The 52,354-nt window shown below is 41.7% G+C and overlaps 1 protein-coding gene across 1 annotated transcript; it reads right to left on the bottom strand.

The window, feature by feature from the left end:
• Nucleotides 1–21,113: 21,113 nt before the first annotated feature.
• Nucleotides 21,114–48,854, bottom strand: LOC306944331 (calpain-8-like; the record flags this gene model as incomplete). The annotated part of the gene is made up of 21 exons (XM_079532824.1): nucleotides 21,114–21,137; nucleotides 22,021–22,079; nucleotides 22,670–22,786; nucleotides 23,677–23,755; nucleotides 24,772–24,840; nucleotides 25,775–25,839; nucleotides 26,447–26,504; nucleotides 27,396–27,461; nucleotides 27,927–27,963; nucleotides 28,713–28,924; nucleotides 30,622–30,633; nucleotides 32,547–32,722; nucleotides 33,435–33,595; nucleotides 34,588–34,662; nucleotides 35,958–36,043; nucleotides 36,665–36,748; nucleotides 37,569–37,737; nucleotides 38,331–38,464; nucleotides 39,283–39,401; nucleotides 46,916–46,985; nucleotides 48,618–48,854. The coding sequence occupies 21 exons, from the start codon at nucleotides 48,852–48,854 to the stop codon at nucleotides 21,114–21,116; spliced, it is 2,109 nt and encodes a 702-aa protein (XP_079388950.1).
• Between the last annotated feature and the right edge of the window lie 3,500 nt (nucleotides 48,855–52,354).

Raw genomic sequence — 52,354 nt, 5'->3', positions numbered from 1 at the left:
TAATTTCAGTAATTAATACTTTTACTTATACCGATCCAGAAGCTAGCAGAATATTTTACTAATGCACTGGCACTTATTAGATTTGTAAGGTTCACTAGTAAATTTGTGGGCAATGCAAGCTGCTGCTAAAAAGCTTCAAGGAGAAAAATCATTGAAGAGCATTTTGATTAGTATAAATATATTTATGTGAATTATGTGAATTACCTCCTCAAATTCAGCTTGGTGGGAACAGATGGGCTTTTTGCACATACCTGATTCTGTGGCTATTTTGCTGTGCTTCTGTTGACTCTGAGACACAGGTGTTTGCTACACAAGTGTAGGCAACACTTACTGAATTCCCAAAGGAAAAATATCAACTTAGGAAAAGCAAATCTGAAAGCTGCCTGAGCCAGGAGGAGCAGAGCTGTGCTGAGGTAAGCCAACAGACCACTCTCAGTTCAAGGCCCAAGAAATATTCTTATTTATTTCTTTGGGATTTGGGTCAAACTTCTAGGATATGATCTACAACACCAGTGAGAAACCCAAACTAGGTGGAGCCCAAGAGAAGTGTAAGGGAGTGCTGAAAATAAGTTACTCAGCAAATAATTATGATCACACTCATTATAACCATGTCCAGAACATGGAAAACAAATGCAATAAAGCACATACATCACACAAAAATCCTGATCATATGTATTTTATCTTACTCAGGAAAAAAAGTCCTGCATATCCAACAAAGGGAGCAGGGCTCTGTACAGATGTTATCACAGTGTCAGAGCCTAGGTTAGATTGAAGAAAGAAGAAATAAGTCATCTCAAAGTACATAATTCATTAGAAATGCATTTAGAAACTACAGTAGACTCAGAAAAGTACATGATGTTTTTTTCTTTGCCTCTCCTCTGTTTTTCTGCCAGAAAGGTCTTATATCTCATCTTCTTACAAGATTGTGAAATTGCTAGTCAAAAGAACAAACCTTTTAAAAGATTTAGAGGTTTTACCTTCTGGATTATATACAATGGTGATTTAATGCTAACTGGCTGCCATGCTGACTAGAGTAATTTTAGTCATAACAATTTATGGGCTGTTCAGAGTATGTCCCAAAAAGTAATGGTGATGAATTTATGAGTTGTCCTGCAAGCAGTAGGACTGATGTTGTTGTGTCCTTATCCCTCAAGCCCCCCTGCCATCCCAGGCACCTCTTTTGGCAGTCCTGGCTGTGCTATGGCAGAGCTGGAAAAATCCCAGCCATTGGCACCAGTGCTCCACCTGTGATGCAATTCTCCTCACCTGCTGCTCTATAGGAGCATTGATTCATGGCCTTTACTCCCTGTCCAGACTCAGATTTCCACGTAACATAGAAAATCGCTATCTTTGTCAACTTCTTTTCTTTTTCACATTGTGTTTTAAATTAGTCAGTATACTCAAAAGTTAGTAGAAAGGGGAAATTAAATAATGGAAGAGGAAAACAATGTTTTAGCTATTCTAAGTGTAAAAACAGCATCCATGGAAGAAAAAATTATGGATTAATTGTTCTGGTAGATAGAGGCTTTCCTGTTCCTCAGAAGTTTGTTTATTCTAGAGTATCTGTCTAGCTTGGGAGCCCCTACTGCAAGAAAGACATGAGTCAGAGCAAGTTCAGAGGAGGGCCACAAGACAGGCTGGGTTTGTTCAGCCTAGAGAAAAGGCTCTGAGGAGACCTTACAGACTGGCACTCCAGTACTTAAAGGGAACCTACAGAAAAGATGGGGAAGGACTCTTAATCAGGGAGTGCAGTCACACGACCTGAGGTTACTGCTTTAAACTGAAAGAAGGCTGCACAGAGAAGCCATGGATGCCCCATCCCTGGAAGTGTTCAAGACCAGGTTGGATGGGGCTTTGGGCAGTCTGGTCTAGTGGGAGGAAGTACCTGCTCAAGGCAGAGGGGTTGGACTAGATGGCCTTTATGGTCCCTTTCAACCTAAATCATTCTAGGATTCCATTTTTCCATGATTCTCACAGATATCCCAGTAAGGGAGGGTTTGCCACGACAGCTTTACTTGCCTGCTGGAGACTTAGATCACAGGTCCTTTGAAATTCATGAGGATTTGCCTTTCCTCTCAGTAGTAAAAGGATTGTTACTGAAACCTTTAGGCTTTCCCATTCATACCCACACAAGTCCTGTTGATGATTATACCTGTTATACCTGATCACAGATACCAGTATTTCAAACACTGAAGTCTTAGCTGAGGCTATACAGCATATTCACCTTATCTGTACTGTGCTGTAACTATCAGGTAAAACTGTAAAGATGACAACAAAAAAGGAGTCAGTGCATGTCTGGTCTGCTTTCTTACACTGGAATCACTCTCTAGAGTTACATGGATGAAGTAAGTAGGTTTACACTCAAGAAGATTAGAGAAGATTTAGTTCTTTGACTGTCACCCATATCTGCCTCTTATCTCATCATTGTCATGCTTGTACTATAGTGTTTAAAACTGTTGAGGAATGTAACATCTAACAGTAACTCTGGGAAAGTTGATCTGTGAGATAATAGAAGTCAATTTTCCATAGCAGAATCCTCATTTTATTTTCATTCATGCTGAAATATTTTATTTGAACAGACTGAAACTGACGTTGTGAATTGTAGAGAAAAGTCTTACTATGAAAGAAAATAATTATAAAGAACAGTGATGGTTTAGTGCTAGTTTTCCACTGAAGTACCTTTATCTCTGGCAGAGTAGCCCCTGATTTTCTCTTTAGAGGAAAGATCAGAAGCAAGCAACTTTGTATTTCGTAGAATGGCTTAATTTGGCAGGGACCTTAAAGACCAACCAGATGCAACTCCCTGCCATGGGCAGGAGTGCCAACCACTAAATCAAGCACTAGATCAGGCTGCCCAGAGCCTGCTCCAACGTGGCCTTGAATACCTCCAAGGATTGGGCACCCACAACCTCTCTGGTCAGCCTCCAAAGCTGAATGAATGAATGAATTAATAAATGAATAAATAAATAAATAAATAAATCTATAGTTAACTTAAATGAGAATTTGTTTGAAATATTATAAGCTGTCACATCCAGCAGAACTAAAATGCCTAAAGCAGAATACTCATAAAATAGAAATCATAACTCACACCCAGCTACAAAAATACGCCCTTATGCACGTACAGTTCACTAACTTTTCTACAAATAACTTCCGAAAGCACTTCCCCACATTCTCACATTCTAATGTGAATCCCAACACAAACAGTAACAAGATTATTTCATATACATGAGTGATTCTAGTTGAGCTTGAAAATAGTAAGCTATTTGCCAGGCATCACAGATAGAATAACCAAAATTTAAAGATATACAGGATCACTCACAATGATGGAAGATGTTATATACAATTCACATTTACTATTTTGTCTGCAGTAACTAACGAAGATTGCATTCCGCCTGGTAATGAGATATAGGACTGTGCCCTGTTACCATTCTGCAATTTTCCTAGACTTAGAGGTAAGTCTCCAGGTTCTTGTAAAGTATCACAGTTCTCACTGTTATGAGGATACTCAACACATATGCATACATTTTTCTGTGTTGCAGCAGAGGATTTTAATAGCTCAGTAGTCAGACCATTTATTTCCTTTCAAAAGCTGTATGACTGAATTTTATGGAACAGAACAAGACTTTTATGTTTGAATAGAGTAAACAGGCAATTCCACACTGGAATAGTTAAATGAATTTGTTTTTATAACAGGAGTGGGTTTTTTTTTTGTTGTTGTTGCAACCATTTAAGTACAAAGACAATTGGATGAGCTAGGAATTATTAATTCCTTTTTGTTGTGGAAAAGGCTGCTGCATCAATTCATAATGCATTTTACTTTGCATTTATATAATGAGTTTTCTTTAGCTGAATCCCTAAACAGCAGGAGAACTCGGTTCAGCTGAACTGGCCATGCTGAGTCATAACAATTCAGAGGTTGTGGGGGCGGAAATCTAATTATCCCCTGGCCCTCACCATAGATCAGTTTCTCTGGGCAAAGGTTGGTGAATAAGACTAAATGACTGTGGAAACCTTCTCCATTCAGATCCTGCTAGCAAGTTACTGGTCTAGAGCTCAAGTAATGATCCTGACTTTACCTCCAGCTGTTTTATCAAATAGGCTAGATGTAATTGGTACAGGTATCCATTATGTCAAGGCACTGTGCAAATCACACCTGCATTGTCTGAGAAACTCGCATCCACAATGAAACATGTACTATAAGCTACCAAATTTGTGAGGATGCATCTTCAAGGGCCACGTAGTTAGTATGCAAGGCAAATTACATCGATGGAGCAGTTCATCACAAGCCAAATACTTCAAAATGTTCCCTGGTTCTTTGTGGGTGTTCAACAGGTAGGATAGGATCAGGCTCAACTGCGGAAGTCCTCTCCCTTCAACACTGATCACCAGCCCTAACAGTCAAGCCAGCGCTCACAGCAAGACCAATGGCCTCCCTATAGCTTCCTTGTGGTTTGCACATTTCTATAAGCAAAACTCTAAGAAAAAGAATCACTAGCTTTGGAAAACCTGTGGTCAACATGCCCGGATGATGTGTGGTAAGAGGCAGCTTTGAATCAGCTCTGAGAAAATATTGAAGTAAAGCAGCCTCTGAACTATTTATTACGTTGGCCTGCTCAAGAGGACTTGCGGCTGTTTCTAAAGGTGGGAGTCGTGGGCCACATCGCTCATCCAGATAGCATGGCTATGTATGTAGACATATTCTGGCCATATCAAACATTAGGAAAATGCTAAGTCCCTCCAAACAAGGACCCTGAGGCAAAAAAATTATCTGTCACTGAAATTCCAGGGGGTTCACTGTGAGTCTGATTCAAGAAGTAGCCAAGAAGAGCTCTTTACTTGGACATGTAGGAAACTCGTAGTGAGAAGAGAGAATGATGAAATGATATAGACATCTCCAGGAGAAAAGCTGAAGATGTTGCTTACTAACAGTAGTTCAAAGTACTCTTTTGCTCATAGCCAAGATTCACAGACATATGGAAACAGTAGTGTTAGCAAGTTCATCATTAAAACCTAATAATGAAGCTCAGTGGAGAATAACAACTTGCATGACTGAACCTTTAGATTACACAAGATAGAAAGATGTGAGCAAGAAAAAAAACCATACAATTAAAAATTTCCACCCAATTAATTATCACCTCACATTTCTACCTGTTTAACTTTAATTAGTTGATTAGCTTGTCATGCATGTCCTGGGACAAGTAAATCTCAAGGACAGATTTGGAGACTGATCAATCCAGACTTGAAAGCCATCCAAGCATTATAACATGATCTGTAAGAAGGTGCTAGGCTATCTAAGAGAAAAGTAGATAAACAGCATTTCAAATCTGAGGTAGACAGCTGTAGTCTCATTAGAAAATGCGTCCTACCTGTGAGGGGAAAAAAATAATAATAAAAGTATTTTCTAACACTCTAGCTAGCATTTGCTGTTTCCTAGGACATTTGTGCTATCTGGCACAGTACATAGACTGACACTCTTAGCTCTTAAAGGTCAGTGACTATTAATTAAGATTTCACTGTGCACCCATCTCTTGAAGTATCTCTCCTCAGCTTGCCATCTGGAAGGTTAATAGTGGACAGATTTGCAGACCATGCTGCAACACTCAGACCCAGAGACAAATTTCAGACTCCTGATTACAGCAGCTGTTCAGATCTGACTTTTGGGATGATTTGCAGAGAAGTGATCCCCTCTGAAAGGTTGGGTTTGGTATCAGGCATTGAATAGAAACTGATTCCAGTGCTGATGACTCTAATGTTGAGGGCTTTCATGCTGGGTACATAAATAACCAAGTGTAACACAAAAAGGTAACAAGGGATTCTCCACAACCAGCTGGGTGGAGAGAGAAACAATCTCTTAAATGGATACCATCTTTTCTTGACAAAGAAAAGACTTTAGGACAATGTTTCCTTGTACCTTCACTTACATCATACTGAACATCAGCCTTAGAATTGAGGTAATAACACAGGAACATTGCAGCCCTTGTTTTAGGATCAGGGAGAGCAAGGCTAGACTAGCTTTTCAGACAGTCAACTTCTTTAACTTCTCTGCTACTCTTGAGTGTTTTTGACAATCAAACATTCACAACTGACGCTACAAATACATAACTCCTGGGATGGTATTCATAAGCATGTTTAACTGGCTGGCTTTGGCTCTCTCTTTTCTGAAGAACAGTCCACTTCATTATATCTTTTAGCCCTAAATAGCTGTTGTTAGCTAGTACCTGACATTTACAAAAGTATTGGAAACAACAGTTCCTGAGCTTTAACATTCTCTGACTTTAATTCCTTCTTACAACCTCAGTTACTTCAACTATTCCTTGCATTAGAACCATTGCCTGAGAGCTGCAGAAAAGCACAATAACCCAGTGGTTCTGTTCATGCTTGAAAAATTATGTTGCATTCTGCACCCTATGTTGTGCTGTAGTCTTATACCATGCACAGATCATCAGCTGCTGAAGGCCAAGGACATGTGATCAAGCTTAGCTGTCCCACATGCATGGAGTCTTGTTCCCTGGTAACATTTTGCAGCCTGTATAATAGAAGAACATCATCCAGAGTAGTAGGCAGCGTTCCCCAGAGAGCAAAATTTGCAGCTACAAAAAAGGCTGTTATTTGGTGCAGTACTCCAGCACTGCTCAGCATTTTGCTCTAGTTCTGTTTTGGAAGACATCTCGTGAAGGAGGATGTCTCACATTATCAGCAGTGGACAGCAGCTGCTGCACAGAGACGAGAGGTCTTTAGGTGATCAGCTGCACTGGGAATAATTCGAAAAGATGAGAGTTAATTAGCTCAGAGTAAACCAAGAAGGGATCTGATTAGCTGGAGTACTAAAAGCCAATTACTCTTAGAACACAGCTAAATGGCTTTACAAAGCTAAGAAAGACAGCATCTGATAGCATTTCCAACACATGAGCTCCAAGCACCAAAACAAGGACCTCTTCCAGCTCTCTCTCAGAACATGTCATTCTGGCTGAGGGCAAGTTTAGGAGAGTTTTACATATTTTCAGGAAATAATTTCTGCAAAGGCTTGTAAGATACCTAGCTACTCACGAGCAGCTGTCACATGGAGAAAAACTCACCACCATGAGAACCACTGTCAGAAGCAAAAGAATATAAATAGTCCCTTGTTCAGGCAGCTTGCTCTCAGCCACCCAGAGATCAGCATCAGTTCAACCTTCCACCAGCTGCACCCCTGTTTTTTGACAAGAACAAACCATCCCAAAGATTTTCTTTCCTGTGGTTTGCATGTTAGAGTATCTAAGAGCCCTCTACTTGGTGTTAATCCACATCTGAAATACTGATAACTGTATTCCTGGACATTTAAGCATATGCCATGGCTTACATAAAAATTACATAAAAACAAAAGGATAATTTAGGCAGGCAAAGCCAAGAACGTGAGCAAAGGACAGACCATCTGTGGGATGGTGTGTGGCTGCCTCTGTAGCTGCTACCACTCAATTCCAGCTGGAGCTGTCTGCTTCTTTCTTATAAGCATGCTGTCAATGCAAATTGACAGGAATCCTCAAGATTGGAGCCTCAGAATGTATTCCCTTACGCAACGCTAATTGTTCACAACAGGACAGATATCGCAGGAGAGGATGTTTGACTAATTGCATATCAAATTACACCCAAGCCAAAGAACACTCACAGAAGAGGCAGCATGTAATTCCAGGTGGGGTGAAATGGGATCATATGAATGCATCAGCTCTGCTGCTTAGGTTCTCCTTAAATTCTCACCGTAAATATTCAGTAGAATTTGCAAGGCCATAAGCCAGCACTCTGCATGGATGTGAACTGCATCCATAGCGCGTATGGGATTGGGTCTTGTGTAATTCATGAGGATAGCCACACAGGGTCACAGCAAAGGCTTGTTTAGCTCAGCATCCTGTCTCTGACTCCGAGCGATAAAAGATTTGTAGGAAAAGAGCGTAGGGAACAGGATAAGCATAGCATGCGCCTCCCCTGCTCTCTCTTCACTCTACAGAGTCACCAGTTTAGGGATTTCTTGAGGCTTAATAGCCCACGAGAGACCTTTCTCCCCCGGTTCTGTCTAATTGCTTCTTCAGCCCATTTTTACTTGTGATAGCCAAAACATCCTATGGCAAGGAGGTGCAAAATTCAATTACGTATTGTGTGCAGATGTTCTTCCCTTTAATTATCTTCATTAATAATTTCATGTCTTTTCTGCTAATTCCTGTGTTATAAGAAAAAACGAATCATCTTCTCTTACCTCTGCAATTTTCACTTCCTCTTGTAGATTGCTGTATATTATTTGGAGAAGATTAAACCTTGAATTGATTCATCTCACATAATAAGAGATAAGAGATCACATCTCTCTGTTAAATTCCAACCATAACTTTTAGTGGACCTGTTCTGAATTCCAGGTGCAAGAAATGGTCTCTGCGTAGCATTCAGGCTTTGAATACAAATTACAGCATGAATATGCCTCCAGCATTATTATCCATTCGGCCACTGGGATTTAGAAACTCTTTGTATCTTATCTGGTTGCCATAGCCGTTCTCATAGCCTGTTATTCCTATGCTTTGTACCAGATCTGTAAATATAAAGCTGTGCTTTGGGTTTCCTTCAAAGGTATATTATTTCAATGATATTCTCCCCATGTTCAGACAGAGAGTCTTCAGCAGACCCCCAGCTGTGAAGACAAAAAGCCTCAGATCAAACAGAAAGAGAAAAACAACCCCACCCCCCTTTTCTCCTTGTCTTCACATTTAACATTTTGCAAAACACTGCTGTGAAGGTCTTTTCCTTCTGCAACTGTTCCACCCATCACCAGACACTCCATATTATTCAATTAACATCTCTCCTACCTTTCATTTAATCCCACGTACCCATCTTTTAAAAATCTACTAGATGAACAGTTTTGACTGCTTGCCATAAGCAACAGTCATTTTTTTCATTCTCGAAACCATATTCACACATCAATTCTTCACCTTCAGACCAGAAACTTCCTCACTTCTTGTTTTCAAAGCCTGTCTTTGCACGAGTGGCCTCTGTCAGGGCCCAGTTCTCCACTGCTGTGAAAAAAGCTTCATACATACAAAGAGAGCCTGATTCTCATCCTGCCTCCTAGTCCCTTAAATGAGGTCTGGGAAGGGGTGGATCCTGGCTCCAACTCTTCTGGTCAGTCAGTGCATTGCACGCACCTGAGCTCCCCTGGGTTGGCCCTGCCTTACCACCAGGTGCTCAATCACTGGTTCAAGCTGTGACTTAGCATTTCTGCTACAGCTTTCATGGGTCTCTTTCAATTCAGATTATTCTATGATTAGAAGTGAGGAGTCAGCAGAGCTGGTCTTATTAGGATGTGATATAATTAACTTAAAATTTGTTATTTAGTGACACTTTATGATCAGTGTTAAGTTATCTCTCTGGATTATAGGCTTATTAGCTTCTGGCTGCCCGAGGGTAGGTGATAGGAAGAACAGTGGTTAAATAACGAGTGTGTACATTCTGAGAGTAACACAATAATACCCTCTCTCTGTTTTTTCCCAGTGGTGCCCCTTTGTTATACCTCCATAGTCTTATTTGACTCCTGATATGTATTGAAAAATTATCAACAATCAAAGGTCAGTAAAGTTACTTATTACTGGCAGTGAACTATATTAATTAGAATTTAACTTCAGCTGCCATGACACCAGATGAAATATGAGCACTGTCTTCAAAAACTTCCCGGTCTCGTCTCCCAGCCTCCCACAGTTCGTTAAATTTACCCAACCGGAATGTACCTTGTGCTGCTCAGGTCAGGCACACACACTAGATGTTTATCAAACAAGCAAAATAAATAAACAAATAAATAAAACTGGACTAAGAAATGAATGTATTAACAATATGAAATGTTGGCCCTGGGGCACTGCAAAGGCACAGGATTCAAACTAGCAATAAAAAAATACTCTGTTTATGCTTCAAAATGTAATAATTTTTCATTGTGACAGTCGGCTGCTTATAAAACACGACTCTATAATCTTAAAACAGCATAATAAAGCTCCTTGATACCACACATATGAATTTCTAGCAGCTTATCTGCCTTCATGTCCCATGCTTACCCTACCCACAAGAACATGGGTTCTTCTAGGGAGGAGTCTGGCTGATGGCTCTCCAGCTCAGGCTCATTACCATGGGGTGCAGAGCTGGAAGATTCAGCTGAGGATGCCTGTGTCACCCACACTGCAGGCAAGGAAGTGCCATGCACAGTCCCTGCTTGTTATCAGTGTTATCAGTGCTGGCAGCTCCTGAAGAGCCTCTGCAAGAAAGTTCCAGTGGACAGCCATGAGTAGAAATCACTGGCAGCATGACTGTACTGAACCCAAAGTCAAGGGCATCTCTTTCTTAGGTGAAAATAAAAGATGCAACCATCTGGAAAGGCAGTGGAAATTCCTTATTCTAAATGACTTTTAAGGTATCTTTAATCTCCCTATTATTTTGCATGTTTTTTTTCTAAAGAGAAAAATATATGTATCCCTACTATATTTGAATTTGGCTATCATAAGCTTTATGTTATTATATGAAAAGGTCTGTACCTATTTGGTATGTTTCAATGGAGCTCTTTTTCAAAACAAATTCACAGAATTATTTACAAGTACTCAGAAATTAGCTCTAATTTAGAGTTCAGCATCAGCAAAATCAATATCTTGTAGCTTTTGCAACCTGTCCATGTCTGTTTAGAGAGAAAAAGCATTGCATTCAGGATAGGAATGGACATAATACATTCTATATGTATGAAAGAAATAAGGAAAATTAGAATGTGATCAATCAAAACGAGAACATTTCAGCAAGGATAAATCAGACTGAGTCAGTCATTCTGGGTTAAGGGAGTTAACCCACATGGTGAGTTGTGATCCTTGTGGTTCAACTGATGTCCAAAGCTGAAATGCATCGTTTTCATTTTTAGAGGTAGCCACAGGCACTGGCATATGTGAGTAAATTCAGCAAGGATATTTTAAGGATTAAAGCATCCTAATCTGAACTGAAAGGAATGAACTGTTTTATTAGCTGGTCTGACCTTTGGAATCAGACTTATGACTTCAGTGATAACTCACATTTTATCACCTTTTATTCCTCTCACTCCTATAAACTCTGAAAAGTGTGATCCAGATTTTATTCCCCTCCTACATCACCAGGGGAATCATTTATTGAGTTCACAATTTATACTATGCAAATTCACTCAAAGCAAAGATGGCACCCAGGGTCCATGCTGAAGAAAATTTCAGTGTCTATTTTATTTGGTGTAACCTCAAGTCCAGCCCTGCCAAAGAAGACCTGGGGGCACTGCAGGACATGAGCCAGTAATGCTGCCCTCACAGTCCTCTTTGAACGTAAATGATTCTATGATTCTATGATCATTCATCATGGTAATCTAGGTCATATGTTACACCATCAGAGAGAAGCATGTCGACATATTAAGTTAGAGCAGAGATGCAGACTGAGCAGTAGTTCAGATCTCAATCAAGTAGATGGGAGAGAGAAGCTGTAGAAGAAAGTAGTTGGAAATAGATGATCTTTAAGTTCTCTTCCACCCTAAGCCATTCTGTAATTCTACAATTCCGGAAAATGGAGACTCTGGGAGAGATGAAATGATTTTTTCTCAAAATCATGCAAGTCTATTGCAACACAGAGAGCTGAACCTCCCAAGTCCCAGCCTAACGTCAGCTATCCTTTGCTTTTGCAGCCTGCTTTACTCCATTTACACTCCTAGAAATTACAATGGTTGGAAAGCCACTGGCAGTGCAATCTGAAGTGCACTGCAGAGAGCAAGTGCCCTGAGGCTTGGGCAGACCTTGCTGCTGCTCTGTACTAATGCTAATCAAACAACGCTGGAAGGCAATTTTTGGATTTCATTGTTTGGCGGTGCTCATGGATGCGGCACCTGGTACACGTCATATCCAATTTGAAAGCAGATCCGTCTCGCAGATCTTGGTTGCTCACATGGGCAGCAGAACAAAACTCAGGCTGAAGCTATGTGCTGCTGTGTTAAAACAGCCAGATGAAAAAGAAGCTGTAGAGCCTGTATAATTATCCTCGCTAAGAAAGGGGCTTACAGATAAAAGTATTTGTCCCTTTGGCCACCTAGACTTTTCCATTTTGAGACTGATCTCTATCAGGACATCTATTTAAAATTCTAAAGGGTTTTTATTTCATCCCAAAAGTAATTTTATAGAGCTGCTAGAAAAGAGGATTTACAAAGGAGACATTTTTTTCAGGTGATCTGGGAACTACAGTTATCATTATCATCAGATCTGAAGGTTAGAGCTGTGGGTTGTCCCAGTGCAGTGCTTCTTGAGGGAGGGATAGGGACAGAGCCTGAGATCCAGAGAGGTTTTACACAATTGCTAAAGATGGAGATGATGTAGAATATTTTTACTGCGTATCTTAGTGTCTTCAAGCTGGCACTTTGAAATTTATTTTTATTTTGTAGGAAAGGGCAATTTATCTTTTATAAGTTATCCTCTTCTTTAGGGTAATTTTTACTGGTCAAGCATTTTTCATCCAATTCAATAACTGGCCAAAACTGGGCACTGAGAGTGTGATTTACTGCATCTGATCACTTTTCATGCCTTGCCCAGCGACAAGATCCAGCAACAATAAACTCTACCATTTAGTTAACATTCTGTAGAATATATTAGCTTTGATCACGTTTAAATTTATTTCTTCAGTGCTTCTTTCAGCACTATATTGAACACTACTTCTCCTTGGGTGAAGCAGAGGTTTTCAGGGGAGCTCCTAGTAAACCTGTTGGCTAAATAGTCAGGTGTTACAAAATGTGAAAATAAAGGAGGAAACAATAATAAAATCTACCAAACACTATTATGAAATGTTGGGGTGTTTTCAGTAAATGTGAGAACAGGGCAAAAAAGCACCAGACTTTAGCTTCTTCTCAGAGATAGAAACCCAAAGTTACAACTTTAAAGCACATTGGTGCTGTTGAAAAACCTGGAATTCACTATAGATGTTTAACCTCTGTCATGCATATCTGGATGAAACAAAGCACGTTACTGCCCAGCCAATATTATACTGCCCAATATTTGGCAGCACTGAGACATAGATTCCCACAGAAACAAAAGCGGATTCCTCGCTCCAGGATTTTGGATTGCTGTCTTTTTACTGCTTGATTATAATTACTTTTCTGTGCCTGTCCATACTGCTGTGTAGGCTGCCACAAAGGCTGGAGAGTTTCAGAGGTGTCTGAGGTGTAAGGCTGCTCATTTCTGTCAGCATCACATGGAAATGACTACTTTGGGTGCTGACTGTGCACGATGTTTCAGGAGTATGCCATCTGTTCATTAGGACTTAGTTATGTCTCCAAATTAGAAAGCACTCAAGAACGCACAGTCTACCTCCTGGGTGTTGTAGGACCAATAAAACTGTGAATGTGCACTGTGAACTGCTTCCTCTGGCTGTTCTTTGTATGAGCTCTTCACAAAACCCTTACATCAAGCAGTAAGTGTCTCTGCAGTCATTCCATTGATTTCAATGGCATTGCTCAAGTAGTAACTCAGTGTGAATAAGGGTATCCATCTGGTCCTTGGAGATGTAGCTGCATCAGCTGAAGGATCTGTCGAGCATTCCCCAAGCAGTCTGTGTTCACAGACATAAAGGCTGGCACAAAATTAGGCTGGGGAGAACACTGATAAAGCAACAGCCAGAACAATCCAAGCAATAGATAAAAACCCTGTTACAATCCAAGAGTGGTTCCCCAGGTGTAATTAGGGAGTGCACTGTTATGCAATTAAGAAAATTAATTAGAAGTAAATGTTCAGGGAGTGCAGGTTGAAAACGTCGCAGCACAGTCATGTCTGGGTTTGTGGTACTTCAGAGGTCTGCTGGTGTTTTAATTGGTTTTACTTGCTTTAATTGTGTCTCCAAATGAATTGTATTCCTAGAGTTCTCTATTGACCACTCCAATGGCATGTAGCATGATTTACTACACATATTAGAATATTCCAACCTACCAAAACCAATATCAAAACACACAGTTCACTTTTTGCTCAATACAGCAAACCTCTGTGATCTGACCAGGTTTATTCTAGTTCTAGTTGAACACCCTCAGAAAGGCTTCTATTCTGATTTAGTTGTCTCCATCCATCCATGTAACAATCCTGAGTTTAGGGATGGAAATATTTCCTCTCCAAGTATCCCTAAGCCAATTATCATTATATTGCCGCCTACTTCTAAATGAAATAAAGGCATCTGGGCAATGCTACTTTTTACACCCTTTTAAAAATTACAGAAATCCCAAAACTGAAGTGTTCGTTTGGAGTAAGACAAACCTGAAATGCAAAAATAATACTCCTGACATCTATAAAAATTTCAACTGTTCTGTGTATAGGAATTTGGAGAAGCAGTGTCCTAATTTGATGGCTACTTGACTTTTTAAGACATGTCCTGTGTGTGGCACTTACAAAATGTACCTTGCCTTCAGATATGTACCTTCCCCCCCTTGACAACAGGACATCACCATTATGCAGTTCCATTACATTCCAAAATGGTATAGCTCTTATCCTGGGGTTCAGACCTCAGGCTACACAGCTCTATGAAGAGGCTTTAACCCCAGTGGGGCTCCCTCTCATTTTGGCTTTCTATTTTTCTAGTATTTGAGTATTTGCATTTATTTAGTGCAGTGGTGTAGCTTCCAGAGGAGTGGAGAGGAGCATCCCCTCCGAGACCACCACAGGGCAGGGTGGTAGAGCCTATCCTAGGGACAGGAGATGCTGATTTGAATCACCTGCAGAAAAGAAAGGTTTGAAACAGAGCTTCCTGCATCCATCCTACTCAAGGGCTTAAACCACTACATCACCAAGGATGAGGAGAGAGTGTGTGTGGCAGGGAAACAAGTTCCCCATAGACATATTTCAGATGGAAACAGTGCTATCACTGTATTTCAGAAGGAACTGGATCCTCCTGATGTGCTGCAGACATGCTGTGATATGCCTCTAGGACAGAGCATCTCAGAGGACTTCTTTCTAGAAAAACACCTTGTACTTGGAACCCGTTTGTCTGAGCTAGATGCCAAAAACTGTGAAAACTAAAATATTTCTGCACTTCTAAAGGAATGCAGCACATTCAAGCTGAGGCATCCCCACACAAGTGGCAACAGGACACAGGCAAGTCTCAGCTCTGAGGCTCTCAGTCAGGTTCTAAATTCAGGTGGTAGCAGTTTGAGTGAGTACAGCAAGGATGCTCTGCCCTGGAAGTTGCTAGTGAAAAGTAGAGCAGAACATCAGACTCCTTAGTCTGAAGGCTGAACCTGTCTGCTAAATGGCAGAATACAAGGAAATCCTTAGTGTGACCCACACCAGTATTAAAATCCCAATTTTACCCTTTAATGATGATACCATATGAGGCAGGATCTGACCTGCGAAGTTTATTTTCTCTCTTCATGAAGCTTCTTTATTGTTTGTGCACTTGTCAGCCTGGGCACTAAAATTCAGTTAGGTAATTCCTCCTTCAAGCTCTCCTGCACCAGACCAGCATGTCTGAAATTCAAACATTATAAGTCCCTGTAAAAACATGCACCAAAAAATTCCAACCCAAAAACAAGACGAGTTCCAATTAAAATAACTTGTAGAATGCTGGCACTCTCTGCTGGAATCAACTACATGCTCGTTGTTATTAAGCTCACAACTGCTGCTTCAGAGAGTGTGTTCTCTCAGGACTTTCACTGAAGATGTTTTACAAATTAGAGACCAGATTGCTCCTTTGTCATTTCCTCATGTTCCTTTGACCTCCTTTCTTCTGTTTCATTAATTCCTTCCTGATTCTTTCTGAAACTGAGCATATTTTCCTGCTTTCTTGCATATTCAGTTCCCATTTCCCAGTCGAGTCTTCCCCAGAAGCAATCACACAACACAATGTCCTTCTACATGAGACGGGAGGTTCCCACCAGGGGACCAGTGAAGGAGAAGACCCCACCATATCTGAGCTGGTTCAATTAGCCTCACTCCAGCACTGAATGAGAACAGCCTTCTGTTGGATGAACACTGCATTTCTTCATCCTGACTTACCAAATATTAATGGGCAAAGATGGGGAGCTTCTAAAATACAATTTACTGTAAACTGTATCAGACACAAAGCCTCTTAAAATACTGAGGGTCCCTACCTGCTTTGGCTTGTGCACTGGGTAAATTTCACAGCAGTCCAAAGTTATGATTACACCCCATGAAAACATACACGACTTAGCAAATACATGCAAGTTAGTTAGCTTAGTGACTGTGCCAAGTGTCTTGCTGATATCAGGTCTCAAATAAAAGATTTTATTTCCTGGTCAAGCCTACACTGATGGCATTTAAAATGGATCATCAGTGGAATCAGTAAGGCTGAAAAGACCTCTAAGATCACCACGTTCAACCATCATCATGCCCACTAGCCCATGCCTCTCAGTACCACATCTCCATGGTTCTCAAACTCTTCCAGGGATGGTGACTACCACATCCCTGGGCAGCCTGTGCCAGTTTTTCCTAATATCCAAACTGAATTTACCCTGGATCAATTTAAGGCCATTCCCTCTTATCCTGTCGCTGTTAACGAAGATAAGAGGCCAATCCCCACCTCACCACAACCTCCTTTCAGGCAGTTGTAGAGCGTAATAACATCTCCCCTGAGCCTCCTCTTCTCCAGACTGAAAAATCCCAGTTCTGTCAGCTGCTCTCCTTAATAATTGTGCTCCAGACCCTTCACAGCTTCATTGCCCTACTCTGGACATGCTAAAGTCATGCAAAAACAGTAAGACACAGAAGTGAAAATCTCTGGAAATCCTAAATCCTGTGATATCTGTAGCTAGGCTGTGCCAAAAGGATTTCCTTTATTAATAAAGAAGGCAATGATGATTTTATAGCTAAAGCAACATCACAGTGTCACACTCTATTTTCTTTCTCTTCCAGCTGGCCAAGAAGTAGCCCGACATCTCTGAGAGGGGTTACAGGCAGCAGGAGAATGGGTTCCTGGTGATAGATCAGCTGCTTTTCTTTTGTGCCTAAGTGGAGGCCCTCAGTGGGGCCGAAGCTGCTTATTTTGTCTGCGTAGTCTGTTGTGCCGCTGCCAAGGCAGGGCCATTCCCTGGGGGAAGTTCAGTGCTGTCCCCATGGAGCTACAGGCTGAGTAAAGAAACAGAAAACAGGTACGAATTTAGGTGAATTGGGTATGAATTAGGCACCACTGGTAAATTTTGACAAAACTCTAGAAAAGATTACCATGTCCCACTCCACAACCCAACTGATAGGCCAGGTTGTCTGGAGCTCCTTCCTCCTCGTCAGAGAGAGGAATGCTAGAACATTCTACTACATCAGCCAAACTGAGGCATACAGTGGATGTACAAATGTAACTGTCTGTGTAGTTAGGAGAATAAGAGAGAGAATATAAAAAGTGATGCGGGAATGTAAAGACAACTGAAATGCTATAAGATGAAATAAGAAGTTCCTCACTGTTGCCTTTACAGGAAAATCCAGACCATTTAAACTAGTCTAGGCAACCTAGGTTGCTTGAGGTATCATGCTGAGAAGTAGAACAGCTAGTTTGGATTTCAAGAAAGCATCACTGCTTTTTTTTTTTTTTTTTTCCTTTGTATGAATAGGAGCTGAGTTAGAAGAAATACATGAATCACCCCTTGAGCTCGCAATGGAGTTTTCACACGTTTAGAGCTGAGTGAATAGATTAAAACAAGTAATGTCTGCAGAGTTTTCCAAATAAGAAAAGAGCACTTGATTTTCTGAGTCAGCCCAGTGTATGAAGAAGAAAATGCACGTGTCTTCTTTCCTGAAAGCAAGAGACAAGGAAGAAACACTTTCCTGTAGTTCCTGGCATCACTCTGCTCCTATACTGCTGAAAGCTGACTCATTCTGCTTCTCCCTGGAAGCACCACTTGCTCAGGTGCTTCTTTTGTCCACCTTCCAGGACTGTTCCTACAGATTATTTTCTGTGCCACAATCTTACTCTGGTATGCCCATCCCTCCCAGGAACCACACCAGCCAGCCCTACTGCCCATCCCCACAGGTGGCTTGTGCCAACAGGAAGCTGTATTTCAGGTGAGAGCTACAACAAGACTTCCAAAGACAGAGGAAGGAGTTAATGAATGGCCAACACTAACAACTGGAATAATTTGCTCTATTAAAGGAAGAGAGGATTTTATGCTGTACGTGCCAGTTATACAGAGAGAGACAGACACCATGGCAACAAGCTTGTCAGGCAGCAGCAGGGCACTACTTCAAGATTAACTATCACTGGGGACATCATTAGTGGTGGAGAAACTTCAAAAGCTTTAGTATGCGGGTTCCTTTCGCACCCACAATCTCACTTGCTTTTATGAACTTCATTTGAATTTTCAGCCCATAAGCTTAAGCTGGGATAACAACAGCAGGCTGGGATTTTGGATGCATCCTCAATAAGATGGAAAGGAAAAACATGCTCACAGTATCTCAGCACTTCCAGGCCTGCCAGGTTGTCTGAGCTGTATGGAAATGAAGAAACACACAGCGTTGAGTCAGGTTCAGTGGGATTGTCTGAAGTGAAGGAATGAAAAGAAGCTTGAAGAGGAGCACACCTTCTGTGCCTACTCACGAGCCATGAATCTGATCATTAGCCTGCAGTGATGCCAAAGTAGAGATCCTTCTGCAAATCTCCCATTCTGAGAGGATGAGCAGGTGGCAGAAAGCTGCATAGATGAGGTTGATTCTTTTTATACTTCTAGCTCAAAGGCAGAATCCCAAATCACAGTGATTGCTTTGCACCTCATGCAGATATTTATGCTGGTGCAAAGCTGGTGTCAGAATCTAATGTAGTAGGAGTTATGCTCATGGGAAGTTCTTCTGTAAACAAGCACAGGACTATTAAAATCAGTCAAATGTTGATCACATTTTAAAGGAACAATACAGAGAACTCAAGTTTTCAACTCACTAGGCTGCAGTGCAGCTGAAAACATTCCTACAGCAAAGTGAAGACAGACAGGAAAGCTTTGAGGAGCCATTGCAGAGTGTCTGTGGGAGTCTCCTTTCCCCTACTTCATTTGTAAAGTGCTGATCATGCCATTTAGCAAGGTTTTCGTTGTGACAGGGAATTCATCACAAATTCATGAGCCTTTGTGACTTGCCTACATTATAATTCCCCATGACAGAGCCACTCAAATCTAGCAGGAGCCAGTGGTGCTTCACAGCTCTGATAAGGAAGCATGGCCAAGAAGCAAGGTACAAGAGTACAGGGAGTCTGGATGCCCCAGCCCTGACTCAGCCCACCAAAGCCCACTGCAGTCACCAGAACTGCTGTGAGCATTTCAGCCAGAAGCATTACAGCTCCATCAAGACAAACTAGCAGAGGTGATGAACACAGACATTTGTTCATCTTACAGCATGAGGGAAATAATGGGACTTTAATCATCTTTCTGCAAAGGCACTGAGTGAAAAACATACGTGTGTTCAATCCAAAAAAAAAGCTTATTTTTTAAGAGTTGGTGTCCAGGATTCAAGTCCTGTTCTCAAAGAACAAATGAAAGAGGAGGTGATTCCTCTGGAGCTGCCTGCTTCCCAAAGATAAAGGAAGATGGAATGCAGCACTCTGTCCATGCAGCACAAGGTGAGAGTCACTGAGATAACTGTGAGAATTATTGTGGTGGGGGCATCTTGTTTGATGTAAGGGGAGAAGAACTGGGAGCGTGCAGTGGATTTCTGTGTATGTATGAGTTTTCCCAGTTCTGTTGAGAAAGGCCTCTCTGTGATCATAATTGGAATGAACTCATGAATAGTGCATGTGAGCAGAAAGCAAATCCAAAGCTGCAAGCTGTTAGCTCACTCTGCTGCATGGCGAGTAAGAAGATGCATTGCATACTCAAGATATAGGGCAGGCAAAGACATGTTCATCTTACCAAACAGGCAGAGCACTCACTAGAAAATTCCCAAAGTTTTTGAGACCCAGCTTGCCCAGGTAGCTCAGCCTTTCAGGCAGCTGGAGGTACCTAGATACTCACTGTAGGTCAGGAAGCAAACATCTACCACAAGAAAGTGGTGGTGACCCAAGGCAGCTATGTGTATGTCATTATCAGTGATATATGGACAATGACAGCGGGGGAAAACTTATAGTTCTCTACTGGCTGATTTTACTCTGTGTTCTAAACTGGAAGGTACTTATTTCTCTTTAGTGAATACCAATTATTAGAAAGGTAGAGTGAAATACTGCAAAAGGACACGTGGTTGTAGCCAGTACCAACAAGAGATGCTAGAAGATGTCAAAGTGAGGCTTGGGGGCTGTGACAAGGCATATATTCCTGCTTGAAGAAAGAGGAACAAGTCAGTGTGAAGAGAGACCTCTCTCAAACACAGCTCTGGGGAGAGATGGAGACAGAGCCTCAGTCCCATGTCTGCCCTGGAGACACAGCCTTGCATGCCTGCAGCTCCCTGGAAGCGTCAAACAGATGTCTGCTCTGTTAGATCATTACTGGAACTTACAAAAATATTTTCTGTTTGCTATATGATCGCAAGGTTAACTTGCCTGCGTTGCTGGGCTATTACTCGCTCTTTGTAATACCCCAAAATTAAATGCAGAGGTATTTTTTTAAAGGACAAGTGTTTTAGAAGATTTCATGAGCTGTTATCCAGTAACTGTAGGCTTCTTCTGTGAATCATGTGCCACATCAGTGCATCCCTCATACACCCAATCTCCACAACCCCTTACATACACGCTATATTCCTGCCCTACTGCTTGCCTTTATGAGCTTCTGTGCTCCCATCACTCATCTCCTATAACTCCAGACCCCACCTTTAAGCATCAAAATATGCCTATGGACAAGAATTGACAGGAGACAACTTCACGTGAAGTAACAAGTCAGACCTTCCCCAACCCATCAGTGCTAAGACAGAATTTGTGACAGTTCAGCATGACACATAGAAATACTCTTTGGGAAGGAGAAGTAATGGAAGGTAGGTTTAGCCTTGCTTGGTTTATTTCTTTGAGGTCTTGTTCAAGAGTATATTTACCTTCTAACTGACAGGAAATCATTTATCATGGACTAAAATAACTTGCCAGTAATAAAAACAAGTTTCTCTCTCTGCTTTCTGTAGCAGGGAGACGCTGAAGGAGTGATTCTGCGTTCAGAGCTCTCTGCTGAATTCATCGATCTCAACTCAAACCAGTGTGCAGCACAGCCACTGTGGAAGAGGCAGAACAAGGAGTCAGACCATCTGTGAAGCTCATCGTGTGCCACCAGGCACTGCACAAGAGCTCCAGAAGAGCAGGCTTGGAAAAGCCACAACTGTGTTGTAATCTGCTTTATGTGAAGCATCCATCTGCTGTCGAACTTTGGGGAAATTTGTTGCCTGGATTGGCTTCAGACATTGCAAGCAGGGCCTCTTTTGAGGCATGACCTATTCTCCAGGGTAAGCTGCATGGTCTTTCAAAAACAGTAGATTTAGCAATGTATACTTTCAGATAGATTTAACTATCTGTGACTGAAGGTCACAGGGCCTCCTAGCCATCTTCCTCCCTTTGAGCCAGTCTTCAGCAGTAAGGACTAATTGGATGGACCTCTTGGGGCCCTTTCCAGCTCTGTTTCCTGAGATATATTTGTATCCTGAAAGGGGAAGGCTCAAGCTGATTGCTTCTATTAGTTTCAACAGGAGAAATTTGCATTAAAAACAATAGGGAAAAAAGAGACCTGGCATCTAGAAAGGTCTCTTCTAATTCTGGCATGTTGTTCAGTTCATTCTCTGCCAGAAAAGAACATTTTCCTGCTGTGTGTTTTCTAATGAAATGACCACTACCTCCAAAAGTAGGCAGTGAAACTCACTGTGTAAGCATCTTCTCAAGAAACCTTAGGTATTTTGAATATATCTTTATTTTTTACTCATATTAGATAAATATTCATTTTACTAATTTGGACATGCCTTCTGAGCTGTCGATCTTCACAAAAAACAAAGTTTTCCTTTGAATCACTGTTGCGTTTACTATTTGTAGGAGTGATTCTAAAGAAAATAATTATGCAGTCCATTACTGTAGCTTAACCACATAGTATGTTAATCTGACCAGCCTCACCTCTGCTAAAGAAAGCCGAACAACTCCACTCTTCTCTTTATCTAGGAGATGAAACACTTCTGCAAAGTAGAAAAGAGTAAAAAAAAAAAAAAAATCAGACATAAACCAGGGAGTTTGGCAAGTCAGACAAAATGTAGAGGGCTGGCCTTTTGCCATGACGTACTGGAAATCTAGACTGGTTCTGTGGGAGCATACTGCAGCTGTTCTTCTTTCCTCTTACGAGTGATTTGTAGGTTGCTTCATGGGGCAGAATAGTTACATCTATAGCAGCAAACTAAGAGTTGGCAGCGGGAGAGCTACAGCATCCAATGCAATAGTATCTGATTCGATATGGCAACAAAGCTGTAAATTGGGCCTGAGTAAGCACCCTAAGGGATAAATGGCACAATTTAGATGGTACAGGTTGGTGGCCAGAGCACTGAACATAGAGTGTAGATAGCTGTAAAGCAGAACAGTACCTCACACTCTGTGGTCATTCAGACAAAAGGCATTTGCTATTCCTCTTCTGATTTCTCAAACAGACACACTTTTTGTGACACTCTCCCCTTTCCAAGCAATCTGCTACATTCATAGTTAAAAGACACCAAATATTTAGCGGCACCCCAACATTTTCAGGAATTCCCCTTGACTCATAAACAGAGGCACTTACTGAAAAGGGTCTCTAAGCGGATCATGCAGGCCACAAAACCATCAAAATCAATGGTCATCTTGCTGCAGGCGTAGCGGATGGCAATGCTCTGCTGCACCTGGTTGTTGAGCACAAAACCTGAAGGCATGGGAAGTACACAAATCATTAACACACAGCTGATTACTAAGCCATCTTTCATTTGACTTATCCATGGACTGCTGCACCTGGCAGAGCCAGGTGAAGGATGAAAGATGCTTCCTCCCAAAAGATCTACTGGATTCCATCACCCACCTCTGCTGTGGGTCTCTTCCAAAATACATTGCTCTGGGGGAAGAGAGGCATGAAGTTCTCCCATAGCATTTTGTCAAACTGCATATTTCTCATTGTTTTGCAACACAAGCAATCCTATATTCCCCAGATAAATCCCTAATTAGCGAGTCTTGGTGCTGCAGCTGAAAAACAGCAATTGCAGTAGAGCCAATTTCTCATGTGACATACTGGCCTGTATTCAGGTCCATGTCAGTGCTACTTCTGCCTCTGGATCATTCACATAGACTCCACCAAAAAGAAGAGAAATTAAAAAACAGTGCTCCCATAGATAGGCTGACAAGCACTGTTCCAAAAGTGAATAGCACACAGCAGACTGGATCTGGTTGGGGAATCAGTTTTGCACCTTCTCCACTGTAGAGATCAGTGGTAGAAGGAAATGCAGGAAAACGAAGGTTTGGACAGAACTCTGAAGGGAAACAATTAGATTAGGAAATAGTGAGGACAGAAATACAGCAAGTAATAATGAGATGGATAAGCAATAACCACAGCATGGACAATAATGTTAGTGTTTCTGCACGCAGAACAGATGAGTTTTGATGTATATAACAGCATAAAGGACTACCAGGACAGGAGAACAGCACTTGCAATGCTCTGATTTAGGAGATGGGTGGGAACCAAAGCTATGAAAAGTCCCTACTGGACTCCTGGTGCTTTTTAGTGGAGAACTGTGCCAGCCCAATGGCAACCCCAAGGCTCACCTGCCTCGCTGAGAGCATTTCTCATCTCATGGGAGTCAATGGTACCCGAGTAGTCTCTGTCCACCTTCCTGTAGATTGCCTGCAGCAGAGGAAAGAGGGAATGTGGGAACTCTTAAGTTACGGGCACACAACCTACAACCTCAGGTTTCTGATGGCTGGGATACACTGCCCCTAGCAGCCAAAGCTCTTTGAAATATTAATGAGCAAGGGAAGTCTTTCAAGTAGCTACTGGCAAGCAGGGCAGACTGGGAAATTCCTATGGGCTGGCAGCTTGCCTGCTTCCATGTCACATGGTGGCAGACGGGCCATTGAGGAAAATATCCTATCACTTGGCAAACACTGCAACAGATAAAGTCCATTTTTCTTAATATTTCAGACAAGATGACAGATGCTTCCTACTGCCAGCAGGTTTATTATCCAGAATTTGAAATCACCCAGACCTACAGCACAGACTGGAATCGGCTGTCAGGGCTGCCATGCCAACAGCAGCCCCAGAATGGAGGAGAGCTCTCCTCATGGACCTCTAGGACAGATGCTCTGAGTTGACCAGCATCAATCAGGGTAGCAGCAGACTTCCATGAAAGGGGTGTTATCGAACAAAGCAGGTACAGATTTGACCTTACTTTATACTGCTTGATTCTGGATGAACTTTATGGGATATTGTATCTTCTGTCAGAAAAAAAAATTCAGCGTGACTATAGAACTTAATAATACAAAGACAGGTTTTTTGATAGGCCCTAAAAATATGTTTCTTCTGCATGCTGTTGTTCAGCTGGCAAAGTAGCATACCTCAGCAGTGAAGAAACGAGCTCATATGAGCTTTAATACAACAGGCAGCAGAGAGAGCTGCCTTTGCCAACAACAGAAAGGAGTTAATCTGGTTTTCTGGGTTTTGCAAATTATGGGAACGGTGGGGTTAAGATGAAGGAGGATCTGTTTGTGCCCTTGTAAATCAGAGATATTTCTTTGGCCCCAGAACAAACTCCAACTATACAAGAAGGAAATCTTCCATGTGTATCTTAACCCCTCACATATTTCTGGATCTTTACTTGAGAACTGTGAGAGAAGGAGAGACAGTCAGAAATATTACATTACCAAATACATCTGAATCTTCATCCAAAGTGTCTTGAATTCTATAAGCCCCAAGGAGCCAGTCCCATTAGTCTTGGAATGTTAAGTAATGATTCAAACATCAGGATTCCTCTATCCTTACCAAAACTGGAGAGCAACCAGTGATTAAAAATAGCTCACCCAACACAGTACAATCTTGATGCAACATAACTTTTCATTCATAAATACATCTCCATCTCACACAGACATGCCCACAGCTTTATTTTTGCTAAATGTATGCCAAGAATTTCCAGGATATCTGCAGTCTTGAGGAATGGTATATGGGATTGCTAAATACATTATTTTTTGCAGTTAAGAGCAGGTCGAATTCTTTTGGGAAAAAAAATGACTGGCCTTGTGGTGGACAAGTGTTAGAAACCAGAGGAAGGAACTGTGAGCGAGCACATGCTGTCTCCTCAGCATGACTATGTCATGAGACCAAAAGTAGTGCAACCCTGTCAACATGGCTCTTGGCCCTACTACTTGGCCCTTCCCCATGCATCAAGGTAGTGCTAGCCAGAAGAACTGACTACTTTCCCTTGGCTATGCAAAGCTCATAAGCTCCCACACGTCCTACAAGTTATACAGAATTGGGAAGGCCCTCCAGTCTGTCTCTGCTGCTTTGACTTCTGTGTTCTATGAGGAGTACCCAATTTAGAGATGGAAGCTGAACTGTGCTTAAAATCTGCCTCTTGCCAAGCATGCTGTGCATGCACTTGAGACTGCACTGGTGGTGTGTCCAGGCAGAACACTCCTGCTTCTCTTCCCTGCTATTTTTAGGGGAAGGTTTAAGCAAGGAGAGATATAGAGCAGGTGAGAGATCAGCTGACAATGAAATGATTCAGGTTTCTGCCACTCTAAGCTGATAGAGCAGCTTGGCTGAACTTTATGTGCCAGGACAACAGAAACGTAACCTTAGCCTTATCTCATCAAGAAGTTTTGCAAAGGAGTTCCAGAAACTTTAAAGGTGATGACATCCAAAGGATACATCTAAAAGGCTGATCATCTCCCTGCAAGTGTTAATGTTGAATCCATCACTTCTTATATCCTTTCCTGGACAAAAGAGAAGAAAAAGTCAAAATCAGAAATACTTCTTAGGCAAAATTCTTTTCTGAAGACCATGCCGGAGTTGCTACTTGCCTTAAAATCTTGCCAGCAAAGCAAATGCTCTGCCAGTTCTTCCACCATTTCCCTCCAGCTGATTAACATGGCTTTTTTAAGGCAGGAGTGTTAAAAGGGAATGCTCTGGATTTTGGGAGTGGTGATCCTCTATCTGTCTACAGAAGGTATACAGCAAAATAAAAATATTTTCCTACAGTGAAAGCAGATGGAGAGTTCCTGCGACCAGGCTGACCACCAATGGTCCTTCTGAGAGAGCAGAAAGAACATGGTGCCTCTGCAGGACAGTGGCAAGCAGCTCTTGGAAGTGGACTACTTCGTAGCAGAGGTTCAACAAGCCAGGAGAAATTCATCTGGGACAGAACTCATTTTTTCCATCAGCCTTAGCTGACAAAGCTGGGTTTTGTCAGCACAGATCCTACTTGTATGCTTAGAGATTGATGTGCAGGTGTCAGTCTGGACCAAAGGGCAACTTTATGCCTCATCATTTCAGTCCTCACCTCTGAGCTGCATTCAGTGTGAATCAAATTATGGTACTTACTCTTTGCCAAAACCCTATTTAGAATAGTTTGAAGTTCAGTCGCAGTCACTTCACAGTCCTAGACAGAAAACATATTTAAAATGTTAAGATAAAAAGCATTTGAAGCAGACTATATTCATTCACTGTCACCCTACTCTAGGGCAAAATCTTTGATTTTTTTCTAACACTACATTTACCTGCTAACATCACATGAAGGAGATCCTCAGAAACCATGAATATTTCCTAGCATTTCAAGTGGGAAACAAGTGGTTTGTTAGGTGCCATGGGGATGTGGCCCAGTAAAAGTTAACTTTTTATCAGATTTGACTGAGCGGGCTCATTGCTCTTGTTCCTTTTTCAGCTGAAAAGATTCAGGAAAGCATTTGAGATTTTTTAGGCTTATGGATACTGCAGTCAAACAATCCTAAAATTCCCATCTCAGAACTCACAAATGCTTTTCTAACTAACAAGATGTTTTCCCCCTCGACTGCCACTGGCCACCTGTTCATTAAGAGCACATCTGAAGAGGCAGCCACAGGCTGGCACAGCAGCTTTTGTAGATACAAAAATACAGTAACAGAGAGAAAGTTCAGCCATAGCTTTCTGATTCCTGGGGCTTCTAAACAAAAAGGAAGCAATTGAACAAATAGCCAATTGTTGGAATTATATGCTAACTCCACAGGCAATTTATTTCACCATGGAATAATATTTTCATAGTTCTTACTCCCATCACCCATATTTTCAAAGTCATTCCATACCCAGTACTGCTGAGTGAACAAATCACATTTTGCACCAATAAGAGGAAAAATGTAGTAGAACTATTCTACTGAATTGAAGCAGTGAGTTAATAAAAGGGGAGAACTGCCTGTTTTTTGAAGACCAGACAGAAGGAGGAATTGGCAGGCCAAATATTTGCATAATCATAACAGCTAGAGGTCCCATTTTTTTCCTTTCATTTTAATCCACTTACCTCTCCAGAGAGCTTTTGAAATAGAGTCTTGAACTCATCATCTATATCTTTGTTATCAACATGAGGCTAGAGGAAAGAGATGACCAAGATTGTGGTTTACAATATGGTTCTTAAAAGGGAGACATGGATATCATAAAGGAGCTTAACAATGGATGGGTTAGAGAAAGGGAAAAAGAGAGCTTGCTCTACATAAATATCAAGACAGAAGCATTACTTAAATCCTTAGATCACTTAGTGCCCTCCCCATCTTCTACCTATATTGGATGGAAGGCCAGTTTCATGTTTTATGACAAGTCTGGGTGTGTTCAGTTTTTGTGCCACGTGAGCCCAGGTACATGAAAATGCATGTGAAGCTAAACCATAGAGGCAAGTGAAGAATCTCTGTAATCAAACTCCATTTTTCCTGAGCACAAAGTACATAATAGGTGTTTACCTACCATGATCTCAGCCCAAAAATCTCACATCTGTTTTTCCCCATTATGCTTAAGAAAAGTCTATTACAAAAAAAGTCTGTCCAGTTAAGGTGCTTACCTCATATGGTTTTGCCGCCACCATATCACCAATCATCCTAAGAAAAACAAACAAACAAATAAATGAAATAACCAGAAATTTTGTCTCTACTTCTTGCACTTCAATTCATCAGGAAAGCAGACTTTTCTGATATAAAGTGTTACTAAATGCACAGAACAAGTATCCATGTTCCCTGTTTCTGATGTTTCCCATCCCTCCTCTGTCTGTCCAACTTTGCCAATATTTTCTTTGGGAAATCCAGCCTTGTTGTTGTTGTCTGGTATCCAGACTCCTGGTTTCATTTAGTGGCTGCTGTTGATACAATCTTTTATAAAACTATCATTTTACTTTCTTAGAATCATAGAATTGCCTGGGATGGAAAGGACCTCAAAGCTCATCTAGTTTCAACCCCCTGCCACAGGCAGGGTTGCCAGCCACTAGTCCAGGCTGCCCAGAGACACATGCAGCCTGGCCTTAAATGCATCCAGGGATGGGGCATCCACAGCCTCCTTGGGCAACCTGTTCCAGTGCATCAGAACCTTTCTTTGCATCCTTTAATTGTGGGAACTTCTGCTACATCTCATAGACCTGAGGGATCTAGTTACCACTTCAGTACTTGACAGAGGCCACTTGAAGAGCCAGGTCTTTGCAACATGGATGTGTGTGCCACATATGGTAGACTGTGGAAGAAAAGAGGTCCTAGAAATCAGCCTATTTTGCTGATAAATTGCCGGTAGATAGAGCACAGACCTTTACCTTTATGGGTCTCATCAGCAGAAGAGAAAGCTTTAGATAGAAGATACTCACTGAGTTTTAACCTTTTTCTCAGAAAAAACTCGAAGGCAGAACTCTCCATTTTTGTAAGGCTCAAATGTGGATGGCACAATGAGGTACTCTCCCTTGGGCAGTCTAATGCGGCTGGAGACTTCACGCAGGTTGATGTAAGTCTCAGACCGGGCTACTGGTTGGTTCCTTGTGAAGAAAGCACGGTTCAGATGAACGTCTTTGTTATTTTCCAGCTGTCGGAAACATGTTTTTGTTAGAAACCTTTTGACAGTTCATTGGCAAGTCAGCCATCCTATTTAAATTTCAGTGCTTAAAATCCATCTCAAGTTTTTCTTAGCACAAAATGATAAATCTGTGAGTGATGGCGTAAGAGGTAACCACCAGGGTTATGTCATGTGAAACAGTCAGGCAGGTAATTAGAAGGAGAAAATACCCTTCTCTATAAATATTATCTTTTCATATGCCTCTTTACAATGGGTGGTATAGAATAACTAAAAAGAGTATAATGTGTACTCAAATCTGGTCAAACTATTACCTACTCAAGTTGTCCATGTAATGAATATTTTTTGCTCTCATAGGCTGCTCATGAACAAATTTAAATTTCAAAATGCCTTTCAGCAATTGATGGTATGAGGTAGACTTCCTAATTGCACAGGAGTTACAGTTTCTGATTTCTTTAGACACACAGAAGAGAACAGCAAACAGAACAAAATAGTATCAGAAGGTTAAGACTTGCAGAGCCAAATTAGATGATTAAACCAATTTCTGTTAGTTATACTAAAGGTGTTCCTTCGGAATATGGCAAAAATTGTACTTAATTTTTCTGTAATACCAATTTGTTATTAAATGTGAAATGTGGTATAGCTCATAAAACAAAATACTGATATAACAGAAACAGCAGTGTATGAATAACATCTCTTCTTTAAATCTCCTTTTTGTGACTTCTGCTTCATAGAGCTATCTTTCAAAAATTATGATTCAGTGATCCACAGTAGTTGCTAAATAGTTGACACAGGGTGTAGAACATTGGATGCAGATAAGATTTTTCTCTAAGATCAGAACATATAATGATGTTATCAAAAGCCTTAAAATAATTCAGTATTTTTGTCATAAACTGTAGAATAAAATGCTTTTTTCCCCTGCTTCGTTTAAAAGATAAGATTGGATTTGTTATTTATCCAACCACCCTGTCCTTTCTCCCCATCTATCTTAAGCTAGGATTAGACTGCAAAGATTAAGACGTCAGATCCCATATCTTTTTCAACATATAAAGCTCATTTTCCCTTTGCATCTGCAAGGCTGTTAAAAGAACACAGTTAATTGCTACAGGACCACACATTCATTAACTGAGGGAGAAGAAAAGGGCTGAAAAGCATAGGAAAAATTGGCAGTGCAGAGTGTCGGACCTCAGTAATAACTATAGGCTATTCCTATTACCAGACACCCCTGGGGTCTTTTTCTTTAAGAATGAAATTCTCTTTAACTTGTTATTGACATCTAGGAGGATTTGGGAAGGTTGAGCTGTTTGTTTGTTTGTTTTTTTCATTGCCAGAAGCCCCATCTCAGAACTATAAAAGGAATGGATCCACAGAGTCTGGCATTTCTTCTAAAAAATATTAGCTACATTTTCTAAGTTTTAGAGTGCAGAGACTCTGCCTACACCTGTACTAAACAAACAAATTTTTACTTCTGTTGTACGAAATAAGTGGGAGTCAACTTTCAAGAGGTATAAATGAGATCAGGATTAGGATTCAAATGTCTTAATAAAGCTCCGTGCCCCAGTCCTTTGGAAATGGTTATTTAGAACATGAGATTGTCATCCAATGAAAAAGAAGAGCTGTCATTAGCAAGGAGCAAATCCTCCTGGTAGCTAGACTGGCACAAGAATTGCCCATCTGGAAGGAAGAAGTGTTCAGCAACGATTGCATACCTCCTGTGGAATCTGAAAGCAAAAGAAAGAGCTGATGTCAAAGGGTTGCTACATAGGCTTTTCTATTATTAGACAGAAAGAGTCAGATAAACTCTCCTTTGAACACTCAGTTTTCATTCCCACTTACTACACACCTTGTAGTATTGGTTACCATGAAGATCTAGCTTGATCTAGAGTAGTACCAAAAGAAAAATGGGACCTTCCTCCAGAGGAATCTACACAATAGAATTGCTTTTCTCCAGATTTGGTGGTGTGAATGATACTATCAGTTGGAAATATTTCAGTAAGCTTTAAAATGTTCAGCCAGGAAAGTCAGCAGGTTGGTTCTGCTATTTTGCTAAATGAAAATGAGCAGACCTAAAATCTACTAACCTGCTGTTATTGGAATGCTGATTAAAATACAAGGCTGCTGTCACCAGCAAGAAGCTTGAGGATGACTGGGATGCTGTAAGGCACCTAAAATAAGTAGCAAATTTCAATGTTTGGCCCTTTCTATATTAACTAAATGCATGCATTTTTACCTCTGAATATAAGGTAGCTTTTTCAAGATCAAATAGTGTTCTCAGGAATACAGATTCCAGTGAAAGCCAAACAGACTGTGCTCAAAAGGCCCAGAAAAGCTGTTTAAAATATCACCCATACAATGCTTCCAGACTGCATGAGATGGTCCTGTGTGTCTTGTTTATTTTATCCAACACAGTAGAAGCTCAGTGATGAGCTACACAACTTAAAAAAGCTTTGCAAGACAGGCAGGGCTGGGCACGCTCATTTTTACCTTGTATAATACAGAGAACTGCTATGTCCTTGGCCACACTATCAACTGCAGTGATATAAATCTACAGCAGTTCATGACCTGAGAACTTGGATCATAGCTGCGTGCCTACAAGAGATGATTTAGCAGCCATTTCTTTAAAAAGAAAAGCCTCATCTTGTTAAAAGTCACCAAGCCTACTCTACTCTGAAAAAGATCACAGAGGAGGCAGGTGGGATGAAATAGATATAAAGCAAAACTGCACTGCTATCTTCTACAGGGTTGTTTTCAGAGATATGAGTGGACAAACATCCTTCATGCACAAATCCTGGGAAGCAAGTAGACTGGGGTTCTTGACAGTCAACAGCAACTCAGAAAAGTACAAGGTAAGAACCAAAAGTATATGCAAACACTTCAGCCCTAGGGAAAATCCTTCCTAGTTTTGAACCATCCCTCGCAAGATATATTAACAAAAGCCAGTGATTCCCATCTGCTCACACCTATGATAGCTAATAATCTTCAGAGAAATCTAGACAGCACTGAATTGCTTTTCTCCAAATATGACATTGAGAAGCATAATACTGGTTGGAAATTCTTGTATTTGCTTATCTGCCCTTACACCACAAAAGTCAGAGACAGCACTACAGACTTTTTCCCTGTGTTATATCTATGGAGACAGAAGCAATACTGGGAAAATAAGAAAAATAATCTTTAAAAAAGACCAAAAAAACCCCCAAGGCTGAATCAGAACAATAACAACAATAATAGTGTAGACAATGAATCAAAACAATTATCAAATAAAAGGGGAAAAAATAAAGAAAATGACTACTGAGCACTGATGATAGGCTGTAATCAGAACCACTTATCTGGAATTGCCAGGCACCCTGATCCTGTCCCCATTCAGATTTTGAAAGAGAAGGCTCCCATTGAGCCTGCTGCTAAATTAATTGCCTCCAGTTTTACACCATTTTCCTGTTAAAATAAGACAAATACAGAGCTAATTTTTTCTGAATGTTCCCATATTATGTTGGTCAGGAAGAGATGAGAGAAGCTTTTCAGCCACCTTGCAAAACCTAGCTCTTACTGAAGTGTAGATCAAATGTCAAGACGAATACATGATAGATTTTTGCCAGGGTAACAGTGAATAAAACCTGCAATGAGGAACAAACTGTACCTGGTAGAGTGAATAACCAATACTAAGCAGACCTTCTCCCATTCTCTTCTGCCTCCTGCGGTTCTTCTGCATCAAGCCCACCAATATAGTACAGCATGGCTCATTCAAACCCCCTTCATGATCATCGTCTGGTTCATCCAGCCGGATCTTAAACTGGGGATTGATCCAGTACGTTGCTAAAAATCCCCAAGGCAAAACAAGAAGGAGATTTTGTTGTCATTGAAGCCAGAATGGTCGTCACTACAATTACAGAGAAAATCTCTTTGGATGGACATTTGTCTGGAGTTTATCCAAACCTTTCTAGTATGTTACATGGTTTTACGTGTTTCACAGCTATGCTGTATATCAGTGGCAGCCATAGCAAATCAAAACACTGTGGTATTTCCTAGAGTGTAAAAATAAAGAGGGAGGAGCTGATACTGTTAATTCCAGCCAGTCATTTATCTTCAGGAAATGTCCTTGGCTAAGGTTAGTTTTGATTCAAGAGGACCAAAAATCAGGCAGCCTCTCCAGAGGTTTAACCTGAAAATGAATGTGAGACAACTTTACTACTGATCTATGATACTTTCCTGGCTTACCCAGCCCTTTGGAGAATTACTCCAGTCAGTAGCAAAAGCTGTGTAAGTAGGGAAAGCGCACAAAGGGAAAAAATAAAAAGAATGTGGCCATGAATTAACTGCTCAGTGGGCTGATTATCGCTGACAAGGAAATGAGTGTAAATTAGGTCTTGGCTTAGACTGCCAAACTTTGGCTTGCTCTCTGAACCACACAGAGAGATCTGTACCTCCAAACCCTTCCCAATTATAGCCATCCACAGTTCAAAAAAAGCAGTTATTCTTGTGGTTTTGTTGTTTATTTCACCAAATGACCACTTGGCTGGGTCTCCACCTGGGTAGTTCTGGCAACCTCCAGCTGTTGAACCCCGTATCCACTGTCCATTGAACATGGTCAGGTCCCATTTGTTGACCTGGTTGCTTGTCAGTGTGTCAGGAGTCAGATTGCAGATCTCCAGGCGGGTGAATTGCCTTTGAAAATCAGAAAATGCCATCCTAGAACACAAAAGATCATGGTTAATTCATCAGCCCATAACAGTCAGAGCAACTGCATGTGGGTGCCTCTCCCAATGAGGAAGAAAATGTTGGTACTACAGAGCTGCCCAAAGCTTCATTTAATTGAACTCTGAGTCTTAGGACCGGCTTTGGGGAAGCAAAATTTCCCACTCCCTGAATGAGCTGTATCTCACGAAGACAACTGTTCTCAAATGCTGTTACATGTTACAGGCTCAGGGGTACCATTTTCTGTCATCCTCAGTCATGATCAATCCCTCATGGATTGTGCTTTCTAAGTAAACTCAATAAAATTGGTGTACCAAAACATGCAGCAAAATGCTATTAAGTGGGAGCAGGAATTGATCCTCGGGAAAGAGTCACTGCAGAAAAATAATCTCAGTTTTGTATATTGATTTAAAACTTTTCTTGATGCTTATTTTTTACCACTTCTAGTAGCCATGTCTGAATAACAGACCTTGATCACTTCATGCTGCAAGCAGAGGTCTGTTCTCAGCCCTCACAGCTTTATGCCCCACACAGCTGATTGTTCTGAAAGATGGCAGGCATTTTTCTTTCTGTTCTAGGACAGAGTGACATGTGTTCAGCACTGATCCGCACAATCACCCAGCTTACACAGTCTTTCCATCAGGTTTGGGTAAACAGATTCTTCCCCTGTTGACAATCTAAAGTTTTTCACTAGTGTGTAGCATTCAGGCAAAAAACAAGCCTCAAAATATAAAGCATATGAGGTTCATTCTTGCCACATCATTAATTTTATTGCCATCTGGTCTCTATATTTTGAGTAAGCACTGAGTTATTCAAGCTCTAATAAAAGGTAATATTTAAATGGGAAGGAAAATAAACAAGAGGCTAACCACCTACATGAATTAACTCAGTGCTATCAGTTTCTCTCCATCCAACTGAAAGGACTGCTTAAAAACCATATTTGCACATACAATACCCAAAAGATTGTGCTAATTAATGATGCTCACCAAAATTCTCCATCATCTACTTGCTTATCCAGAGCCTGTTTTTGTTTGGGATCAATATAATTCCATTCAGGAGCACTGCAGACAAAGCACAAAAGCAACCTGCTCAGTTGTATTTCATTCTGCAGTGAAGTCAGACAGTTAGCTTCTGTCTTCAGTCACAGATGACAAACTTCTGTGTATTTCTACAACCACTAGACCTTCTGCCTCTTCCTTCAGCCACACAGGGCTGGAATAAGATTGCAACCAAAACTGCAACAAATAAACCTTGAACAGAGGTGGCAGAAAATACAAATACTGCAGGCTGTCTGGACTGAGTAGCATGCAGCCCAAAAACAGGAAGAACTTCACAATTATCAGAACTATAGAGAAGCCTGATATTCTCCCTAGGGAAATGACATAAACTCTGCTGCTGGGGTCATCAAAAATATGAAAGCAAAAAGGCAGAATTAGAACAAAATCCTGCAAAAAGCAGTATTGCTTCAGTCCCACTCCAGTGTCACTGTGCAGCACGCCAGATTCTGACTTCATCTGCTTCCACGTGGCTGTGCAGTTTGCTACCTGTTTCAGTAGGGTTGTCCCATGGTAAAACAAGTGCAGCAAGACCAGGATATGGTATGTGGGGACAGAGACGTGTTATCTTAGGCATGAGCAAAGCAGCTCTGATAAAGATGGGAATAATTACAACATCTAACCATATTTTCTATATCAGCACCAGTACTATGGTCAAGAAAGGAACCTGAGATCTCAAAAAAGTCCTCGCTAAAGATATACCAAGGCCCAAATGAAAGTAAAATACATACTGTTATGAAAATAAAAATAAGTGATTTGTTGTCTCCGTCATTCCTGTGAGATTCCAAGCCCTGACAGCTTCTGATTGCTATTCAAGCTTCTGGTCCTTAGTTGAGTCATCATCTCCTTTTTTTCAGAATTCTACAGTGTAAATCAAGTACTGGTCAGATTTAGAACTCTAAAACCTCAAAACTGACTTAGAGGTGCAGCAGGGTAGCAATGCAATTGGTTTGCCTGTGCTGCTAAGGTCTTGGTAACAACAATGGGGTCTTCTAAGAAAAGTCATCTTGAGAAATACATGAGTAAAGTTTGCATGGGTTGCAAATCTTACAACCCACAGTTAAAACATAGCCTGTTCTCTCTTATTAGAAAGCTCCGCCTGAGGCAGGGAAGAATGTCCACTGGGCAGAACAGATCAATATGTAGCCTTGCTAACAAATTAATAGTGTTTTATTCCAATGGATTTACCATCTTTCCTAAATGTGCTTTGTGATTTGATTAAACTGCATAATCTCAATTTAATTTTCAAAGGATACCAAAATACATAGAAGAGGGAAAGGCAGGGGCATATAAACACTTACTTATCACTCCACGCTCCAGTCCATTCTACTTCACCCCAGGGATTTCTAAGCCTCACAAGTTTCTCTGTCTGTCCTCGGTAATAGACCTAAAAGATCGACAACAAACAGAACTTCAGCACTCCCATTACTCCAGTCATCATGGAGCAATTGCTTTTCAGCAAGGATAAAACATGATTTGTACTTGAGTGATGCAGTCCATTACAATTTCCAATAGCTAAGAGACACCTAGATGTCTTCCACTCTTATTTTTACATTATCCTGTGCCACCAAGCGGGCCATTAGCTGCAACTCTCACCATTTCATATAATGAAAGCAACCTGCAAGGAAAAACATCAGCTATAGAACAGCAGAATGTCTTCATCCTCAAAAGACATTGCACAACAGAGCAAGGTTGGAAAGAGATTATTTAGCACAGAAATCTCTGTAACAATTCCAGTTCAGAGAAGTGTGAATATCTAGGGCAAGTTCGGCAGGTGAGTCTGGTGGAGCTGTTCACTAAAGAGGCTTTGAGTCCTTTTCCATTTGAGCTGATGGGCAAAGCACACACTTCCGTAACATGTGGCACAAGAATGTGCAACATTTTTATTTGGTCAATCACAGAAAGACATCAAAAATCTGAAGGCACTGCAGTGTTGCAAGTCGTTTTGTGTAATGGCAGCTATAAAAACTTCAGCTAAGCTGGACAAGCTGAGGAGAGGCTGGCTTACCTCTTCTGCCCCAGTGACAGAATAAGCATGTCCCTTCACCAGCTTCAGACTTGTGATTGCTTCTATTTCTGCTGCATGAGTTATCTGAGGCAAGAAAAATATACCAAATTAGGGCTACATATTGTGTATGGATACATCTCTCACAAGCAGATTAATACAGGAGAAGACAGCCAAGGTGATAATGCATAATGAATATTAATACTCCCAATGCAAAGTAAATTAAATAGAGGTGGGAACTGTGGCAAGAGTTCACCTCCAGAACTTCCTGCCTCAAATATACAGTCCTTGCACAGCAGAGACTCGAGAATGTACCATGAAATTTAAATCTAGAGCCAATTTCTAGCTCAGGTAACAGACCCAGTCACCTGCAGAGATGTGCTCACGTCAACTCAGCTCCAACCTGCCTTGGTTGAACTAGGATTTGAAATGAGATTATAGGACAGGATGTAAAAGGTATGGAGTTTCCAAAACATATACAGACTCGTCAGTAACATAGGAGATCTTGTATGATAGGTGTCAATGATTTTTAATTGAAAACAAAGTCAAAATCAGAGTACAGTCTACAACAAAGTACCTCAAATGGTTTGTGTCTAACAGCTCAGTGTCTGGAGCTAACATTACACATCATTTGAATGAGGAAAGATACTGAGAGAATGAGAACGGGGTTCAGGAAGACCTGTCCCAAGCTCATGGCTCTAAGCACTTCAACAGGCTGTCTTGTAAAAAGAGAGCTGGTTATTTAAAGCCTTGTCCAACATTTGTACAACTGAAATCAATAAAAGTCTCACACTGACTGTAATTTGCTTTTAATCCAGACCTTCACACCTATCCCTACATGAATCCAAGTATGATATTGACAAAAGCCTGGAGGAGCAAAGAAAGTAAAGCAATGGCAGCTTCTTACATCAATGGAACAGCCGAGCAGTGAGCCAGCCCTCAGAGCCTTCTGGATGATTTGGTACAGGTTTGCTGGAGCCCTCCGCAGGTCATAGGATTCAGAGATGCCTCCAGTAAAATCCTCGAACCCCTCTATAGTGGACCCTCCAGCTAGAGCCTCATAAGAACCATTCAGCCTGCAGGAGAGATGACAGAGCTGTGTGAGGCCATCTCCACTTGCAAGGATAGAATCATAGAAGCCTTAGAGTTGAAAAAGACTCTTAAATGTCATCTTGTCCAATTTCCCTGCAACAAACAGGAACATCTACAGCAGATCAGGTTGCTCAGAGCCCCATTCAGCCTGACCCTGAGTATCTCCAGGAACAGGGCACCAGCCACCACTCAGGGCAACCTGTGCTAGTGCCTTACTACCCTCATTCTGAAAGACTTCTCCCTTATAGCCAAACTAAATTTACCCTCTTTAAGTTCAAAACCATTTCTCCTTGTCTTATCACCACAAACTCTTGAATCTGTCCCCTTCTTTCCTGTAGCAGCCCTTTAAATATTGAAAGGAAAGCATGTGTGCTGCAGAAGTAAGGGCTTATAATGTAATATCTATTAGTACATCTGATCATCATCGCGACCTGGGGCCCCTTGAAACAGAAGTTTGGCAATATCCTGTCTGGACATGTAAAAAGAAATGGTGGAACAGATGATGCCTTCAAGTGATGTATCTAATACCCACCACTTCTGCACACCCAGGAGCACTGCCTCCCATCTAACCACATACTTGGCGTAGGCTTTCTCCAGCAGGGCGCTCCAGAACTCATTGCCTTCCTCTGAATGCACGAAGAGTAGTTCACCATTCTTGGTGGGCAGCCGGTCATCTACCACCACGTCCACCCACTCCCCGTACTGCCAGAACTAATGAGAAGAGAGGAAGAGATGGTCAGGGCTGGTGTGCACACTGTGGCTCTACACTACTATCTTCCTCTGCTGTGTCACTGAGGCAAATTCTTCCCAGTCCTGTGAAATGCTGAGTAGGCTCCTTAACACTGTCAAAGAGTTGCTGATAGGTAACGTTAGCAGCAGGTAACGTTCTTGCACATAACACGTGTTCTGTTCTCCATGCATAGCTTACATGACGGAGGGACCAAAAAGCTAGTGAATATACAGAAAACCTGAAAGTCCACTTCTCTTGTCTACTATCTTTTGAAAAAAAAATCACGCCACTGTAAAAATGCTGCAAGGAGAAATCACCCAAAAGAGGAAGAACTTGGTAATGCCAGTCTTTTCTGAAAATACTGGGAAATGTATGAGTTGTTAATATATGTTATAATGTTAATAGTCATTTTTGCCTGGGCACTTAAAACGTTTACTCTAGAATTTGTTGCAGCCATGGAGAGAAAGGAAAGAGAATAATTCAGATGACATCCTCTCTTCTGAGCTGAGCAGGAGCATGTGGGGAAAAATACAGATCATGGCCTGAACAGGCAACTACTCTGTGAGAAAGAGCTTTTGTTAGCTTGGGAACACAAGTAAACTGCCTCTAGCTGCTGCATGTAGAAGAAACTGTTTTGTGAGAAACTGCTGTAAATTCTGTTCTGCTTTTTTCCCCTCCATCAATGTCACTTACATGTTGTAATTATTAATACTCAGCTTGCGGGGGGAAAAAAAAGCTGCTTTCAGATAAATACTGTGGTTTTCCTCATTTATTCTCAATACCCTGATCAGACAGTTACCTGAAAATGAAAGATCCCAGCATAGTCCTCCTGGAAACTCTGAGCCTCGGGAACAACGTGGTGCAGAACATCTGGATTCAAAGTCAGAGATGCAATGGCAGCCAGGAGCCAGCAGTCACCTGCAAACACACATGATCCACAGTGGAGAAGTTTATTAATAAATAGTGTCTTGTTGAGCTGATTCCTACACCAATATATCACGCTCCCACATAGATCAGAGCACCAGCATAAAGTCCTCTGCAAGGTCCTGCTGGATTCAATGTTGGTTCAGCAATTCATTCTCCTCGTGCTGTTTCTCCTTTGCTCATTTTCCACTCACCCAGACCACATAGGTATTGCAGGGCCCCTGTCAAGCTGATCGCAGTGGTAATTTTAATGGTCTAACTTGAGCTTTACTCTTTTGATTTTTTAATGAAGCTCTGAAAGCAGGCTGTTTTAGCAGAGATTTTTAATACCTTCAGGAGACCAAGAGCAGAGCCAAGAAAAAGGAAATTTGGGTTTGTGGGTTGCAAAGCCTGGCTGAGCAGCACAGAGTTAATGACTTGTGCTCCCTCAACTAGCCCCAAGCCAATGCACCTGGGAGAAGCAAAGGATTATGCATATATATATATATATATATATATATATGCATGCATGTATGTAGGCAGGTATATATACTTTAGCCCTTTCTTTGAAGGTCTGGACTTGAACCAGCTCTTAGGATTATTACTTCAGCTCTACTTATGAGTCAGATGGAAACAGAAGTGCAGTGGGATGTGTGGGAGCACGTGAGCCTTTTCTTTGGCTCACTGCTTGTCCTGGAAATGAGGGAGCTTTACTGGAGGCTGGGTATCTTACAGCTGTTTGCTGAGTAGCTTGCTTGTTGTGTTGGGTAGGTGAAAGCCTTCACTTGCTGATGGGAAACTCAAAGACCCATGGACTTCTTAGTGTGTATTCTTATCACAAAGAGTAGGAAGCACTTCCATGGGTTCAGTGTTAATTTCTGAGGTCTGCTCTAAGCTTGGAAAACAAAATTTCTCCAAAGGCGCTAAAACTGCCCTGGTTCCTCGCAAGTTGTGTGCCAGGACACAGGGTTTTTTGGGTAAATGCATATACTGCAGAATAAACTGGCATAATAACTCTTACTTTACTGAAAGTAAACTAGTGGAGAAACCAAGCAAGTTTAATCTGTATCATGAATTAATATCTTAAAGTGAGGATTAGCTCTTCATATTGACTTGGGCTCTTTGTTTCAGTACCACAATTACTATAACTCTAAAGATGATATTCTAGAACTTGCCCGGTGCTGGAAAGTACCCAGGTGCCTCCTATGAGCTGAACCAGAAGCAGCTGCTCCCAATCAGACAGAGGCTTGAGAAAAACCTGTGAAGTTCCCTCCTGTAATGACCTGTAGCCACTTGAGCTGGCCAATTTGATAGAGGTGCAAAACCCTGATTCAACCAACTTGTGGTGCAGGCATTTCCAATGGGAAATGTAGCATTAGTAGGTAAAGGCTCCACAGCCTACCCCAACACTGCCCTGTGCCATCCTGGCTGCCACACTCAGGAAATAACATTTAAGTTGGAAAGGGGGTAGTAACTGTCTGATCAGGGTACTGAGAATAAAAGAGGAAAACCATAAGGGGTTACTTGCTTGTCCCAGTCACCTGCATTCCTATCAGAAGAGGTTAAAAAACTTGTGCTACTTCTCCTATACAAGTAAAGTTTGAAGAGGAACTGTGAGAAAGGATAAATGCTACTTTGGGGGGAAAAAAAAAGAAAAAAGAAAAAAGAAAAAAAGAGGAAGGCTAAATCAGAATAAAAGTGTCACGAAGTGGAATTTGTAAAATGTGACTGCTGTGCATATAGAAAAGTCCAATAGCATCAGCATCTAAAATGACTATGACCAAAACACTTTTGACATTCATTTTCACCCCAATTACCTCAAAAATTATTTTGCTTTCAGTAGGAGAGGACTCAATTCACTGGCTTGGAAGGCTTCTGCTAGCCTCAGGTACCCACATATAAAATAAATAAAACTGGGAGAGTGCAGGGTTGGGGAGGGGTTGAAAGGATTGAAGAACTTCCTCTCCCAAGGAAACAGATGTAGGGAGAAAAAAAAATGAAACTAAGAATATTCCAACCTGCTTTGTACCCTCTTGTCTGAGGCTTTTATTGGTATACAGCTGTGTGCTTTATGCAGTTCTAATTTCTACTTTTCCCTGCAGTTGTAGAATTACCATAGTAAGTCTGAGGAATGGGGTTAGGCCAGCAGACCTCATTTTTTCCACTTCCCCAAGCTTTTTTTTCCTGCACAGAAGGTTGCTCCCAAGTAGGTGGCAGAGCAGGATTCCTGGTGCCCAGTTGTGTCCCTCTGCCCCAGTGAGACCAGAGGAGCTCTGTAGCAGAAAGTTACTGCTTTTCCAAAATGTAACATCCGGAAGGGTTTCTTCTTCCTGGTTACAATCTTTACAGCTGGTGGAAGGGAAACTGCTGTGGGCTTTGCTGTGGAGGGTATAAGTTTGATGCAAAATTAAACTGAAGAGTCAGTGAAATGAGAGGGGTTTCTTTAAATCTGTTATTTGCTTCTCTGACTCAGAACTGACCAATTTCAGAATCTCATCCCTGAGATGGCAAATGCAGCATGAAATCCTTTACAGCTTTCTTACAGTAAGAATTAACTTCCTAGCATCTGAGAGGTTGAAAGGCATTGGCACTTCTTCCTGCCACAAACACACCATGCAATCTGGCTTCCAGGGGAGCATTAGGGGCAAGCTGACTTGGGAAGAGTTCTATTGGAAGAGTTGCAGTGGGGAACATAGCCTTAAAACCTGCTTTGCCTGCCCTGAGCAATGCAAAGTCCTATCTCTAAGCTTTACTCAGGGGCCTAATACCTTCTGCTAAGACTGTGGCAGAACAGCTGTTAACTGCGACCCCTGAAGGGAATCAGCTGGGAATTAGCTGCTGTGCAGTAACTTGGTGAAACAGAAAGGTTCGCATGGGATGTTCAGGTAGATGGTTTGGAACTGAATTATACACAAGTAATGCATTATATTCAGGTTCCTGTGATGCTGGCTTTAACACAAATTAAAGAGAATAGAAGAAGCTGTCCATAAAGAGCAACCAAGATGAAGCCTAAATTGCACAAACTGCTTCTTCTCATACACCTCAGTGGAATTCCAGCTTATTAGTAAGTTTTCTCAGCCTTTCTCAATGGATTCCTAGGTTTTTTGTTGTCTGGTGTTTTTGTTGTTAAGTACAAGGTTCCATTAAGTGCTGTTTGGTTTTTTTTGTTGGTTTTTTTTTTTTTTTTTTTTTTGTTCCCCCCCCCTCCAAAGTTCAACTTAGTTTTGCTGACAGCAGCTTTAATAGTTCTGTTTGCATGTATATTAATTATGCAGTATAGCATGGCAGTACAACATCCCCAGAAAGGCAGCTGATGTAGGACCACAAAAACCTGTCCTGATACAGCTGCAGGTTGTCAGTTTTCAGACTGTGAGGAAAGCATTTCATTCCTTTCCTAAAAAGTGAATTTTGGAAGGGAGAAGAGACAAGGCCAACTGGCCAATGAATTAAATATGTAATTAGAATTTATTTCCAATGAAATTATAGTCAGAAAAATGATAGTATCAAAAAGCATTTTTGCTCACAGCATATACTTGAAGTTGTACCCCTTTAGCCACCTCATCATTTAGCCCTATGAGGGCACATACATTGCTTTCTGCTCAGTCTCATATTTTGTGAACATAAGTTTCAGATAAGTGCCAATTACACTGTTTACTGCTGCTACTGCTGAATGTGCTAAAAAGAAACCAACCTGATCCCTGGATCCAAAGCCATCTGTAATGCTTATAAAGTCCAATCTTATTTAATTTGAAGTAATTATGACCTTGAGTTTGTGGTGAAGAAGTTGAATTTGAAAATTAGCAGTGCATGTGTTATATGTATACAATTACATACACACAAACACATGCATATCCTGCTTAGAAACATCACTTTGGGTGTTAGGGTACTTGAACTAGAACCTCTTCTTGCTCACATGTGCACTGCATTGCCTCTGTTCTCAGCACCATAAAGGTGCTTTGTGGTTTACAGACAACCAAGCCACTGCACTGGACACTGAATCCTTGCTGGTCTGGGAGTTGTGCAACTCCTCTGCGTTGAAGTTTACCCAAGTACACTGCAAGCATAGGAGCCATTAACATTAATGTGGAATTTGATTAGTTTTGGTTGCTGCAGAGCAGCACTTGGTTTCTGTTTAGCTACTATTAAAGCATCCACACTCAGAGCATTTGCACTCATCATTGAGTTACTGATAGAGTAAGTTAAGCCAACAGTCAAGGTGCCTGTTTCCAAGATCTAACAGACAGCACAGGAGCATTTCTGGGGTGAATGTTTTCTGGCTTGCTGCTGATTCATCAGTGCCAGGTTTCAGATTGGTCTCCAGTCTGCCTGTTACCTTCTCAATCTGCTTGAGAGATATGACACATACAAGGCACCTGTGAGGGATCCTCAGCTGGAGAAGTGCCTTGGTGGCAGCCATGTTGGCTACACAGGACCTATGCTGGCAGCCCAGACATGTTCTAAGACTTCAGAACAAGAGCTGCCCTGTGAATATAACTGGTCCAGATCTGGAAAACTATTAAATGAAGAGGCTTTTGTTAAGTTAAACTTATGCCACTTCCTTCTCAAGGCCTTCTGCAAACAGATCTGTGGTTAACTTATTCACATAGCTGCAAGGAAACTTCATAAGTCACCTCTAATAATGAAGTCTGTGAGCGCATTTCAAGTTGCTACTAGGCAATCAAAAACCTATGGTTCAAAGTACGTTTAAAATATTTCAGGTCTTTCAAGTTTCCATCAAACTTCCCAAGCTGATATTCATCTAGCCTATGCTGTTGTCAAAGAAATAAGTTTAATGGAGTGAGACTGACTCTGGGTTTTCTTGTTCCTTTTGTTCACGTAAACCCAGACCTGCAGTGTTATTTTTGAAAGAAAAGGAACATGTCTCAGAAAATTATTAAAAGTAGGCTCTATTTCCCTAAAGGACTTGTTAACAGGTCACATACGAGGCTTATGTAAATATGTAATCAGGGTCTGTTTCAATAGAAGGGTTTCACATGACAGCTTTAATAACAACTACTTTGATATTCAAGGTATTGGATCAAATACCAAGAGAAAAAAAAAAAAAAGCATAGCGTGCCTCTGAGATGTAAAGCAAACACCTGAGCATGAAGTTCAGACTGAGGTAAGCCCCACACCTCTGTTCTAAAGTTTGTTTTTGTTAAGGGTCAGCAGGCAGAAGTGATTGCCTTTCAGAAACAAAGGGGGGCTCTATTTGTTCCTTCATTGCTTTTTCTGCCTTTGTGAGAATATGATCTCTTAAAATGGTTTTACTCCTTTTTAGAGACAAAAAGAAGCTCATAACAAAAGCAGAATCAGATTATGGGGCTTTTTGTCCAGGTTTGGGGGGTATATTTCAGGACACATGCTTGGGCTCCAGCAGCCAGCCCCATCCCCCACTTTGGTCCAGACCCATTGCCACCACTATTTAGTGGGATTGGTACTGCCTTGTGAAATGAAAATCCATTTAGCACAAAGGGCTGGAAATCCACAGAGTCATTCAGGAGGTGATGGAAAAAGAGTCTGAGGGTATTTGCATCCGGTTTATGGGCTTAAGACAAATAAGCATAGAATCATTAAGGTTGGAAAAGACCTCCAAGATTATATAGCCCAACTGCTGACCAATCAACCACAACCATGCCCATCAAACCATGTCCCTAAACACCATGTCTACGCATTTACTGAACTCCAGAAATGGTGACTCCACCACCTCCCTGGGCAGCCTAAGAGCAGATTCTTCTCTCTTATAAGCTGTCAAGGTTTTACTTCAGGTGAACGGTTGTCATGGAAATTTTTTATGCTATTATAGAAACTTTCTGAATTGGAAGTGACAAGAAATGTCACTTTTATTACTTATCTGAACAATTCTTCTAAAATACAGTAAATGATTCCCTGTACTCTGCTCTGACATCCACCAAATAAATATCCTGGTGCAGATATATGATTGGGCATCTTATTTCTAGCAGCTGGAATATAGACCCATGCACCAAGGAATTTCTTAGTGATCACTTTAATAGTGCCATGTTTACAGGACCAGCACTGGTATTATTTATCACCAGCAAGTTGCAGAAATTGTTTGAATCTCATCTGCAAAGTGGATGGGATAGAAGAGCAGTGAGGTCAGGAGTGCTGCAGTAAGCAGCACAGAAGGGAGACAAGCTGATTTTTCCATGTCTCATCTATCAAATTCTCATTACAAGAGTTTCAGCCTTTTTGCCTCTATATGCAGTCAGGAGAGGCTGCTGCTGCTGCCTTCTGCAGCTGGATCTTATCAGCTGGGTGGGCAGGAAGAGGCCAATGCATTAGCTACCAGAGAGGGGATAAAATCTATTTGCATAGCAACTTTGCTTAAATGATGGCAAGCACTAGAGAAAAAATGGGTAGAAAGGATGGCTTTACTGTGATGGGTCCAGGAGAGAACGACTGCTGTCTGAGACATCCCATCAGCATCAGGCCCCAGTTCACAGAGCCAGGCACCACTGCCTTTTCCAGTGGTGTTTTTCCATACTGTGTCCAGTCACTTCTTGCAGCTCTACACTGAATGCCAAACAAACAGAAAGAATATTCAGCAAGAAGGACTTGGAGAAAGTTGCCTGTGGTGGATTTTTCACTGAGAGTGTTGTGAGGTGCTGGCACAGGCTGCCCAGAGCACTTGTGGATGCTCTATCCCAAGAGGCGTTCAAGGCCACATTGGATGGGGCCCTGGGCAGCCTGGTCTAGTGACTGATATAGGAGCTGACAACCCTGCCTGCAGCAGGGGCTTAGAATTAGGTGATCTTGAAGTCCCTTCCCACACAAGCTATTCTATGATGACCTGAATGAAACACATCAGCTTTGTAGTATATTTTCACGTATTCCTTGTTCCTAACTCAGGGACCATCCCTCTTGGCATGAAATAGCAAGTCACAACCCCAGTCCCCGTGCCTAAACAGTTCCTACTCCATACCTCGGTGTATGGCAAAAGATGATGATAAGAGTTCCTTCAGATGGGATACAGGCACTACTGAGCAATAATAGGTAATAAAGAAAGAAAATTGACTCACGTCTTCCAAAAACCAACAGCTCAAGAGGAGTGCAATCTATACCCAGAAAAATATTGCTTCCTTGGCTGCTAACCTTTAAATGAGGCTAATGAGGGGTGGATCCAGGCTCTACCTCTGCTGTTCACACAGTGCATTGCTTGCACCTGAGCTCCGTGGGTTAGGCATGCCTTCTCACCTGGAGCTCAACCATTGGCTCAGGCTGTGACCTGTCAATTCCACTGCACTGGGGGATCGGGTGTTTTCATTATTTTTTTTTCCTTCATATTTTTATTTTTCTTTAAACTGGGACTAGGTCTTGCTCAGCCTCCTAAGTAAAAATCCTCTATGATCAGGCTAGAGGATAAAACTTTCTCAGTGTCCCTTGACTCTTAGAAGACACTCTTACTGGGATGAGGAATTTTAATTTAAGCTTCTTGTTTTTTAACAAAAGAAAAAAAGAAGAAGAGAAAAAAGATGAAGAAAAACAAAATGCAGAAGCGTTGTATTTACCCAGCTCTCCTTGGCAAACATCTGTCCGAGTAGCTCCTCCGACTATGAACTGAGGATTGTCACATAAGTCCTAAAAAGACATGTTTTCAAAGTCATCCTCCCTGGTCTGAAATGTTCTCTTTTTTTTGTTAATTATTCCAATGGGAAAGTTCAAAAGATATTAAATGTATATAGTTGTATTAAGGAGAAGCTTCCCCTTTCTCCCAAGCATTCCCCCAGGGGCAGCAATGGACATCCTCTAGGGAGACCAAATTCTTGCCTGCTCTCCCGGTAGCTGCCTGTGAGCGTGCCTGTGTCACTGGGCCATGGAGGCAGGGGCAGCCCAGGACTTCTTTATGTGTGCATGAAGAGTCAGACTGTTGATCTCTTTTTGCAGTAGGTGTAATTTCAGCAAGATACTTCTTGCTTCTGTGATTATCCAGCTGTTGGCTGCCTCACAGCTGTCTTGGTGGACAGGAGGCAGCAGCAGGTTACCTACCACATAGAAAAGTTTGTGTTGTGAGATCTTTTTGTTGTTGTTTTGGTGAGTTTTTTCCCCTCCGAACTGGTGATTTGTCACAGCACCTGCTGGCTGTCAGCTGTATGTGACATATTACATGACATGCTACACATTTAGACAGCTGCTTCTTCTGAGCCACTGCCAAGCACCACATACACATTTCTCACAACTGCATTTCTAGCTCTTCCTCTTCTTGGAGCATGTCATAAGTTGATGGTGCTGTTTTCCAGAGACCTATAAAACTCAGGGGATTTCACAGTTCTTGCTGCAGAAGTGCCCATTAAGGTGCTGTTTGACCACTGGGCTTGCAAGAGTTGAAACTTGGAGTTACTGAATCAGTAAAATTCTTTTTCTATCTTTTTTGGGTAGGTAGGGAGAAAAAAAAATAGGCTTTAAATTTTTCCCTCTTGTTGCCTTCCCCGCATCAGACAAAGGTTATTTGTGTTTTTTCTTCTTCTTTTCCTCCATTTTTTCCTTCCTCTTCTATTTCAGAATCATTAAGGTCGGGAAAGACCTCTATCAATTCCAACCACTGATCCATCACCGCCTTGATGTTCCAGGGAGAGGTAAAATAACGGAGGAAGAGCAAAACACATACAGAAATCAACGACTGAAAAATGAAAGGATAGGAAAATCTTTGAAGCTGTGATTGATTTATATATTTTGATTTTAAGACTTTCAGTGCCTTTTTTTTTTTTTTTTTTTTTTTTTTTTTTTTTTTCTGGTGAAAATGACTATTTTTAATGAAAGGCCATTTGCAGGATGTGTATATTTGAGAGATGACCGTTCCAGTCAGGTGCTTCTCAGCTGTTGCAGGTAGAGGAAAGCAAAGCAGAGGGTTTATGGAAGTGTTAGCTTAGTTCCCTGAGGTACCAGTGGAAGGACCATGGATGGACACCTTCACAGGCAATGGTTGGTGCCATTGGGTAGCCTGGTAACACATGGAGAGTTTTTGTCCTTCTTGGACTGTACCCTGAACAGGAATCTCTGGTGAGCTGGGATAGAAAGGGAGGAATCCAATTCCCAATAGTCAGTTATAGGATTCTGTGCTTTAAGAAAAGCTTAGGTAAGGCAGGGTAGAATCAAGTGAACGAAACATAAAGGAATAGCAGGCATTCAGCATCACTCTTTTGGCATGGATGTGCTCCGGTGAATGCTAACCACCCAGACCCAGCCAAGCATGCCATGACACAGCGCTCTTACCGTGGGCCGCTTCCAGACTATTCCCTGGGTTTTGAAGGAGTAAGGTCCCAGGTCCTGGTATCCCAGTGCAGACGGGCAGGCAGGGAACTCCTCATCCTTGAATAGAGTCCCAGTCTGAAGGCACTTCTGCTTCAGTGCCTCGTAGTCCTGGCCCAAGTAGCTGAGGGCCTGCCTGCAGGAACCCAACCCCTCAGCAGCCGCTCGCTCTTGGCACAGCCTAGCTGCTAGCCCAGCCATACTGCCTCCGTCTGTGGGGCCGGAGGAGGTGTATGGAGCAGGTAACCAGGGTGGGGCCTGAGGGGAGGAGGCTCATCAAGTGCAAATATGTACCTGAGACAGCAGGCGACCAGCCTATGAGTGTGGGCAATGTCTTGTGCCAGTGCCACCTTATTTGCTCAAAAGGTTGTGAACTCCTTGCTCATTTCTAAAGCACATTTCTAATGAGGGGTGAGGGAAAGCAGTGGCTTTGCAGGCACACCTTTCTGCATGTGGAAATCCATTCTGTGCTGGAAATCAGGCTCGGGTGCCAGCTCCAAGAGACCAGGTGAAAATGCTTCAGACCTTTCCTTCTTTCCAAAATCCAGCTTTACACTGCTGCAGGGCAGAGCATCCACAAAACCTAGGGCTGACATCACCTATATGGTAATGGAGTGCTAAAGCTAGGGAAAAATTGAGGAGAATCAGCACTAAGGACTGTATTCTGGCTTAGAGGATCTCCTTTGGGGGGGGCGGAGGGAGAGGGAGGAAGGAAGAAAAAAAAAGTTGTCTTTGGTACTCTGAAAACAGTGCATGCAATTGCTTGATCAGCAACAAAAGGTGTGAAGTTGATAGAACTGGAGATAGTTGTTTGGCCAAACAACCTGCAGAGGGCAAGGATCCCATCCAGTGCATGCCCTTGGCAGAAGTGGACAACTGTGCAGCACTATGCATCACCAAAAGGAGGCAAGCTGGTGCGTTTCCCAGCAGTAAAAATTGGAGTCTTATCCACCATGCTTTCAGACTTTTGGTGCTCCCTGGATATAAAATGTTTACAACAAGAAAGAAAAAAGCCTCAGGTGCAGAAGGCTTTTTGGACGTTAAGCAGGTTCTGGTGGTTTCTGTTCTTATTGTTCATCTTGCACTGTCACATGGGTGCACGCCTCCCTGCTGCAGTACCTGTGGGAATTTGTAGCCTGGAGAAAAGAAGTATGGGCAACTTTCTGCAGAGCAGAGCCCAGCTGCTTTCCAACTCAGTAGTCAGGTTTCCCAAGGAAGGGCCGCTGCTTGCTTACCCAGAGCTGGGCAAACAGTTGCTTTGTTTGCAAGAGGACATGGCTGATGACTATCCCTTGGTACATTTAGACAGAAGGTGTGGGGAAAGGAAGAGAGAATTTCTAAGGAAAGAAACCAATTGAGATAAGGAATCCAAACAGAGGCTAGCTGGGTTACTTGTCTGCAAATATTTGAAGAGCAAGAATGTAAAAGAGGAAATGAAATTACCCGGTCAGTCCCAGGTGGGCACTGGTAGGGAAGGCTGGGTGTGGGAATTATTGCACTGTCTACAGAAATGAAATTAGATACTGTTGTAATCGAGTAAAGAAGAGTGGTCAGAATTTAATCTCTGTTATATTTCAGTACTTCTGCATGTGTTTGTGTACTGAATCAGAATGAAGTTTTGAATAATAAGGGGCTGAAAGGAGGGTTTTTTGCTTTTCAGAATGGTTGTTTTTTTTTTCCTGAAAAATAGACCCATTCAGACGTATCTTCTTTCTCTGATGGTAGGGCTGAATATTTGTTTCATTCTCTCTGCAACATTCTTACACAACATTCTATCCCCTGTTTCTTTGGCCCAGAACCTCTCTTTTGCAGTAACTGCCACAAACTTTGGCAATGCTGTTCCTGAAAAGCAAGGTGCTTTGGTATTTGGGAGTTCCCAATTTGATCCAGAATTCTTTGTGTCCTGCGTATGGTTTTGGGATATATTTTGGTTTTGGTAACTTTGATATTCTGTGTGCTCTGTAACTCCAATTGCCACTGGACATGAGAGGGCGCAGAAGAGGTGAAACCTTGCACATCCCTAGCATGCTGAAGTATGAAGTGGAAGAAATATGATAACATTTTATCTCCGTAAATTGCTGTAAAATGTGCTGTAGGATTTTTTTTTCCTGTCCTTTGCCTTACATTTGGAAAGAGGCTGAGGACATCTTCTCTGATGGAGGTCTGGACCAGGTAGCCACCCAGTGTGTCTCAGTGATCCGTAGGAGAGCACTTTAAATCCATTTCCAAGCTTGATTAGCCCCAGCATGACCTGTTTTGTGTAGAAAGTGATGCTCAAGCACCACCTACAGGATACAAAGAGGAAAAGATCGTGGCTGTACAGTTGACTACACTGACAATTATGCTATAGGGGGAAAAGGGGTTAGGTTTTTCATAGACTTCAAATTTGCTACTGGAGTGGTGTTCTCCCTGAGGGGAAATACGAATAAGAAAAAGGAAAAAAAAAAAAAAAAAAAAAAAAAAAAAAAGAAAGAAAAAAAAGATAAAACTGAATCTGATTTCTTTTGCTTCTGGAATTTACATATTTTTGTTCCTCTCTTCATGATTCCTTCTCCCTTTTCCGATGATGGTGAGAGGGTGAGATAAATGGAGAAGAATAGAATCAACCAGGAAAAGGCATCATCTTGGTTGCAAGGGAGAATGTGGCAATTACGTGAAATCTAAACTGTTCCACGTTAGTGGGAATCCTTAGAAGAAAACTGCCAGTAATCTAATGACTCTAGACATTTCTGCTGTGCTGCATTAGAGGGAAATGAAATAGCCCTCCTGCACTGCAGCACTCTGCTAATGAGAATCAAAGCTACTTATCTGTATTGTAGACCGTAAGCTGTGAAAAGGGATTAGCTTGACTTAAACAGCTTGCATTCTCCCATTCTGGATGTACAGGCTTCTAGACACCCTTTAATTCTGAAAATTGAGTGACTATTACTAGGCAGACCAGTGTGAGCTATGATATGCCTTCAGTGTTTGTCCATAAGATTTTTCTTTAGAAGTCACTGGCCTACATATGAAACTCCACAATCCCAGGGGATGAGGAGCTGGGAAGAGCATTTCACAAGACTGCAAAAGCCTTGCCAACGCCCCTCACTGCCTTGGCTGGGCTTTGTGATGGTGAGGAAACCTCCAGCCCCAAAGGGGAAAGCAAATCCCTGTGTTATGAAACACCACCACTGCTGCCAGCCTTCTACTTTAGGAAGGCATCCTCATGCAAGGGCGCTCTTGGGGAGGAGAGTAGGAACCCAGCATGGCCCCTGGCCAATTGGGGAGACTTTATCTTCTATCCCCACAATATCTGTATATTGTGTATGGCAGAAAGAGCAGCACGAGGGCAGATGAGAATCACAGAGCCATGTAAGTTGGAAGGAACCCCAAAGGTAATCTGGTCCAACTGCCCTGCAATGAACAGGGACACCTACAGTTCAATCAGGTGGTCAGGGCCTCGTCCAGCCTGACCTTGAGTGCCTCCACAGACAGGACACCCACCACCTCTTTGGGCAACTTGTGCCAGTGCCTCGCCAGTACTCTGATTTGTAAAAAACTTGTTCCTTATATCCAATCTAAATCTCCCATCTTTTAGTTTGAAACCATTTCCCCTTGTCCTATCAAAACAGAACCTGCTAATGAGTCTGTCCACTTCTTTCTTATACCCCTTTAGAAGAGAGACGGATGCTGTGAGGTGTGAGGAGAAGCACAGAGTTGCT

This window comes from Tetrao urogallus (assembly GCF_951394365.1).
Source record: "Tetrao urogallus genome assembly, chromosome: 2".
NCBI lineage: Eukaryota > Metazoa > Chordata > Aves > Galliformes > Phasianidae > Tetrao > Tetrao urogallus.
Note: the sequence above shows the minus strand (reverse complement) of the source record. Positions and strands in the feature narration are given on the sequence as shown.